This window comes from Equus asinus, chromosome 20 (assembly GCF_041296235.1).
Source record: "Equus asinus isolate D_3611 breed Donkey chromosome 20, EquAss-T2T_v2, whole genome shotgun sequence".
Taxonomy (NCBI): Eukaryota; Metazoa; Chordata; class Mammalia; order Perissodactyla; family Equidae; genus Equus; species Equus asinus.
In genome coordinates, this window is record NC_091809.1 from 80100850 (window position 1) to 80159585 (window position 58736).

General features: G+C 43.0%; 3 protein-coding genes across 13 annotated transcripts; 2 read left to right on the top strand and 1 right to left on the bottom strand.

Moving 5' to 3' along the window:
- The first annotated feature begins 2088 nt into the window (after positions 1 to 2088).
- Positions 2089 to 25696, top strand: ALG8 (ALG8 alpha-1,3-glucosyltransferase). 11 transcript variants are annotated; one of them, XM_070490624.1, is made up of 14 exons: positions 2118 to 2247; positions 5636 to 5714; positions 10531 to 10724; positions 12687 to 12796; positions 14296 to 14363; positions 15415 to 15530; positions 16557 to 16683; positions 16950 to 17053; positions 17848 to 17968; positions 20485 to 20624; positions 21833 to 21972; positions 23233 to 23330; positions 23640 to 23712; positions 25073 to 25696. In XM_070490624.1, exons 7-14 carry the CDS (start codon positions 16566 to 16568, stop codon positions 25302 to 25304), a joined length of 1026 nt encoding a protein of 341 aa, XP_070346725.1. In that variant the 5' UTR covers positions 2118 to 2247; positions 5636 to 5714; positions 10531 to 10724; positions 12687 to 12796; positions 14296 to 14363; positions 15415 to 15530; positions 16557 to 16565; the 3' UTR covers positions 25305 to 25696. The 11 variants fall into 11 exon arrangements, with proteins under 11 accessions (XP_070346729.1, XP_070346731.1, XP_014715147.2 ...); XM_070490625.1 differs by having other exon boundaries at positions 2122 to 2587; XM_070490628.1 differs by lacking the exon at positions 15415 to 15530 and having other exon boundaries at positions 2089 to 2247; positions 20526 to 20624; positions 21867 to 21972; positions 25073 to 25691.
- An 11272-nt stretch (positions 25697 to 36968) lies between these two features.
- NDUFC2 (NADH:ubiquinone oxidoreductase subunit C2) lies at positions 36969 to 44578 on the top strand. Its single transcript, XM_014859665.3, has 3 exons — positions 36969 to 37137; positions 41995 to 42138; positions 44398 to 44578. The coding sequence occupies exons 1-3, from the start codon at positions 36969 to 36971 to the stop codon at positions 44445 to 44447; spliced, it is 363 nt and encodes a 120-aa protein (XP_014715151.1). The 3' UTR covers positions 44448 to 44578.
- A 913-nt stretch (positions 44579 to 45491) lies between these two features.
- THRSP (thyroid hormone responsive) lies at positions 45492 to 49630 on the bottom strand. Its single transcript, XM_044751944.2, has 2 exons — positions 48754 to 49630; positions 45492 to 46165 (listed from the first exon to the last, which is right to left on the bottom strand). The coding sequence occupies exon 1, from the start codon at positions 49223 to 49225 to the stop codon at positions 48773 to 48775; it is 453 nt and encodes a 150-aa protein (XP_044607879.1). The 5' UTR covers positions 49226 to 49630; the 3' UTR covers positions 45492 to 46165; positions 48754 to 48772.
- Positions 49631 to 58736: the final 9106 nt, after the last annotated feature.

Consider the following 58736-nt stretch of genomic DNA (forward strand, 5'->3'; position numbering starts at 1 on the left):
TGGCAATGACAGTTAGAAATGCTTTAGCTGGAAGGAGCAGACAACCTGACCAACAGTGGCTTAAACACCTAAGCCTGGTGTGTGTGTGCATTTCCTCAGATAATAAGAATTTTCCTTAGATAACAAGAATTCTGGAGGTAGGAGGGATTTGTTTAGAGGCTCAATGATGTCAGCATGAAGCACTTTTTCCTCACAGCTGAGTCCAGCTCCATGCCTCATGACGAAGTCCAAGGCAGGAAGAATGAGAAAGGGGGTAAATTTGTGACAACTGTCTTATCAGGAAAGGAAAACCTTTCCCAGAAACTCCCAGAAGATTTCTGCTTAAGTCTCACTAGACAGAACTGTGTCATCAGGCCACTCCTAGCTGCCAGGAAAGGTGGAAGATCGACTGTTTAACTTTTCTAGATTCTTTGGAAGAAACAGAAAAGAGAGAAGGGGATTGGGAACGGGTGTGGAACGCACAGTGAGTTTGCAGGGGCAGGGCAGGAGAGGGGGACAACTGGATGGCTGGTGTCATTCTCTGAGTGGATAATATTGAAAGATCATGAGTTCTGTTTTGGATGCACTGAGTTTGAGGGGTGTGGTAAACTGAATAATGGCCTTCAAAAATATCTGTGTCCTGAACCCTGGAACCTGTGAATATTACCTTATATGGCAAAAGGGACTTTGCAGATGGGATTAAGTTAAATGTTTTGCGATGGGGAGATCATTGTGGACTATCCCGGTGGGCCCTAGATAGAATCAGAAGTGTCCTTATAAGAGGGAAGCAAAGGGAGATTTGACTCCAGAAAAGTGATAGACATGACAATAGAAGCAAGAGGTTAGAGTGATGTAAGGAAGGGACCAAGGAATGCAGGCAACTTCTAAAAACTGAAAAAGAAAACAGATTCTCCCCTCAGAGCCTCCAGAAGGAACCAACCCTGATGACATCTTGACTGTAGCCTAGTGAGACTGATTCTAGACTTCTGATCTCCAGAACTGTAAGAGAAAAAATTTGTGTTAAGACTGTGCTTAAAGTTTGTGGTAATTTGTTATAGCAGCGATAGGAAACTAATGCAAGCCACCTTCAAAACATCTAAGAGATGTCAGCCAGGCATTTGGATACAAGGGTCTGGAAGTGAGAGAAGAGGGCTGGGCTTGAGATATGAATTTGAGTGTCATATTCACATGGGTGGCATTTGAAGCTGTGGGAAGGCATAAGCTCATATGAGGAGAGTGACACTGTCACCTACTTGCTGTGCATCTTTCAGCAAGGTACTTCTCTGAAACATTATTTATTCTGTCCCGGCATCATATCAAGCAATTTACACGCTTTCTCAAAACCACTTTATGAGGTAGATCCATTTTTATTTCCTATTTACAAAAAAGGACAACGAGCTTTAGAGATCAGTCATTTGTCCAAGATCAGACAGTACATGAGAAAGACAAGACTAACTCCATTCCCTGTGCCTCGGCCATACGGCCCAGGTACCAGCAGTATTGCCATGATCTAGTTTGTTAGATTCAAATCAGAAGCTGAATTTTAACAAGATCCCTAAATTATTTGTACATTAAGTGTGAGAAGCACTAGACTGTAGCGTGTCTCCAGAATGGGTTTCACCCAGGCAGGGGCTGCACCAAGAGCCTAGTTCAGAGTTCGAGAAGCACAGAATGGTTTTCGTCTCAGTTCCCCTTCTCTACCTGGAGCTAATATTCCGGCTCAGCTGTCCGGATTAAGGTGCCTCCAGGACCCTTAGGTACTTTTATCTACTGGAACTCTCCGATTACAATTCTGGCTCCTCCACCAGCATGTGAACGTGTCTAGGGCGAGAGACACTTCTTTCTCGCCCAGGTACCCTAATGCCAGGCAAAAATCAACACCCAGGGCAGACGCCCTGCACTATTTCAACAAGCAGTATGAAGTAGCCAATGAGACTTAACCTGTCGCCCTAGAGACGCGCGCAGACGCAGTGAAGCCCTCCCGGCCGGGCAGGGAGGCGGGACGGCGGAAGGGCGGCGAGCGGGAGGTTTAAATCCTGAAGCTCTGGGCTCCCGCAGGCGGAGCAGCTGGGCGCATGCGCGCGGCTCACGGGCGCCGCCTCAGCCGTCCTTCTCCGCATGCGCGGGAGCCCGGATGCGGATCAAGTGGGTTGAGTGCGCGGCGCTCAGCGTAATGGCGGCGCTCAGCGTAATGACGGGTGGTGGCAGCTGGTTCTTGGCTCTCGCGCTCGGAGTGACTCTCCTCAAATGTCTTCTCATTCCCACCTAGTAAGGGGCCCGCACGGCCAGGGGCTGGGCGGGGAGGCCCCGCGGTCGACTAGGGCGGGAAAGAGAAGCGTGGATGCCCCGGGTGTGAGGAGGAGAGGGACGATGAAGTCGTGTGGTCGCCGCTCCGCCTTTGCTATGCATCCCGCTCCCCCCCGCCCTGCTTGTTTTTTGACCTGAGAACTAAATCATAGCCCTGGATGGCAGGGGTCAGGCCTGTGCTGTCTGACTTGAATGTTCCTGAGCCCCAGGGTCCTCATCCTTAGTATGCAGACGAGCAGCACTCACCTCCACCATTCATTCAGCCGCTGTGTATCAGCTGCCTGCTGTGCTGGGTACTACTGTAAGTCCTGGAGATGCAGTGGCGAGGAGCACATTTCTGCTCCTTGCCTTCGGTGGAGTTGGTGGGGGCAGAGAGACAAACGCGAAAGTTTCTGAGTGTGATAACATCTGTAAAAGAAATAGAGTAGACTACGGGACAAGGCTTTACTCCTCTTTTAGGAGATGATATTTGAGTTAAAATCCCAAGGATGAAAAAAAATAAGCAATGTGAAAAGCAGTTCAGGTATAGGAAAGAGTAAGTGCAAAGGCCCTGTGGTAGTTAAGAACTCAGCATTCTAGGAACAGAAAGTGGCCACCGTGGCTAGAGAGCAGTAAGGGAGGAGGAGAATAACACAGGGTGAGGTAGGCAGTGGCCGGATCACAAATGGCCTAGGCTGAAAGCATGGAAACCAGCTGGGAAGCAATAACCGAGTGGTAATGTGTACAAGTGGGTACTCAATATTTATGAATATTAGTTTCCCTCTGTGTACACAGTGGGTACTCAATATTTATTAATATTAGTTTCCCCCTTCTTTTCATCCTTGCTGACTCTTCTCCTTCGACTTTTTCCTTATACGTTTTCTCCCTTCCCTCCAGGGCTCCCTATCTCCCTTCCAAGTTTAGAATTTGGTTTATTGGTGTGGTTTAGTTCAAGTTTTTGTGACCTTTTATTGGGTATGAAAGCTGAACGTGTAGAATGTACCTCCATACTGCTGCGTGTCTGTCCTTAGCTAGGCGATGAAGTGTATATGCGGGTTCAGCAAAATGACTTCCAGGGACTTGGGAAAAGAAGGGGTTAGTCAGTTGAACTTTCTGCATAACTGAAAGGAAGTAAGAAACATTTTTTTTTTTCATTTTAAAAACAAGTTGGGAAAATATTTCTAAAATGTAGGAAATTCCTTTCAAATCAAGAGTGAAAAGGAATTTTTTTTAACTGTAGGACTGTGCATATAAGGTGATGTTTCTTGCTTTGGTTACTTCAGCCTAGAAATGTGTCTTCAGTTATTATTTTGAACACTACTCTTGGTCCACGGTTAAGAATGAATGCGTGTAGTTCTAGTTAACGCTCTGCCTCTCAAACTGGAAACCCCCCCGGGATGTGAGAGGAAAGCTACAGGATAAATGCAAAGATATTCAACAAAATGTTTACTAAACTGCTTTTTTATATACAGGGCACTGTGGCTGGGCAGTAGAGGGGAGAACAAAGTGGATATGGCCCTTGATCCTATAAAGGATGTAGTTTAGTAAGGGTAACAGTTCCAGAAATAAATCTACACAAATATATAATTATATAACTACACTTATGTTAAGTGTCATAAAGGAAAAGAATGGGATCCTGTAACGGGGCTAACAAGGGGGACTGACTTTATGTATTTATTTTTTTTCTTTAAGAAAACGTCTCTTTTATTTTCTCTTTTCTTACATAAGGGGACTTACTTTAGATTGGGTGTAAGGGAAAGTCTCTGAGGATCTAACATATAGCCAGAGGCCTGACATATAATTGGACACACTAACTACATGTCTTTTGATGAACATGTGTATATATCTCTATTGAGTATATACCTAGAAATGGAATTGCTAGGTCATCAGATCAGTTTTGAATTGTGATTTTGAGGAATCTGTAGGAAATTCAGGTGACATTGTCAGCAGGAAGTTGGAGATGCCTGTCTCTAGAACTCAGGAAAGACGGCAAGGTTGTATATTGTGGTTTAGGAGTCATCCTTATACAGGTGACAGTGGAAGCAGTAAGTGTGAACAAGATTGTCCACAGCAGAGTAAGTTGCATAAAAAGAGGACCAAGAACTGAACCTAGGGAAACAGCAACATTTACTTGAGGAATATTGGAATGGAGAGCCATGAATGAGACACAGGAGGGGTGGGCTAGGAAACTCAGGAGAGAGTTGTCGGTGTGGAAAGGTGGTGTAAAACACTGGGAAGTGCAAATCGGGTTGTGCTGTGGAACTCATTGTTGACTTTGGTGACTGGTTAATTCACCAAGAAGGGATTGATCCTATCCGCGTCTCAGGTGCCGCTCGAGATGTGGAGGGGAGGTACAGCACTGGACAGACAGAAAAGACTTTTCTACTAAAGAGGGGAGAAGGGTAGCGGAATATGCCACCCCAAAATATGCCTCTTTGGCATAGGGATTATTGTTTGGGGCTGATTATTTTGAGAAAGTGCAGACACTGGAGAAGCTCTGAAAACAGTAAAAGTTACCCTTTCATACAGGAAATTGACATTAGAAAGGGGGCCTGTACCAGGAAGGGAGCTATGACCAGAGAGAACTTTACCTGAGAGACTTGTCTGCGTGGCAGGGCAACCTTTGTTGACCAAACGTTTCTTCTCACCTTCCCCTGAATTGCCTTCCCCCATGCACCCCATTGAAGCCCCAGGTCCCTGTCTTTTTCCTTAGCTCAGGATGGTGTATAAGCTGCAATCATCTGCCTGCCTTTGAGTCTCATATCCGTCTCATATCTTTTGGGGCTCCCTATGTACATGATTGGCTTTTTTCCTCCTGTTAATCTGTCTTATGTCAATTTAATTCTTCGACCAGTCATAGAACCTAGAAGGGTAGAAGGAAAAATTTTTTCTCCCTTTGGGGGAGGTGCTTGGATATATTTATATATAGTAAGGGAGAAAACAGGGAACAGAGAAAATTTGGAGACATGGGAAGGCCAGGGCAGGGACCTTTTCCACCTTCTCTGGTTGATGAACTCCTACTCATCCTTGAAGATCCAGCTTTCATGTGAGGCCTTTTCCAGATCATGAATCTTGTCGGAATAAGTCAGCTCTGAGCAATGGCCTGAGGGCCTCCCTTAAGAAAAAGTATGGGCTTTTAGATAACTCTGAGACCCTTTTCACTTACTTGTGGATCCCAACTTTTCCAGAGGAGGGCTGACCTCCAGATAAGTGAGGCATTTCAGGATTATGTAATGCCTTTTAGTGTCTTTATAGGATAGTGAGCTGTGACTGTGTAGGGGGTGCTGGTCCATTTAAAAGCATAAGTTAGAAATGTGAAGTTGATAAATGTTTCAAAATCTCATTTTATTCATCTGATTGTTTTGGCTAGCCATTCCACAGATTTTGAAGTACACCGAAACTGGCTTGCTATCACTCACAGTTTGCCAATATCACAGTGGTATTATGAGGTAGGTTTTAATTTTCACCTTTTTGGTTGCTTGTTTTTTTCTAAGATGATATGTGAAATCATATAAGTGTTACTGATATTAAAACAGTTTTCTGTGTGATCACAGGTCTAATTAATCTTTATAAAAATTGTGTTCTTTTCTCAGTTCTGTCTTCTGGCACTATTAGGGAATTTCCTTACTTCAAAATGAGTTTCTCAAACTATAAATTGGGAGTTATAATATCTGCCACACTTCTATTGAAAGAACATGGGATTGGGAAAGAGGAAAAATTGGATTCTAGGTCTGGCTCTGCCACAACATAGAAAAGACACTTCCTCTCTCTGGGCCTTAGTTTCTCATCTGGCACATGAGGATATGGAATGAATCGTTTCTAAGATCCTGTCTGTCTCTAATATTTTGTGATTTATGGGGAAAGGAATAATCAAATGTGATGTGTAGGGATCTGGTAACGTACAAACTATTCTTTTCTATTATTATTTATAAAAATCATGTCTCTCTTTATTTCTGGTATGCACTACTAAGTTGCCTATGATACTTCATGAAAAACAGAAATCAGCTCAGAAATGTCTTAATCAAAAGCAGCTCTGCACTGTTGGGGAGATTTTTTAAGACAACTTGTAAAGTTTTCTGTGGGTTGTTCCTTTTCAGGTTTTTGGGTCAGGCCAGAATAGTCCTTTGTACTGAAAAAGCTTAAGAACAGCTGACCTAAGTGACCAAGTTCCTTGTTGCATGGTGACACTGAGGAACTTTAAGTCATTCCTTTAGTGTGAGGTACTTCCGTTTGCACATGTGCGTACCACTTAGGAGCCTAAGTGTGGCCTAGTGGCCAAGGATTGGGCTGTGGTTTCAGACTGCCTGGGTTTGACTTCAGCTCTTCCATTTAGTACCTGTGCTGGGTAACCATGGGCAAACTGCTTGACCTCTCAAAGCCTCAGCATCCCCAACTATTAAATGATAATAAATAAGTATTAGGATGAAATGAATAAAATGTGTGTGAAGCACTTAGCATAGTACTTGGAACAAAAGTGCTCAGTAAACATTATTAAGGGTTAGTGATAATTAGCATTATTAATATAATGACCCTCAGCCTATAAATGAAAGGTCAGCCCTGTCGTGCCATTTCCTCCTTTCTCTCTGACCCTTCCTTGCTAGTCTCCTGTGCTCTCTCTTTGTCCGCAGACCCCTTAGAAAGCTGGTACCCTCTGGGGTTCTCTTTGTGGTCCTTTTTTTCTTTTACTTCTCTAATTCTTTCTGGATGTTCTCTCATTTACTCCTATAACTTTCTTTCTTTTTATTTTTATTATTATTCTCCTTCATTTTCTCTTCTTTCTTTTTTCTCTTTTTTCAATTATTTTATTGTGGTCATGGTCGTTTATAACATTGTGTAATTTCAGGTGTACATTATTGTTTATCAGTTTCTGTGTAGACCGCATCATGCTCACCACCAGTAGTCTAATTTTTATCCATCACTGTACACATGTGCCCCTTTACCTCTTTCGCCCACCCCCTCCTGTAACTTTCATTACTACCTATTGGCTTAGGACTCCTGAAACTATGTTTAGACCAGACCTGTTTCCACATCAGTTTATTTTAGATAGAAGTTTATATAAAAGAGATTCTAGTTATGGTATACCTCTTTGTTCTTCCTGCCCTCCTTGAAGATAACAACAAAAACCAACAAGGAGCAAAATTCAGTTGTCAGTGAGGTAACTATACATGGAAGGAGGCTCACAGTTGGAGATAAGGCTGGAGGGGCCAGTGGGGTCATGTCCAGAAGAGTCTTTCTAAAGAAAGGGTCTTTCATACTAAAGAGAGTGGGCGTGTGAGCAGTGGATTGCTTTGTAGTCTCCTTAGCTGTGACTTCTAACCTACATTTCTGCTCTGGCCTCAAGTTAAATTGATTGGTCAACTGGTTGGGAAAGACACCAAAAAGACCCATAATAAACATTTGTAGAACGATCACAATTGTTTTGAATCTTCATATGTAGAGGTTGGATGTTTCTATATTTGAAGAAATAGCTCTTTTGTAGCAGCTTCCTGAGCAGTGGGTTTGGAGTCAGAAGACCCAGATTTGAATCCCAGCTCTACCATGTGTTAGTTAAGTGACGAAACTGTTCACTTGGGAGGAAATATTAGCTAGTAGTTTCACTGGCTTCCCGAAAGCTATTGGGGAAGAAGATGGCCCCAGATGGAAATCCCTGAGGTCAAGAGGGCCTTCTGGGTGGGCTGGGTTTGGGAAGTCTTTGTGGGGAGTTGGGGCAGCATATAGAGAGCCTCAGAGTGGTGTGGGATTGGGGATAGCAAAGGAAGGACAAGCACAATTTGTTTTGGAGAAATGGCCACCTCTCAGGCAGAACCTGTTCCTCCTCCCAATTCTTTTAATGCTTCCTCTTCCTCATTTTATTTAAAGTAATAAATGTCAATAAAATAAAGTAGGAAAAACTTTTAGACTTCCAATAAGATAAATGGCCCTTTAAGGTTAGAGTGATCTCTGACATAGAAACTGTAGCTGGAAATTGCAGATGTTAATAAAGTCTAAATCGATGTTGAATTTTTTGGAATTATGTGGAACAGTAATTTTGTAAACTTTTTTTTAATATCCATACCCTAGCAAGAAAACATTTTTGAGCATTCACTACGCAATGTATCTTTATTTATACGTTACAAAGGTACTGCTCTATTAATAATGCTTTTAAAAATAGCAATTAAAGTGGGGCTGGCCCGGTCGCGCAGTGGTTAAGTTTGCATGTTCCGCTTCTCGGCAGCCCGGAGTTCGCCAGTTCAGATCCTGGGTGCAGACATGGCACCACTTGGCAAAAGCCATGCTGTGGTAGGCGTCCCATGTATAAAGTGGGAGAAGATGGGCATGGATGTTAGCTCAGGGCTGGTCTTCCTCAGCAAAAAAAAGAGGAGGATTGGCAATAGTTAGCTCAGGGCTAATCTTCCTAAAAAAAAAGAGAGAAATTAAGGGGCTGGCCCTGTGGCCTAGTGGTTGAGTTCAGCATGTTCCACTTTGGTGGCCTGGGTTCACTTCCTGGGCATAGAACTACGCCACTCATTGGTGGCCATGCTGTGTTGGCGACCCACATACAAAAATAGAGGAAGATTGGCGCAGATGTTAGCTTAGGGTGAATCTTTCTCAAGCAAAAAGAGGAAGATTGGCAACAGATGTTAGCTCAGAGTGAATCTTCCTCAGCACAAAAAAAAAAGAAATTAAGATGAGATTAAAAAATGTTATTTCTAATTTTTGTTTTCACAGTTCAGTGGCTCATCTTGTTTACACCCCACATTGGAGACTTGGGATTAGAGAAGGAACTTTTCATAAAGGAGAGCTCAGTGTGGGGGGTTCCTGACCTGAGTGCCTTAAGACAGAGCCTCTGGGTTTGCCTCAAGTCTGGGGTTTCTGCATTTTATGCCTACAAGGGGATAAACAGGCTACTTCTTGTCAGGACCTAAAGTTGTCATTCATCCTTATCATGAACAAAGAGCTAACAAGTGATTTGTCTGAGTCTCTCTTGCCTCATTTTATACTACAGAGAGACCCCAAATAGTAGTCCCTGTGGGCACCCAGTTAGTATCCAGGGAACCCTTAATGCACTTTCAGATGGAGAGGAGTTTTCCATTGAAAAGAACAACAAATTCAGGGTAGGGAGGTGATTATTACCATCTCAGCTTTTCTGGGTGCAAGATCTAGGTTTAGTTTTAGGGACATCCTACAGAGATAGTAATAATTTTTTTTTTTTTTTGAGGAAGATTAGCCCTGAGCTAACATCTGCCGCCAATCCCCTTCTTTTTGTTTTTTTTTGTGCCGAGGAATACTGGCCCTGAGCTAACATCCGTGCCCATCTTCCACTACTCTATATGTGGGACGCCTACCACAGCATGGCTTGACAAGCGGTGCGTATGTCCATACCCGGGACCCAAACCGGTAAACCTTGCCCGCTGAAGCAGAACATGCAAACCTAACCACTGTGCCACCAGGCTGGCCTCAATAGTAATAATTTTTAAAAGGATAAATAATATGTATTGATACTTAGTTTGTATCTGGTTCAATACTATATATGTAGTATTTTATAGGTATATGTAAAATTTAATACAATAAGCCATGAGGTAAGTACTACTATCCCTGTTGTGTAGATGTGGAAACCAAGACTTAGAGAAATCTAACAAAATATAATATGCTAAAGTTTATATATTTTTCATATGGTCTATATTTTCATTTACTCATTAGTGACTGTTCATTTAACTAGTGATTATTTAATACTTAATATATCAGGCACTTACTAAATGCTCAGGATACAGAAATGACAGTGATTTCTGTTCTCAAGGATCTCATACCTAGTAGAACAAAAGATAAGTAGCATTCATGTTGCATTTTATCATTTATAAATATATTTCATATGTACTATCTAATTTAATGCTTACAGTACCTCATTTTACAAATAGAGAAGGTGAGTCTCTGAGATAGAACTTGAACCCAGGCTAGTGAATCATTTGTTATGCCATAGCTTCCTTATATTTAGATAAGTAGAACCACGTCATAACCAAGTTTATTATAACAAAGTTGCAGGCTAATTTCCTTTAAAGTACAGTTGACTCTATTTAAGGAAATTGATGACCATATGGAATAACTTAGGAAACAGTTTTTGGTGTTGTCTCAGTCTCACATAGGAGTTGCTCTTTTTATGGCATATTTTAAATGCAGTTTTATTTCATGTGCTTTTTTAAAGACCAGAGAATGAAAAATTTCAATCTTTGCACTCTCTTTGTTTATTCCGTTACTTAGGAATTGTTTTATCTTCAATTTTTACCACAGGCAACTTCAGAGTGGACCTTGGATTACCCGCCCTTTTTTGCATGGTTTGAGTATGCCCTGTCACATGTTGCCAAATATTTTGATCAGGAGATGCTGAATGTTCATAATCTGAATTACTCCAGCTCAAGGACCTTACTTTTCCAGAGATTTTCCGTTATCTTTACAGATGCACTCTTTGTGTATGCTGTCCACGAGTAAGTCTGAGAAGGTCATTTTGTGTGGAAGGTGTTGCGGAAATATTATAGTATTAAATAGTATCAACTTGCTCCTGATTTGAGGAAACAAAGTTCATATAATAGCAAATATTAGAACAGTCCCAAACTGTGTTCCTGTGTTTTAAACTGCACAGTGAGTAATTTCACTAAGCAGTCTAGCCGAATCTTAGGGAAGAAAATGGGGGATAAGGTGGGGTTACAAGGCATAGGTAGACAAGAGATTGTGAATGTTGTGAAAAGTAGTTCCAGGACCATTTTTCCCACCCAAGATGGCTCGTATGCTTTTCTTTCTTTCCTTGTAGCAGGCCCCCAGAGGCTTCCATGACCTGCCCTATACTTTGGGATACCCACACATGCCTACAGCGCATGTACAGTCATGCACACATGTGCATTGTGCTAACCACCAAATGGCATTTCCATTCTAGTAAACTCAAGAAATCTGACAGTGATTTTGGTGCTTGTTTCTGAATTCTTTCCTTGCTGAAGCTTCTTCACTAATTTTAAGTTATATTCATATTTCATATGTTTATGTTTTGCATCTTTTATTTATAAATTAATTTTTAGTTGAATGAACTTTTATAGAATGTCTTGCACAGAGACTTGCAAGTAGTAAGTTCTCAGTTAATGTTGGTTTCTATTCTGTCCTCATACTTAAGCCTGCTGGTATGATTGTGACAGAGCAGTAACTGGTGTCCCTTCAGTGACCCTTGTCATAAATGGATCATTTCTCTTTGTGAGGCCCTCCAGACTGAATCCTCATCCCATTCAGGAAAGAGTCCCTTAGGGATGTTTTAACCCCTGCTCATCCTCATAGAGTCACTCCTGTTTGACACAACTTTCAATCTGTTTATGACCTGGCAAGAATTGGAGGGGAAGGTGATTTGTAATACACTCCTTTAAACTCGAAAAGTTTTAATTCAAGCTCACAAGGAAAGTGTGTACAGGCAGAGAGAGAGAGTAGAATTCATTTCCATCTGCAGTGTAGAAGGAGCAGTTAAGTAAGATACAGATTGTTGAAATCTGTGTGTCAGTTCCCAGAACCAGGTACTGTTTATGGATTAGTAACTTAATTAATTTTCTCAGTTACCCTGTGGGGTTACTCTCTCTGTTTGTGAGGAAACTGAGGCTCCTTGGGGTAAGAGCGGGACATGCTTTCCTAGCCCCTCTTTAATTACATCTTTATTGTGTCTATATTTTGCTTTAGATTTCTTTGTTTTCAGAATTTGCCAATATTCAAGTCAAACACATTTTTTAAAATCTTTTTATAAAATAATACATCCTTATTGCCAAAATTTTGGAAAACAGAAAATCACACACGCACACAGTAAAAATGACCCATTCTCCTCTACTTAGAGCTATCACTGTCAGCATTTTGGTGCATATTATTTCAGCCTCTCTTCTGTGTCTGAATATAATTTTTATAAAATAAAAATAGGATCATACTGTTTTGTTATCTGCTGTTATCACTTAATAACATATCTCAACCTTTAAATGACATACATTTTTACATAATGATTACGTAATAGTTTTTAAAATTATTTGGAGATAGGAACTACAAATTCATGGCTCAATTCTTAATTTGGTTGATGGGATATATATTTTATATCTCATCCTGGCCTGCATTTTTTACTCTTAAGGACTGAAATAGTGTGTGCCCTCTCAATTTTCAAAATCCTTACTTTTGACTTTTTGGTGGCTGTTTTTTATTTTTATTTTTATTAAATGAACACTTTGTTTCTAATTGGCATCACTGAGAAAGAGACTTGGAACTGGCCCTGAGATCTTTATTTCTACTGCCACCTTTTTAAGCAGAAAATGGCAAGGACACTTTATCAGGAATGGCTAATTAAAGGTATCAGTATATCATGGTGTCCTCTTTAGAAGTGATGTTCTAACGAAGATCAGAGTTATTTCTGATTCTTTCCTGATGTGTCAATGTAGGTGCTGCAAATGTGTTGATGGGAAAAAAGCATGTAAAGAACTCACAGAGAAGCCGAAGTTTATTCTATCCGTGTTACTGCTGTGGAACTTCGGGTTGTTAATTGTGGACCGTATCCTTGACATCTTATGTACTATTCCCTTACTTATTCTGATTATACTAAGTATGAGGTTAATTCTTTCTATAATGATGGTTCTGAAACGTAAGCTCTTTTGAAAGTGGGTGTGGAGTGGGTTAATGGGTCCCCAAAACTGGTCTCTGCTCACTTTAGTGGACTCTGATTGTTAGAGCACTTTGTCCCTGAAAAGTTTGTGGTGATATTCGAAAACCAGTTAAACCTCCAGTAAAGCAAGATACTGATATTTGCTAACTGTCTTTAGATTCATCTAATATGTATATCTTAAACAGTTTTATAACACATTATTCTAAATACCTTTATAGGAAAGGGCATATCACAATGTTGCATATGGAAGCAGACAGTCCTTTTTGCTTTTTTATCATCTTGGCTTACCACATATTAATAGGCAAAGTTCTTATATCCAAAGGGTCTGACTATAACTAAAATTCTAATGATGGAAGCCTAATATTTTGTAGTTTTCATAAAACTAGCCTGGTGTGGAGGAAAATACTCCAACTTTGGTTTAAGTCTGACCTGGACTCAACACTTAGTTATGTCATTGCCATAAGTAGATTGGGCCATAAGTAGATTAATGTCTCTGAGCTCTAACTGCCCCACAGGTTCATTGTGAAGCTGAATAAGTAAGATTCTGTATGTACTATGAACAGCAGGGTGCTGTATACCAGTAGCTTCATGCTAGTTAAGTCATTTTGTTTCTCATCCCTAATGCTAAAAAACAACAAAACAAAAAACTTCTTGCACTTTAGCTGCTGGGTCTTTAAGGTAGAAAAAACATGGGAAAGTTTCCTGGTTTTCTTCTTAAACATAAATTTTTTTATACCCTGTGATAATCCTTGGCACTATATAAATTTTAATTAAAGAGTTTGTCCAGGATTTGACTCTTTATAGAAAACATATTTATGAAAAGTCCAAAATAATATAATATTTTTACCCATTAAGAAAGCATTTGCAGGGGGGCTGGCCCAGTGGCCGAGTGGTTAAGTTCGCGCGCTCCGCTGCAGGCGGCCCAGTGTTTCATTGGTTCAGGTCCTGGGCGTGGACATGGCACTGCTCGTCAGGCCACGCTGGGGCGGCGTCCCACATGCCACAACTAGAAGAATCCACAGCGAAGAATATACAACTATGTACCGGGGGGCTTTGGAGAGAAAAAGGAAATAATAAAATCTTTAAAAAAGAAAGAAAGCATTTGCAGGGCTTGCCTGGTGGCGTAGTGGTTAAGTTTGCATGTTCTGCTTTGGTGGCTCAGGCTTCATGGGTTCAGATCCTGGGCAAGGCCTGTGCACCACTTATCAAGCCATGCTGTGGAGGTGTCCCACATACAAAATAGAGGAAGATTGGCACAGATGTTAGCTCAGTGACAGTCTTCCTCACCAAAAAACAATGAAAGCATTTGCAATTTTTATATTCAGTCTGCTGGCACAGTTCATTGTGAATTTGGTGTCCTCTGTTGTCTTTCCTTGACCTAAGTCCAGATATTCATTTCCAGTACAATGGTTTTTTATTTGGATTAATGCTACTCTCCATTGCACGATTATTTCAGGTAAACACAAAATAGGATAATTAGATTTTTCCCCCTCAAGTTTGGTTTTTAGCTTGTAAAGGCAACAGTGTAGTAGGTGACTGGAGAACTTATTTGACCAACTGTTTTAAGTTGTCAAGTCGTATAGACACTGTTATTGAGTATTTCTCACAAATTCCATCTTCTCTCTTAACAAAATTTTCTTCATTTTACACATGAGAAAATTATACTCTAAATAAGTGCGGCAGGCCTGAAATAAACTTGAGTTTCTATATTTGGTTGGGATCATTTATCTAGGAATGAAATCTTCAGCAGTTTTTATAATATATTAACTGTGATGTTGGAGCTTTACCATCAGACGCGTGTAGCACAATGTAATGAACAGTATGGGATTTGGAATCAGAAGACCTTGAAATCCTGACCACCTCTAATAAACTGTGTGACTTAGACGGATTACTCAAATTCGTTGGCTGCTTCACGTTCGGTACATTATATATAATCTTGAGTGAACCTTGCAACTATTCCGTGAAGTTATTGTAATTATTATCCTCCTTTTTATAGAGGAAGAAATCAGAAATTCAGATTTCTGGGCCACCCCTCTGTACCCTGAATCAGAATCTCTGGGATTAGGGTTCAGGAATCTCTAGGGAATTTTGATACACTCTCAGGTTTGAGAACCGTTAACCCAAGGCAAATCATTTAACCCTCTCAGCCTCACTTTTCTCATCTATAAAAAGAAATTTACCCCTTGTTGCATTCTTATTTGTAAACTGGGGCTACCTACCTCTCAGAGACTTTGGAAAGATCAAATTTGATAATGTTTTAAAGTTCTTGTCAACTGTAAATGTCTGGATAAGTTCTTTTCTTTTCATCAGAAAAAGCCACGTAGTACTTAGAACATGATTAGTGTTCAATGAATGATTGTTGTATGGTTGTTGAACAAATATGCTAAAGTTTAGCTATAGAACCAGCTAGACCTTCTTTGAATCTTAAATAAATTATGAAATTGGTGAAGAGACATCTGGAAGCATCTCATTCTTTTTCCTTATCATTCCTAACTCGTCCATTCTAGACCACACCTGATGAGACAGTGAGAGAAGGAACCTGGCCTTTCAGGATCCCTTTGGCAGTTTCCTTGCTGAATCCTAGGAACATTATCTCATTTAATCCTTCCAAAATTCCTATGAGGTAGGTAGAATTCAGACTTCTTTAGTTATAGTCAACTCGGGGTTTTTGTTTCTGTTTTGAATCAGAATACCTTTAGTTCTCCTAGGTAGTTTGTTAAGATCGAGTACTACGCTGGGTGCCTTCAGCCTGACTGTACTTTGTGTTCCCTGATCTGTAAGATTTAAAAGGTTCTTGGGTAGCATAACATCGTATGTATGCATTCATACTCATTCCCAGCTCCTCTCTGGAAATCAACTTTAGTTATTGTAAAACTGTAAGGGAGTGAGAGTAATTGAATTCTCTGGGCTTTCGATCCATAGGGAATTTATAGTGTGTTATGAGGATGTATCCTGTACCTCAGCATCAAGCTTAGTGCTTAATAAATATTTGTTGAAATAATGAATTTATGAACCCACTAGGCTCAGTATAAAAGCTAGCTGAAATCACTTGCCTGTGTTTTCTTTATATTGCGTGTAGAATATTTGCCTGAATTTTTAAAACTTATTACAGAAAATTTAAATCATATACAAAAGTAGAGAAAATAGTACAGTGATCTACACACACTCAAAGGATTATTTTGAAACACATCCCAGACTCTTGTTTTATTCATTAAGTATTTCAGAATATATCTTTTAAAATATGTATTTTTTAATTGTGATAAAATAACATGAAATTTACCATCTAACCATTTGCAGGTGAACAGTTCAGTAGTGTTAAGTATATTCATGTTGTGCAACCAGTCTCCGGTGGTTTTTTATTTTTTAATAAACTCTTTTTAAAAATAACTTTAGATTATTTTAGACAGAAAAGTCACATAGATAGTACAGAAAGTTCATGTACCCCTCACCCATTTTCCCCTAATGTTGCCGTCTTGTATCACTATGGTACGTTCAGCAAGACTAAGAAACCAACATTGGTACCTTCAGATTTTTACCACTTTTTCCGCTAATGTCCTTTTTCTGTTCCAGGATCCAATCCAGGATACTACATTACTGCATTTAGTTTCCTCTGGATTTTAAAGTGGTATTTCCCTTTTAAATCTCCTAGAAAAGGCATATGGAAGGCGCGTTTCTCTTTGCTGTTCTTCTGCATTTCAAGCACATCTACCTCTACGTAGCACCAGCTTATGGTATATATCTGCTGCGGTCCTACTGTTTCACTGCAAATAAACCAGGCAAGTTTTAGTGATAATAGCAAAACCGTCGTTATTTTATTTTTCCTTGACTTGGTAGCTTGCTTCTTGAAAGAATTTTATGAGGCACAACACATACTTCTCAGCTATTGAGCCTATACTATAGACTCCTTTACCCATTTTGAGTTTTCTCTGCTCTTGTCACATCATAAAGATTGGTGTACTATCGGGATACTTCTGGTTTTAGCGTGTGGTATGAGTTATGGCTTTCCACGCTCCCGGTTAATGATAACGTTTCTTTTCTGTAGATGGGTCCATCCGATGGAACACCTTCAGCTTTGTTCGTCTTATTTCCCTGGGACTGACTGTTTTTCTAGTTTCTGCTCTTTCACTGGGTCCTTTCCTGGCCTTGGTAAGCCTTTTATGTTTAATAAAGTAATACATGTTTTTTGTTGTTTAGAAAAAATAATAATGCCAAGAATGTATAAAATAAGCAAAACTACTCCTTTCTTACTCCTCTCCAGTGTGACTCCCCAAAGAGGGGATGGTACTCTCTCAGACATTTTTGTGCATATTCAAATATGTATGTGTATGTATTTGTAGGTTTAACCATGTGTCTCAGACACATACTCACACAGAGTTGATAGTCATTACTCACAAATTTCCCTATTTGCTAATTTGCCTACTTGCTCTAATTTATCTGTAAGCCTCAAATCAGTACTCAGGGTGCTTTCACAGTCATCCGCTGACAGCAAACATTCTAAAGTGCCCAGGATGTTCAACAGATATTTTTTCCCCTTCTTCCCTCACCCTGAATTCAACTAATTCATTTTAATTCCTGCTGAAACTGAGAAGCACTGCACCTTTTATGAAGTCTTCCTGCTGCTGCCGCCTCTTCAGTAGACTTGGATAAGCTGCAGTCTGTGGCCTTTGCACCTTGTAAGTTCTTCCCTGATTCTACTGACCTCGTGCTAGTACTGGACTGCTGTTCAGAGTACTTGTGTGCGTCTTGCCCCACTCGACAGATGAGAAGGGCAGACAGAAAGAGGCTCTGTGAACTGCTCAGGATCACACGACTGTACTTACTTGAAGGAACAAAGACTGGCACTCAGACCTCGTAACTCTGCGTGCTGTGGTGTAGATAGTTTCCGAGTTCCCTTTTTGAATTTGGAAAACACTGATCACCCCTTAATCTCTTTTCAACAGAACCAGCTGCCTCAAGTCTTTTCCCGACTCTTCCCTTTCAAGAGGGGCCTCTGTCATGCATATTGGGCTCCAAACTTCTGGGCTTTGTACAATGCTTTGGACAAAGTGCTCTCCGTCATCGGTATAGTAGCAAACCTTCTTACTTAGACTATGAATATTGAAGGGATTGGTCGCGTTGAGAAATGGGACAACCTGCTTTGTGTTTTGAATGTGGCTGAACTGTTTGTTCTCCAGCCCTGCATTTCAGCAGAATGAACGGAGGAGCGGTTCTAGGGACTGAGGCTTCAGTGCAGCAAACAGACTGTAGTCCTATAAAAGCTCATTGTGGCCTTGAGGCTGTTGAGCTTTTCCTTGGAAAAAAAATAAAATATTTAGACATTTTTAAAAGGTAGTTTTTGCCTTAAGTAAAACGTTATTCAGCAGTTTTAAACTTTTAAACTTAAATTTGTGAAGAAGCAAGAAAGAAGAACATGTCTGTTGTGAGTCTGGGTATTAAACCAATAAGGAACATGATAGTCATGCATTTTAGCATGAGATGAAAAGAAATGGAAAACTTAGGCTATGCTTTTAAGTTTGAGTTGTAATGAAAAATAATTTATACCTTGAGGTGATTTCTATGGAAAGTAACTCATTTTGGAATAACTTAAAAGTGTCTCATTTATGATTACAGCCTAGTTTGATGGGAAATGGCAGGATCAAGAGAATGGTAGACAAACTTTTTCTGTTAATAGGCCAGATAGTATATTTTAGGCTTTGCAGGCCACAAAAGTTGTTTATAACCTTTAAAAATGTAAAAGCCAGGATGGCCCAGTGGTGTGGTGGTTAAGTTCACAGGTGCAGCTTCAGCAGCCTGGGTTTTGTGGGTTTGGATCCCGGGTGCAGACCTACACACTGCTCATCAAGCCAGGCTGTGGCAGTGTCCCACATACAAAATAGAGGAATACTGGCACAGATGTGAGCTCAGCAACAATCTTCCTTACCCAAAAAAAACAGTGAAAACCATTCATAGCTTCAGGGTCATACAAAAACAGATCATAGGCTAGATTTGGCCCTTGACCTAGAGTTTGCCAACTTCTGATCTAGAGTGTGATGCCTTGGTTGGAGGCCCACCTGCATAAATTGCTGACAGTGTGGCATTGAGCAAGTCATTTGATCCTCTAGTCTTGCCTTCCTCACTGTAATAAGGAGATAATGGTACTGTGCCTGTTCCCGTGTAGCACATTGTGAACAACAGATGCAACAATAAAGAAGGGCTAGTTGTCAGTAGCAGGGCCTTTGGAACCAGGCAGAACTGGATTCACTTCCACCACCTATTAGTTCTGTGACTTTGGGCAAGTTACTCCATCTTTCCCTGCCTCAGGGGGCTAAAAGTAATGGCTGCAAAGCCCTTGGCACATGGTAGATGCTTAATGCACAGTGGCTGCTATTACTGTTTTTGATGTATACTTGTAGGAAATCATAATTTGATATTATCCCTCACCAATCTGGTCTTGATGTACAGGCATTCTTATAAAGTGATTTCATAACATTTATATTTCAAAAAAGCTTTAAACAACCAGTATATTGTGAGGTACCAGGGCCACTTGCCTTGTCTGAGTCAGGAAACTGCTAACTATGCTGCACCTTACTTTGTATATCTGTCTCATCAAAGATGTCTTACCTGGAAAGTCAGTGGCAGGGAGACAGTTGTTAGCTTTAAGAGATAATTAGCAGGCTGAAGGGAAAAGGGAAGAGGTGAATGGATAGAAAATATTTTGGTAGTCTGTACCTTTCCCACATTTCACTGATTTTCAGTGGCATTAGGTAGGGCCATGTAGGTGCTCAGACTGCCCCTGACTATCCTGTTAGCATCGTCCTCAGATTTGGTTCATTTAATAAGTATTTCTTAAACTCCTATGTGCTAGGGATAGAAGTGAATTAATCATTCCTGCCTTTAAGGAACCCAGTATAGCAGAGGAAATGAGTATGTAAACAGACATAGTACAGTGTGGTAAACACTAGATAGAGACATGTTCGGTATTCCTGGCCCACAAGAAAATCAGCTCTACTTCTTGCTTTAGGAGCTTTCTCAAGTGAGTGAGTGAATTAGGAGTTAACTTCACAAGGTGAGTAGGCCACTCTAAGCAAAGGGATAGCCTGTGCAAAGGGACACAGGTGTTGAGAGTGGTATGTCAGCTCATTGTAGCCAAGCCACATTTAACAAAGTGGAAGAGATGAGGCTGGAGAGGTAGGAAGGGGCTAGATCATGGAAGACACCACATGCCATGCTTAGGAATATAGACTTTATCCTGGAGGCAATGAAGGATCCAAAGCTGGGTTCTGACGTGGTCAGACCTGTGTTTAGAAAGCTTGCCTCATTTTAGGGGTGAGAGCCAATTGCTGTTTATGCTGTCTGCAAGCAAGCTTCCTGTAAAGTGGCACAAATTCCCTATTCCAATGCAGACATCTGCTTTACATAGTATAATCTCAAGACCAGTGGCATTTTAGGTAGAAAAGTGCAGAATTGAGTTGATGAAATCTTGACCTTGAAGCCGTCATAAGATTCAGTAGGTTTTTTTTCCTTAAGATATTGATTGATAAAATATGGTGTGCCATTAATAAAAACAAAACAAAATAGAATGTCTACTTACTCTATAGGTTTACAGTTGAAACTTCTTGATCCCAAGAAGATTCCCAAGGCCTCAATGACAAGTGGTTTGGTTCAGCAGTTCCAACACACAGTCCTTCCCTCGGTGACTCCCTTGGTCACCCTCATCTGCACCCTGATTGCCATATTGGTAAGAATTCACACATGGGGCTCATTTCTTGAGTTTTCTCTACCTTTATTTTGTGTGGCTGGTTGAATTTCAGCTTTTTCTGACCGTAGGATAAATTCCATGGCTGTAGTCCTGCTGCAGGTTGAGGCATTTCCCAGCAGCTCTTAGAGTAACTTTGAACACCAGAGGGAGGCATTACTGGTAAAGCCTCTGTGAGAGGCTCTCACCAGAGACTGATAGACGAGCTGTTCACCCTCTGGCGAGGAAGAAAGAAAAGCCCAGGGAGGAGGGGCGTGGACCACACTATGGAGAAAGAAGAAAGTGTTGTAGTAGGGACGTTCAGGTGTTTTGTTGTTGTTACTGTTTTCATCCGTGGCTGACTGATCAGAAATCCAAATTTGTCCAGACTGCATGGATATTTTGTCTTGATGACAATGAGATGAGAGTCAGCAATAGCTGTTTGAGCATCAGATGAGAATCTGAGTCAGATGCTATTAGAGGCTTCCTTCAGAGTTGTTTTTATTTCTTAGTGATCATGATGCCCTCAATTTCATGATATAATTTTCGTAGAATTCAATATAAATAACTCAATCCTGTCTATAATTACTCTCAGATTTAATTTTGGTTTCTAAATGTTCAAGCCTACTAGAAAGACACCTGACCCCACTTAATTACATGGCAGTACTGGTAGGTAGTTAAGCTCTGTGGGCCTACTTGTTCACATGTTCTGAGGTAGAAACTTTTTTCTAAAACCTTAGCCTTGTATGCTGCATATAGAAGGCCATAGTTTTATTATAAATTACACTCCATCCAACAAAGCTAGGTTTTTGTTTATTAATATGGTAAAATCTAATTTATCATTAGCCCCAAAATATCTATGAACTTTTGTAGTTTGACCTAATAAGTTCGGTGACAATTAACTAATTTGAAGATATAATAAAGGGTTATATTAGATATCCTAGAACTTAATCATCATTTATTTTGATGAATAGAATTAATTTTAATGAGTTAAATATATATTTTAGAACGCCTTTTTTTTCTGAGTAGTTGTTTTTATGTTAACTTTTGGTGCGCTATTCACAAAGTGATGAATTATCCCAGTTTAATGGAGCGTTGTCTTAAGATCTACTGTGTTTTAGAGATGATACAAATTGTATTCACTTGAACAATGTTTCTGGAAAGTCTATTTTAAATGATACTGAAGTTTTATCTTTGCCTATTGTTTCTAGCCTTCTATTTTCTGTCTTTGGTTTAAACCCCAAGGGCCCAGAGGTTTTCTCCGATGTCTAATTCTTTGTGCCTTGAGCTCCTTCATGTTTGGGTGGCATGTCCATGAAAAAGCCATACTTCTAGCAATTCTCCCAATGAGGTAAGCCGATCAGCATTTCTGGCATGTTTCACAATGATCCTGTTGTTTCCCATTTGATCTGTCCCTCCTTGATATGTTCATTGGGATAGGCAAAAGAAAAGACATACAGGGACAGCTTTATACGAGGACAGGACAGGGATGCTTAACTTGGGATCTTTGCGCCTGTGCAGGTTCTGAGGTATGCAAAATGGCATGTGTTGTTCCTGCATTTTTTGGTAAGGGGTACTGTAGTGGTTAAGAACCATGAGGCAAGGCTGTCAGAACTAGATATTGAATGGCAGCATAGTATGGAAAAGCATGGGCTTTGGTGTCATCACATCTGTGAAAATAAGGTCCCACAGTTCCTTGTAAATTGTTATCAGTCAAAGTGAGGATTCAGTCCAGTATGGAATAATACCTAACATTTGTACAGCACTTCAATTTTCCAGAACTGTTATTTTGGTTGGTGTTTTGTTTGTTTCTTTCTTTCTCTTGAGCCTCGCAACAATTTTTAAGATATATAGATATCATCATCCCCTGTCTTAACATCCACAGAAACTGGCGCTCAGAGAGTTTGTGACTTATCCAAAGTCGCACGGCTGGCAAGTAGCAGAGTTAGGACTTAAACCTGAATCTTATGATCTTTTCACTGAGACATGCTAAAAAAACCATTTTAAATGCAGTAGTGTCCATTTTATGTATAAATGAGACCCAATAGATACATAGTAATAGAATTAGCCATTTTGCTTGAGATTTTTTTCTTAAATCCTGAGAGAAATCATGTAAGCTCTGAAGGAACATTTAGCACATTTCTTGGGTTAGTATATATGGCTTGTCTAGGTTCATTTGGCAACTTGGAGTTTCCAAATTAAAAAATTGAGCAAAACTTTTAATATTTTTAATTAGAATTCATACCAAACACCAGCAGGTGCAGGGCATTGTCCAAGAGAAGAGCTATAGGGTCGGAATTAAACTCCCCAGACCTGTTTCCCTGGCTGCCACCACTAGGCAGCTCCCAATCCCACATCATCCCTGTCTTTGGAGAAAGCAGTTACTCAGGGAGACAAGATTCAGTGTGGTAGATTCTTCTATTGATTGCTTAAAGTTTCCCAGTGAGAAATTAATCTTCTCAATTGCATTGGGCTTGTAGCAAAGATCAGTATGTTATTTTATGCTTAAGCCAGTTCTGGAAATAATAATAGATTCAGTTTATTTAAGCTATTTGCAATTGTAAGTTTCAGTTTTGTTTAAAGGAATTATGATGAGGATTTTTATTTTTAGCCTTTTGTCTGTGGGAAAAGCAGGCGATGCTTCGATTTTTCTGATTCTGACCACAACAGGACATTATTCCCTCTTCCCTCTGCTCTTCACTGCACCAGGTAAACAGCTGCTTTTTAGAAAGATGTATTTGATTGCCATGCCCTTTTTATCAGGGCCTAGAGATCAATACTATCTGATTTAAACAACCTGAAAGTCTCTTGGAAGGAGAGCTCATCCATTGTCTTTAATAAAACCTCCAATTTGTCCCTAATACTCAGTATCTTTAGACATCACAAAAATGCATAGTTAAGCTCAAAAAGCATTATTAGTACTATATAGCTGTGTCAGTGCTTATATTGCCTTAAGTATCATAAACCTTTCTCTTATCAACTAAATTATCATCTGTATTTTTTTTTATTTTTTAACAGAACTTCCCATTAAAATCTTACTTATGTTACTATTTACCATCTACAGTATTTCCTCATTGAAGACTCTATTCAGGTAATCCAAAAAAGCACATTTAAAGTTATATTTACTCCTATGAAATGTTTACTCCTAAATGGTCAGATAAGCCTTTTAAAGTTTATTTTTAAGTTATAACAGTAATATAAAAACATTACAAAAAATTGGCAAATAGAGAAATTCCCCATAATCCTACCAGCCTGGCATGACAACATAGGTCGTGTCTTTAGTGTTGGGGAAATATTTAAAGAGGGACTGCCTAGCTTAAATTAAAACTTTATATGAAAACTAAAAGATGAAATGTAAGATATGCATTATGAATATAACCACTTAAATACAGATGCATAAAACTAAAAGATATGTAAAAATTCTTGTTATAGAATTATGCGTGGAATTTTTTTCTCTTCTAAGCTTTATGTAATGCTATCTGTGTAATTTTTAAAAGCTTCCTTATGGTTCATATCTGATTGTGTCCATAAAATCTCCTATATTTAATTATATTGAAACTCGATTATAATCATGTGACCCAGCAGTTCCACTCTTAAGTGTATACCCAAAAGAGTTGAAAACAGAGACTCAAACAGATACTTGTACACCAGTGTTCATTGCAGCTTTATTCACAGTAGCCAAAAGGTGGAAGTAACCCAAGTGTCCATCAACAAATGAATAGATCAACAAAATGGCTATACATACAATGGAACAGTATTCAGCCAGAAAAAGGAATGGGGTTTTCATATGTGCTACAACATGGATGAACCTAGAAAACCTAGACTAAGTGAAATAAGCCAGACACAAAAGGGCAAATACTGTATGAGTCTATTATATAAAGTATCTAGAATAGGCAGATTCATAGAGAAGAAAGTAGATCAGAGGTTACTGCAGGGGGGTGGTATTATTGCTTAATGTTTCCAGAGATTCTCTTTGGGGTGAGGAAAAGGTTTTGAAAGTGGACAGTGGTAATGGTTATACAACATTGTGAATATACTTAATGCTACTGAATGGTATACTTAATAATGGTTAAAATAGCAAATTTTATGTTATTTTACCAAAATAAAAAACATTTTTAAAACCCTCAATTATATATTGTCTACCATAGTCTTAAGCCAGTATCACACTATCCAGCTCCCTTTCCTCTTCCAAATGCATAGGTAATTCTCTCTCAGCAGCTTCAGCTAAGTGACAGCATAGGTAGAAGACGATTGGGTAGATTTGGATTGTTGAGGTATCGTAACGGTGTATCATTGTCATTTTCTTCCCATGTGGAATTTAATGCACTTTGACTCTAGCTTTGGCTGTACTTCACGTCAGCACAGTGCAGGTGGGAAGCGTTAGCTGCGAAATGTTTGCTAAACCAGAATGACCCATCTAAAATGAGCCTTTTCTCTCCTTTTTTCTTCAGGAAAGAAAAACCTCTTTTTAATTGGATGGAAACTTTCTACCTCCTTGGCCTGGGCCCTCTGGAAGTCTTCTGTGAATTTGTATTCCCTTTCACCTCCTGGAAGCTGAAGTACCCCTTTATCCCTTTGTTACTGACCTCGGTGTATTGTGCAGTGGGCATCACATATGCTTGGTTCAAACTGTATGTTTCAGTATTCACTGACCCTCCTGTCGGCAAGACAAAGAAGCAGTGAATAAAGGAACTGCTTGGATGTATTCCAAGCAATTATTTCATGGGAAATTAATCAGAACTTGAAGAAAGTTGCTGGTGGCATGAACCATTCATTTCAGTAGATCTGTTTGGAGGACCATTCTTCCAAACTTGGCTTTGCCCGGCCTAGCAACCTGATTGTCACCATGGTGAGAGGCCGCTTGTCCTCCATAAGCAGTGAAACAGATCTCACTTTCTCCTGCTAAAATTGTCTGAGATTCAGACTCCTGCACTTGCTTAAGGCAAGCAGGGAGTCTGATCAACAGCATGATTATTTGTAGCCTATGATAACCATTGCCAGGCTGTAAAAAATAATTAGAATCATGTGCTAAGGGAAATATAAATAAAATACTATTTTTTATTTCTGCACAAAAATTGTTTGGCTTATTACCAGCTCCTACATTTTCCTGTTGGCGTGCACACAAGCAGATGGTATACTGTCCCCATTCTGTACACCTTGTTCCAGGAGATTTTTTTTTCATTGAAATTATATACAATGGCAGTGCTCACAAAGCCACAGGGAGTATTTAATGAACTGGTTTGGCCAGTCAGCAGAGACTATAAAGCATGTCTACTCTCGCACTGAGGTCAGGACATGTCTTAGAGTTCATTTATTCTAATGCAAGCACTGCAATTTTGATAAGGCTGCCACTTAAACTTTCCTCACATGAACAAACTTAAGTGGTTTTTGCAGCCTGGTCTTGTCCTCTCCCTTCCTTAAGAGGATTCATACACACTTTTTATCCAGGAGCCCAGTTTACCTAATATCTGCTGCACATTCAAATTCAGCCAGCATTTATCTAGCCAATACTAGAAACTTTCACACATTTTATTTACCCATTTTTCCCTAAGATCAGAGAGTCTAGGTCAATGGCATCCTAGGATGCTAATCCAGCTATCCCATCTCTTAAATTCACTCAATTTTTCCCAGACTTGTTTTGAGTCTCATTGCAGAGATGAAGAAGGAGATTTTGCCAAAGGGGGAGGGGAGCATAGCCTCTCTAGCCTCTTTTCCTCACCAGTCCCCCTTGCACCCTGTGTTACAGCTGTCCTAACAACTTAAATTTCCTAGTGTGCCATGCTGTTTTGCACCTCTGCTTCCTTTCATTCATGCTGCTTTCTCTTTTCTCTCTCTACTGACTTTTCTACCCTGTAATCTGATTGTATGTACTTCTTCAAGATTAACTTAACTGCTACCATATCTGTGAATATAAAGGTAGTACAGCCTAGTGATTAAGAATAGGAGCCCTAGGGGCCGGCCCAGTGGTGCAGTGGCCTCACAACTGTACGCCCCTGAGGCTAGCAACCAGCTACACTGGGTCTGGGTACCAATTCAATAGAGGACAATTGCAATAAGAGTGTGCTAATAGGTGGGACCGAGATGGCGGAGTGAGTGGTCTTCGTCTCTCCCCTGTTGAATCTACAACTAATTGGACATTCACCGATTAACAAAGGATATCTAGATAGCATCTCAAGACACCTAAGAGTCTCGTACTACTATACATCAGAAGGTAGACGGACTTCCCCCGGGGAGGAGGTGGAAATAGGTGAAAACTCTCCAACCCCCGACTCCCGACCCCCAGACAGCCTAGTTCCTGCAGGAGGCTCTCGTCCAGTGGACGCCCCCATAGCATCACCACACACCAAGGGTGGGAGTGTGCACTCACCAGCGAAGTGACAGTGGAAACAGGTGACAACAGCCCTACTCAAGCCCCCCATGATTACACCTAAGCCCAGGGGGAATCTCCAGGGTCCCGCACCCACCAGCAGGGAAGGCCTCTGCTCGCCATTAGCAGGGAGGCCCCGCCAAGAATCCAGAACAAAGGGAAGCTCCCAGCGGGCGGATTCCCTGGCATGGCACCAGACCGCAAGCTGCTGCAGGGCCCACGGTCTCTGGCACACAGGTTGGTGCAGGGGGCGTCCGGACTTCCCATGGACGTGCTTGGGGACACGGTTGGAGGTCCAGCACCCGGCTCTGCAGCCCGGGGGGAAGCTCCGGGGTCCCACACCTCCCCGGCAGGGAAAGCCTCTGCTCACCATTAGCAGGGAGGCCACGCCCAGAATCCAGGACAAAGGGAAGCTCCCGGCGGGCAGATTACCTGGCATGGCACCAGACCTCAAGCTGCTCCTGGGCCCATGGTCTCCGGCACACAGGTCGGTGCAGGGGGTGCCCGGACTTCCCGTGGATGTGCTTGGGGACTGGGTGGAGCTCCAACACCTGACTCTGTGGCCCGGGGGGATGCTCCAGGGTCCCGCAACCCCCCCCAGCAGGGAGGGCCTCTGCTCGCCATTGGCAGGGAGGCCCCACCCAGCATTCAGAACACCAGGAAGTTCCCTAGAGCAGAATTCCCCACAAGGCAGCAGCTTATAAGCCACCACCAGGCCAACGGACTCTGGCCGTGTCCCAGACAAGGCAAGGGACTCCCAGAGATCCTGTGAGAATGGAATGGGGCAGAGTGGAGCTCTGGTGAAATGGCTATGTAGCCCAAGGGGGAACTCCAGGTTCCTACAGCAGCCTCAGTGAAAGCCTCTACACAGCACTAGTGGAGAGGTCCCGACTGGCAATCACAAGGCGGGAAGACCCTGGGGCAAAAGTAGCACAGCTAGGTGAGCTAATGACAGACTGCAGAAGATACCCATAGCTCTGCTGGGACCTATAGTGGACAAGTGTGATCTTGTGGGCTCTGTTAGGGACAAAGTGGTGATTATAGGTGATCCTGCTCCTGGCTGCTTGGACAGCCCACAACACCACTGCAGACCACAAGGAGGGAGCACATCGAAGTGGGCTGCAACAGTAGGCACCAGGAGCCTGAGGCCCACTTGCGATTGACCCCACAACCGACCAGGGACCCCACAGGACCACTGTGACGACGAGGAGGGGTCCAGGTCCAGTCAGTAACAGCTGACAGGGTTCCTGGTTGGTGCAGTCCAAACAGCTGCCCCCCACACACACACTAGTCGCAATAAGTGGAAGCAGCGACTAAACTCTATCTCTATGCGGAGGCACAGATCCACACCATCAAGCAGTATGAAAAAATATATTAAATCTCCAGAACAGAAGGAAAATGATAAGCACCCAGAAAACAATCCCAAAGACAATGAAATCTATAACCTAATGATGATGATTTCAAAACTGCCATGATTAAAAAACTCAAGGAGTTAAAAGAGAATTCAGATAGACAACTCAATGAGTTCAGGAGCTATGTCACAAAAGAGCTTGACACTATAAAGAAGAACCAATTATAAATACTGGAGATGAAGAACACAATGGAGGAGATTAAGAAAAATCTGGACTCTCTGAACAGTAGGGTCGATAATATGGAGGACAGAATTAGCAATTTGGAGGATAGGAATATAGAAATGCTGCAGACAGAGGAGGAGAGAGAACTAAGACTAAAAAGAAATGAAGAAACTCTCCGAGAATTATCCGACTCAATTAGGAGATGCAACATAAGGATTATAGGTATACCAGAAGGAGAAGAGAAGGAGAAGGGGGCAGAAGGCCTGTTCAAAGAAATAATAGCTGAGAACTTTACAAACTTGGGAAGAGAGATGGAACTTCATGTGACAGAAGCCAATAGATCTCCAAACTTTATTAACGCAAGAAGACCAACCCCAAGGCATATAGTAGTGAAACTAGCAAAAGTCCACAACAAAGAGAAAATACTAAGGGCAGCCAGGCAGAAGAAAATAACTTACAAAGGAAACCCCATAAGGCTATCAGCAGATTTCTCAGGAGAGACCTTACAGGCTAGAAGAGATTGGAATGAAATATTCAAAACTCTGAGGGACAAAAACCTGCAGCCAAGAATACTCTACCCAGCAAAAATATCCTTCAAATACGATGGAGAAATAAAAACTTTCCCAGATAAACAAAAGTTAAGGGAGTTCATCGTCACAAAACCTCCTCTTCAAGAAATGCTCAGGAAGAACCTCATTCCTGAAAAATCAAAAAAAGGAAAGGGGTTATAAAATCCAGAACAAAGAAGATAAGCAGAAGGACAATAACACAAAGTAACTGCTCTCCATCAGGACAAAATGCAAAAGAACCGGAAAACAAGTGATAAAATGGCAACGGTAGGCCCCCACGTTTCAATAATCACTCTAAACGTGAATGGATTGAACTCTCCAATCAAAAGGCACAGAGTGGCAGGCTGGATCAAAGAACAAGATCCAACAATATGTTGCCTCCAGGAAACACACCTCAGCCCCAAAGACAAACACGACTCAAAATGAACAAAAGAAAGCAGGTGTTGCCATACTTATATCAGACAAAGTAGACTTCAAAGCAAAACAGATAAAGAAAGACAAAGAGGGGCAGTATATAATGATAAAAGGGATGCTCCACCAGGATGACATAACACTTATAAATATATACGCACCTAACACAGGAGCACCAAAATTCGTAAAGGAACTATTAACAAAACTAAAAGGAGACATCAACAGCAATACAATAATAGTAGGGGACCTCAACACCCCATTAACACCAATGGACAGATCATCCAGACAGAAAATCAATAAGGAAATTATAGAATTAAATGAAAAATTAGATCAGATGGACCTAATAGATATATATAGGACACTTCATCCAAAAACAGCAGGTTACACATTCTTCTCAAGCGCGCATGGAACATTCTCAAGGATAGACCATATCTTGGGAAACAAAGCAAGCATCAATAAGTTCAAGAGGGTTGAAATAATATCAAGCATCTTATCTGATCATAATGCTATGAAACTAGAAATCAACTACAAGAATAAAGCTGGGAAAGGGACAAAAATGTGGAGACTAAACAACATGCTACTGAACAAACAATGGATTATTGAGGAAATTAAAGAAGAAATCAAACATTATCTGGAGACAAATGAAAATGAAAACACACCATACCAACTGATTTGGGACGCAGCAAAGGCAGTCCTAAGAGGGAAATTCATTGCAATACAGGCTCACCTCAATAAGCAAGAAAAATCTTACATAAACAATCTCAAACGACACCTAACAGAATTAGAAAAAGAAGAACAAACAAAGCCCAAAGTCAGTAGAAGGAGGGAAATAATAAAAATTAGAGCAGAAATAAATGATATTGAATCAAAAAAGACAGTAGAAAGGATCAATGAAACAAAGAGTTGGTTCTTCGAGAAAATCAACAAAATCAACAAACCCTTAGCCAGACTCACTAAAAAAACAAGAGAGAAGTCTCAAATAAATAAAATTAGAAACAAGAGAGGAGAAATCACAACAGATACTGAAGAAATACAAAGGATCATAAGAGAATACTATGAAAAACTATATGCCAACAAATTGAACAACCTAGAAGAAATGGATAAATTCCTAGACTCATACAACCTACCCAAACTGAATCAAGAAGAAATAGAGAATCTGAATAGACCAATCACAAGTAAAGAAATAGAAACAGTAATCAAAAAGCTCCCCAAAAATAAGAGTCCAGGACCAGACGGCTTCTCTGGAGAATTCTACCAAACATTCAAAGAAGATTTAATACCTATCCTTCTCAAACTATTCCAGAAAATAGAGGAAGATGGAGCACTCCCTAATACATTCTATGAAGCCAACATCACCCTGATCCCCAAACCTGACAAGGACAACACAAAGAAGGAAAACTACAGGCCAATATCACTGATGAACATAGATGCAAAAATCCTCAACAAAATTTTGGCAAACTGAATACAGCAATATATCAAAAAGATTATGCACCATGATCAAGTGGGATTTATACCAGGGACACAGGGATGGTTCAACATCCACAAGTCAATCAACGTGATTCACTACATTAACAAAATGAGAAACAAAAACCACATGATCATCTCAATAGATGCAGAGAAAGCATTCGACAAGATCCAACATCCATTTATGATAAAATAGGTATAGAAGGAAAGTACCTCAACATAATAAAGGCCATGTATGACAAACCCACAGCCAACATCATACTCAACGGACAAAAACTGAAACCCATCCCTCTGAGGACAGGAACAAGACAAGGGTGCCCACTTTCACCACTCCTATTCAACATAGTACTGGAGGTGCTGGCCAGAGCAATTCGGCAGGAAAAAGAAATAAAAGGAATCCAAATAGGCAACGAAGAAGTAAAACTCTTGCTGTTTGCAGACGACATGATCTTATATATAGAAAACCCCAAAGAATCCATAGAAAAACTATTAGAAACAATCAACAACTACAGCAAAGTTGCAGGGTATAAAATCAACATACATAAATCAGTAGCATTTCTATATGCTAACAATGAACTAACAGAAAAAGATCTCAAGAACTCAATCCCATTCACGATCGCAACAAAAAGATAAAATACCTTGGGATACATTTAACCAAGGAAGTGAAAGATCTATACAACGAAAACTACAAGATCTTCTTGAAGGAAATCAACGATGACATAAAGAGATGGAAAGACATTCCATGCACATGGATTGGAAGAATAAACAGTTAAAATGTCCATACTACCCAAAGCAATCTACAGATTCAACGCTATCCCAATCAGAATTCCAATGTCATTCTTTACAGAAATTGAACAAAGAATCCTAAAATTCATATAGGGCAACAAAAGACCCCAAATTGCTAAAGCAATCCTGAGAAAGAAGAACAAAGCTGGAGGCATCACAATCCCTGACTTCAAAACATACTACAAAGCTACAGTAATCAAAACAGCATGGTACTGGTACAAAAACAGGTCCACAGATCAATGGAACAGAATTGAAAGCCCAGAAATAAAACCACACATCTACGGACAGCTAATCTTTGACAAAGGAGCTGAGGGCCTACAATGGAGGAAAGAAAGTCTCTTCAACAAACGATGCTGGGAAAACTGGACAGCCACATGTAAAAGAATGAAAATCAACCATTCTTTTCCACCATTTACTAAAATAAACTCAAAAGGGATCAAAGACCTAAAGATTAGGCCTGAAACAATAAGTCTTCTAGAAGAGAATATCAGCAGTACACTCTTTGACATCAGCTTCAAAAGAATCTTTTCGGACACCATAACCCCTCACATGAGGGAAACAATAGAAAGAATAAACAAATGGGACTTCATCAGACTAAAGAGCTTCCTCAAGGCAAATGAAAACAGGATTGAAACAAAAAAACAGCCCACTAATTGGGAAAAAATATTCACAAGTTATTTATCTGACAAAGGGTTAATCTCCATAATATACAAAGAACTCACACAACTCAACAATAAAAAAATCAAACAACCCAATTACAAAATGGGCAGGGGACATGAACAGACATTTCTCCAAAGAAGATATACGATGGCCAACAGACACATGAAAAGATGCTCATCATCACTAATCATCAGGGAAATGCAAATCAAAACTACACTAAGATATCACCTTACACCTGTTAGAATGGCAAAAATATCCAAAACCAAGAGTGACAAATGTTGGAGAGGCTGTGGAGAAAAGGGAACCCTCATACACTGTTGGTGGGAATGCAAACTGGTGCAGCCACTATGGAAAACAGTATGGAGATTCCTCAAAAAGTTAAGAATAGAAATTCCTTATGACCCAGCCATCCCACTACTGGGTATCTATCCTAAGAACCTGAAATCAGCAATTCCAAAAGTCCCATGCACCCCTATGTTCATTGCAGCATTATTCACAATAGCCAAGACGTGGAACCAACCTAACTGCCCAGCAACTGATGATTGGATAAAGAAGATGTGGTATATATATACAATGGAATACTACTCAGCCCTAAAAAAGGACAAAGTCGTCCCATTCACAACAACATGGATAGACCTTGAGGGTATTATGTTGAGTGAAATAAGCCAGACAAAGAAAGACGAACTCTGTATGACTCCACTCATAGGTGGTAGATAACATACGGACAAAGAGAACTGATCGGTGGTTGCCAGGGGAAAGAGTGGTGGGGGGAGGGCACTAGGGGTGAAGTGGTGTACCTACAACATGACTAATAATGATGTACAACTGTAATTTCACAAGGACATTAACTTTCATAACCTTAATGAAAAAAAGAGACATTATTTTCGTTTTAAAAATGTATTACTGACCCTGAATAGCCAAAAAAATCTTGAAAAAGAAGAAAAAAGTTGGAGACCTCACACTTCCTGATTTCAAAACATACTACAAAGCAACAGTAATCAAGCCAGTATGATACTGGCAAACAGACAGATATGTAGATCAACAGGACAGAACAGAGAACCCAGAAATAAACCCTTGCTTACATGGCCAAATGATCTTTGACAAGGGTGCCAAGACCTCACACTGGGGAAAGGACAGTCTCTTCAACAAATGTGTTGGGAAAACTGGGCATTCACATGTAATAGAATACATATACAAAAATTAACTTAAAATGGATTAAACACCTAAACATAAGACCTAAAACTATAAAACTCCTAGAAGAAAACAGAAGGGAAATGCTTCAGGACATTAGATTTGGAGATGATTTTCTTGGATATGACACTGAAAGCATAAGTGACAAAAGCAGAATTAGACAAATGAGACTACATCAAAGTTTAAAACTTTTGCACATCAAAGGAAACAACAGAGTGAAAAGGCAACTATGGAATACGAGAAAATATTTGCAAATCATATATCTAACAAGAGATTAATATCTAGAATGTTTAAGGAACTTCTATGACTCAACAACAAAAAGAATCAAATAACCTGATTTAAAAATGGGCAAAGGACTTGAATAGACAATTCTCCAGAGAAGATATACAAATGGCCAAGAAGCACATGAAAAGATGCTCAACATCACTAATCATAAGAGAAATGCAAATCAAAACCATATCTCACACTCATTAGGATGGCCACTATTGAAAGAACAGAAAATAACTGTTGGCAAGAATGTGGAGAAACCAGAACCCTTAAGCACTGTGGGAATGTAAAATGGTGCCACCGTCATGGAAAATGCTATAGAGCTTCCTCAAAAAAAAAAAAAGAAAAAAAATGAATTACCGTATGATCCAGCAATACCACTTCTGGGTATATATCCAAAAGAATTCAAAGCAGGATCTTGAAGAGATGCTTGCACACCTATATTCATTGCAGCATTATCCACGATAACTAAGAGGTGGAAGCAACCCTAAGGGACATCAATAGATGGATGGATAAAGAAAATGTAGTATATACATTTCCTGGTGGAATATTATGCAGCTCTAAAAAGGAAGGGCATTTTGTCATATACAACAACATAAAAGAACCTCAAGAATATTATGCTAAGTGAAATAAGCCAGCCGCAAAAGGACAAATATTATATAATTCCACTCATGTGAAGTATCTAAAGTAGTCAGAATCATGGAAACAGAAAGTAGAAAGGTGGTTGCCAAGGGCTAGGGGGAGGAAGGAGAGGGAATAAGTATTTAATGGGTATAGAGTTTCATTCACAATGTGAATATACTTAACACTATTGGACTATACACTTAAAAATGATTATGATGGTAAATTTAAAGTTACGTGTTTTTTATCACAATAAAAAAGTTAAAATTTTAATTTAGTAAAAAATTTATTATTGCATAAAACATATTATAAACCCAAAAGTGTGGAAAATGCATATGTAAAGTTAAAAATAATAAAATCATATATTCTCCTGTAACATCTTTTTTCTCTTATCTCCTATTCTCTTTTTTAACACAGATTTCTTGAGATTCATCAAACTGATGCATGGATATTACTGTGTATGAAAACACCACAGTTTATTTTCTATTCTAAATGGACATTTAGAATGTTTCCAGTTCGTGGGTATTATAAATGGCTATTATTCCTGTGAATAATCTTTCACATCTCTTAGTCCTGGTACACATGTGCAGAAGTTTCTCTAGACTCTAAAATCTAGCGTATAGACTTAGGCACGTGAAAAAGAAATTGAAAACAACCAAAATATCCATCAAAAGGGTAACGGATGAATAAAATGTGACATCTTTATGTGATGGAATATTATACAGCAGTCAAAAGGAATGAACTTGATCTTTCTGTATCATCATGGATCTCAAAAATATTATATGAAATGATAAAAGCAAGAGAACAACAGGAAAAATAAATCACACTATTTAGGTAAAAAAAATTAAAAGCACATATAACACAATACTAAATACATGTATACTGGAAGTATACCCACTAAACTCACGATAGTGGTTGCTTCCGGAGAAGAAGGGACTTTAGCTTTATCTACAGTGTTTCATTTCCTTGAAAAGAACGGTAGAAATAAATGACAAAATATTAACACGTTAATTCTAGGTGGTAGAATATGAGCATTTGACTGTATTTTTCTTTGTATGTTTCTGTAACTTTTAAGTTTCTTTAAAAAAAAAAAACAAGTCCCAGATTGGACCCAGAAGAATGTGTAAACATCATTTAAACATTTAAGTTCATCAAGTATTCAAAACTTACATAGTCCTACTGTGGAAGATTTTTGGTGGTTTTCTTTCTTTTGATATTATTTTAAAAGAAACACTATGGTAAAAAAAAAAAACTGTGCAAAAAAGCTTTTTCCTATGTCATATCATTTCTATAGGGCAGATTCCCAGACACGTAATTACTGGGTCAAAGAGTGTGAACCTTTGAAACATTTGCCGCTTCCAGGAAACTGCTCCAATATACGTTCCTTTGGAAAACCCTAACTTGAAATATTACAGATCTGGGAGCGCTTTTTATAGACATAAAACGTCCATCTGTCACTTAATCACCCCTAAGTGATATTTAACTCTTCCACTTTGGAGATCAATATTTTTGATGCATATATCTTTGCATTAACCTCTGGTTTAATCAGCATTTGTCTAGATAAAATGTTGCTCTCACTAATGAACGGACACAAAAAGAATATATTTTAGCTCCCTATCAGGAAAAGCTTCTAAAGAAAGGACTGTTCAAAAACAGAAGCTCTGCAGGATCGGAGGTAGGTGAGCAGAGACTGGACAATTAAAGGGCAGAACGTTATAGATTCCTTCTTCCCTTCATTCCTCAAACCTTTAGGGAACACCTCTTCCCTCGGCCACGTGCAAGCACCCGAAGACCCAGAGGTGAAAAATTTTAGGGTGCTGGGACCCAGGCTGAATTTCAAGAGTTTGGCTAAATGATCTGGTGCTGGGGTTCTCTATATTCTTTGTTGCTGCCTGGCCCTTAATTTTAGGTTTTAGAGGGTGTGCTTGTGCTAATGAACGACTGGAAACTCAGAAAATGAAAACTAGCTTTTATGAGATTTCAATTAATTCTGTTTCTTAAAACTATCCATTAAGCCCACTTGTGGGTGTTGGATGCAAAGATAAATTCTTGCTGAAGGAACATTCTGGGGCGGGGAAGGGAGAGGCAATTCCAGATGGAGGAGTTCAGGCGAAAAAAAGTAGCCTTACCTAGCCTTCTCCCAGTCTGGCTCGCGTCGTGTGCTCCTCGACCCTGTGCTTCCAGCCCCCAAACCCCACCAGCTGAACCGGCGCGGGCTGGCGAGCGGCGTGGGCCATTAGTAGCCCGGAACGCCGCGTGCGGGGTCCCGGCAGCAGCGCGCGCGGGGACGCGTTTGGGCGCTGCACCGCGGTGCGCCCTGCCCTTCAGCGCTGCGCGGGGAGGAGAAAGCCCGCGGCGTGGGCCCCGGCAGTGGTCGCGGCGCTTTTCCTTCTGGTTGGCGGGCTGAGGCCGGGCCTCAAGGGGGAACGGCGTCACCATGATGAGCGGACGGCCGGGCCGGGCGCCCTTAAGGTTCCTGCCGGATGAGGCCCGGAGCCTGCCCCCGCCCAAACTGACCGACCCGCGGCTCGTCTACGTCGGCTTCTTGGGCTACTGCTCCGGCCTGATCGATAACGCGATCCGGCGGAGGCCGGTGGTGGCGGCCGGTGAGGCCTGCGCGCGGGATCGGCCGGGAGGAGGGGGTCGCGGGGCCGCGGGCAGGCTCTCCCCAAGCCGCCTGGGGTGCCTCGGCCTTTCTGGGCCTTTTGGCCCAGCAGGCCCCCCCTAGACTCCCCGGGACTCCCGCGCCCGGGTGGCTCCTCCGAGTCGGGCAGAGCCAGAGGGCCCGTTGGCACTTGGGGAAACTGAGGCGCAGCCCTCACCCGCAGGGAGCCTGTGAAGGCTGGGGGGCTGCCTGCTCCCCTTCAGCGCGCGGCGCGGTGTGTGCAAAAATGAGCGTGCCTTGCACGCCGCGCATGATAGCGGTTAATCCTCAGAACACCTGCGGGGGAGGAGCAGCCAGGGGGAGGGGACAGAGCCTCGAGAGGTTACGGCAGCTCGCCCAAGGTCACGGGGCTAGTAGTGGCAGAGCCTGTTGTTAGACCTCAAAGGCTACGTTTGAAACCAGTGTTTCTCAAACTAATAACCCGGGATCTTGTTCAAATGGGGATTCTGATTCATTAGGTCCGGAGAGAGAGGCCTGATAGTAACAAACTCCCAGGTGCTGCTGATGCTGCGGCTTGGGGACCCCACTTGGAGTAGGAGGCTCTAAGCGGCTGGACTGTGTTTCCTGGTGGGTGTCAGTGGCCTCCTCTCAGAGTCTGACTCTGATAATAGGTGACACAGTAGCCGCGCTGAGGGCTGTGGGTCCCCAACGGGACAAGAGGAGGGAAACTGCGGAAGAGGTGTGTTGGAACTTAGCTTTGATTTATCAGGCAGATTCTAGCAGCGAGCCATTGGAGCTGGGGGAGTAAATGGAGGCCAGGGCCTCTAAATGGGGGACCGCTCGATGCTTGAGCGAGTGTGCAGGGTAGGGTGATAAGCGTACAAAGGAGGTTTAGATAGAACGTGGCAGTTTATTCTGTAGGGGACAGGAAGCTTTTTAGCTTTCGGTCGCTGGGGGACAGTGGGAGAGGGAGCTACAGTAATGAGACCCGTGTTTTAGGTCAGCTTTGTCAGCAATGTGAAGCACTGCTTGGAGCCAAGGAGCCCAGTTAGGAAGAAGGCTAACACCATGGTTCAGGGGACCGGGAGTCACCTCACTTGTGCCTCTTTGGCCTTCTTTCAGCTGTATGTCATGCCTGAAGGTCAGCTCCCAGTCCACCGAATCCCAGCATTTCCAGTGTTCAAAGCATATTGAAATCCCGGCTCCCTTGGATGTGATTCCACAGGAGTCGTCAAAGGAGTCGTCTCTGTCCGTTTCTGCCTCTGGGGAGATGGGGTTTTCTCCATTTCCATCGCCACTGTACGTTTGCCCAAGGCTGTTGCTTGGTGTGATGGAGAGAGCTCCACTTTTTGCTCCACTGCATCTCAGCTGTGTCACTTTGGGCAAGTTACTTGGTCAGGCCTAAATTTCCTTATCTGTAAAATGAGAATAATTAATCTGTATGTTTCTTTTGACAATTAACTGAGATTCTTTAGGTAAAATGCCTGGTACATAGAAGGTGCTGGACAGAGTTCCGTTTCCTTAGCCCTTGTTATGCAAACAGTCTACCATATATTTGTTCAACATTTACTGAGCTCTTTCTCCGTGCCAGGCAGTGTTACATACTGGGTATATGAGGAATACTGTCCCTGCCCTTGAGGAGCTCCTGGTCGGGTCAGGGAGATAAGTAAATAGCCCATTACGAGACTAGATGTGACAGGTATGTGTTTTGCTAAGAGGTGGGTGAGCAGAGAACACTTTGGGAGCACAAAGGAGGTACAAGTCGGAGGAAGTAAAGATTGGCTGAAATGTGAAGTGTGTACCGCTTAATCTTGCCTCGTTGTTGTCAAACAGTGTTTTGTGCCTTTTCTAGGAGACAGAAGCATGGTGGTTAAGAGCACTTAACCTTTTGGGTTTGACACCACCTCCACGCTACTGGCCGTTTGATTCTGGGGACGTTACTAATCTCTGTGAGCTTTAGTTTTGCCATCTATGAAATAGGGATAATATCTCTGTCTTTGTGCGGCTGTGAGAACTATGAGATGATGTATGTAAAGTGCTTAGCTAGGGCTAGACATTAGAATTCCTGAGTTCCCTGCGTTTCTCTAAGTTGCTTTGGAAAATTTAGGTCTTGAGAACTTTACTGAAATGGTTATCCTCAGCAGCATTTACTGAATGCATATTGTTTGTCTAGTTCAATGTCTGGCATATAGTAATGCTCAGTAAGTAGTTATTGAATGAATAAGTATGTGTAGAGTACAAGGAAATATAAAACATGGTCCCAACCCTCCAAAGATTTACAAACCAGGTGAGCATATCCATTAAAAAGACAAATTGTGGTACAAGTTTATGCACATAGGGTAACAGGTGTGACAGTCGGAGCAGTGGGGAAGGAGAGAGAGAGGGTGGATTTTCAAACTATGGCCCTGGAGAGTACCTAGCATTCTGTGAGTAGTACTGGAATATTCTACCAATGAAATCAAATTGTGCAGATCTTTTTTCAAGTTAGCAGAAAATTTTAAATAGATTATTTCTTAAGCTTTTCTCCCATCACCTGTTTTTAAACCTTTGTTGCTGGTTACCACTTACTTGCCCTAAATTTAGTTAGTTGATATCTAAGTGTAGTCCACAAAATTAAATATTTAGTGATTTCTATTTAATATAGCGGTAATTTATGGTGTTCTGCAAAGAGCACCATGGCTTCCAAGTTTAGATTGATTGAGTAAAGGAAAGGAAAAGCGATCGTGGAGGGGTTGTATATGTAGTGAGAGGGAGACTGCACTGAGAGAGAGAGGAGAGCTTAGGGGAGTGGGGACTTGGTAAGAGGCCGAGCCATACCTTTAGGGTTAGGACACTGATATCATCATCGAAAACATTTATGGAGTCTTTTTCTGTGAGGGATACGGGTAAGCATAGAATCTGGGTCTTTGTATCTGTGTACATAGTTCAGTGGTACATCGGAGAACCCAGCACACTTTGGTTTGCCATATTGCAGGTGGCGCATTAGGGGAAACAGGGCTGTTTGGAGTAAGGGAGAATGCAGAGGAACCTGGGTCCTGTCCAGTCCCAGATCATAGTAATATTTTGCATTTTTATTGTTTTACACATTTTTCCAAAATACTTTTACATGCATTTTCTTTTGGTTTTATAATACTACTGTGAGAAAGAGAGGATAGGTATTATGTTTGTTTTAGAGGTAGGAAATTGACTTGCCCAGGGCCATTCATCCATTTATTAAATACATGCATTTGTTAAGTGTTGTCTGTATGCTGGTATACAAAGATGAATCAGACATTGCTTTTGCATGGTAGTAGAGACAAATAATTTCTAAAGTAATTTACATATTAATAGAAATGAGTTCACCCTTATAACTCCAGGAAAGTTCTGGGAAGACTTGTTAGCAGAAGTGATGTCTGAGTTGACTCTTGAAGGATAAGGAAGTCCCTGGGCAGGGAAACAACCATTGCATGGTATACGGAAGCATGAAAGAGGGTGAGGGATTCTCTGTCTGTGTGAGGGATTAGGAGCTGTTCAGTACTGCCAAAGCACAGGACGCGCCTCAGGGAGTGTCAGAGGATGAAGCTGGAAGAGTCAGCTCGAGAGGGGCCTGGGAGGCCACCTGCGGGACTTTAGACTCCTGTTTGGTGTAATTGAAGGAGAAGGGGCTTACAGGCTAGGTTTGTATTTTACTAAAAATTCCTCTAGTGAGAGAGTAAAAGCTGGGATCAGTGTGGAGTGGAAAATGAGATGAAACGGAGACAAGTTAGTGCAAATGAGAGAAGTTCCTTGAAGTGAGGAAAGGAAATATTTACAAGGTGAAATTGACAGGATTCAGTGACTGGATGTGAGGGAAGAGGGTAGGAAAAGGGATAACTACTGTGTGTATTACCCAGGGCTTGGATTTCTGATCTTATCATTCTCCAGGTTAGAGATATGAATATGAAGGAAACAGGTTCATTTGGGGGCATTCAGGTGAACACAGCTCTCAAACATTTTGATAGAGCTATTCAGCGTGGGTGTCTGAGTTGGGCATACTTAATGGGTCACCAGCACATGAACAGTAGATAAAACTATAGAAATAAATGAGTTCTCCAGAGGAGAATGTGTAGGATAAGAGGGCTGGGGATAGAATTCTAGAGCATAGCTAGAAAATCACACCGGCAGTTAGCCTTTTGCAAAAAACGTTTCCGTAAAGTTCATACCTTTGGATCTCCCCCTCAGACCTTAAGTTTTGGCTTTCCCTAGATCATATAATTAGATCCTCTCCAGTCTCATTATAATAGGATGATTTTTAAAATAGAGTTTTTGAATAGGTAATACATGCACATGGTACACAGTTTAAAAGGTACAAAAGACAATTGAAATAGATTTGTGGTGTAGCTGGCTGTTTTAGTAACCAGTAAATATGCAAATATGAGTTGGTGTATGGAGACAAACCAAATTGGTTTCGATTGTTCCTAGAGGACTGCCTCTGTCTCACCACATCCTGAACAGGTCCTGGGATACAAGTTAGTTTAGGTCTAAAGTTAACCTGTTGAAAAGGAAAGGACAATTTTTTTCTGTTCTCAGTCTAGCATTCAGGATTTTGTACTTAGCTGCCTTTTTCCATGAAAACATTTATAAAACCTGAATTTAAAAAATCTTGGGTTCTATCGATAGTTATGTCTGTAGACATAATGTTGTTTTTCATAATTGCCAGATTTCTTTAGACGATATCTCAAGGTCAAGGCTATTAATTCACAATAGCTATATAGAAAAGCCTTTTTTTAAAAGAATGTTGAAAGAAATAATAAATTATATATCTGAAATGTAAAAATGTAATTTTAAATATACATTGACTGATTTTTACTTTCTTTGGGATTTGTCGTTTGAATTTCAGGTTTGCATCGCCAGCTTCTATATGTCACTTCCTTTGTTTTTATTGGATATTATCTTTTAAAACGTCAAGACTATATGTATGCGTTGAGGGACCGTGATATGTTTTCCTATGTAAAATCACATCCGGAGGATTTTCCTGAAAAAGGTATTTCCAGTTAATTGTAGAAAACCTCTTTCTTACTCTGTATCATTTTCCCTGGTTATCTTATCCATGCCTGTGGCTTCAGGTGCCCTTTATATTCTGTTGACTCCCACATTTTTGTCTATAGACCAGAATCCTCTTGAATTCACATATCCAGTTTCTGGCTGAGTATCTCTGTGTCCCTTGGACAGGGAGCAGAACTCATGTCCCCTCTGCCTGCCCGGATCTCCTGTTCTTCTGTGTCCTGCTCCAGTGAGTGGCACTACTGTCCACCTGGGTACTCCAGCCAGAAGCCTGGGAATCATCTTCAGGTCTTTCTCTTTCACTTCCCAGTAGTCATCAAATCTTGCCAGTTCTACTTCCTAAATATTCCTCAGCCCTGAACTCTCCTCTCTTTCCCACTGCCACTGCCTGGTTCAGGCCCGGATAATCTCTTGCTTGGACTGTTGCACTTGCCTCCATGTCATGTCTCTCTGGATAAATATGGATATGTTTAAAATAGCTATCCATTGCCTATAGAATAAAATCCAGACTCAGAGGATGGCTGATTTCCCCAGGCTGAGCCAATTGCCTGGTAGAAACACTTTGCCCATACCTTTGATCAACCACATTACTGTCACGTGTCTGTGTCCCTCATTGGAATACAGCTTCATCTTTGTTTCCCCAGCCTCTAGCACAGAGCCTATACATAGCAGGCACTTAATAAATAATAGCTGCCCTGAACTACACAGAACCCTGCCTCATCTCCCATCACTCTTCTGCCTTGTGAAATGCTGTGTCCTGGACCTGCCCTATATCATTTTGTACATGCTGTACCTTCTTGATGCTCCCTTGCCCCATTTCCACCCAGTACACCTAGCAAATTCCTGCTCAGGATCCATCACCTCAATGAAGACTTCACCTAGGGCCTGGCCATGTGGCATAGTGGTTAAGTTCACACACACTCTGCTTTGGTGGCCTGGGTTCGTGGGTTCAGATCCAAGGTGCGGACCTACACCACTCGTCAGCCATGCTATCTCAGTGACCCACGTATAAAGAGGAGGAAGATTGGCACAGATGTTAGCTCAGGGTGAATCTTCCTCAAGCAAAAAAGAAAAAAAGACTTCACCCAGTTGCAGACAGGAATTTTCTCAGCACACTCTGCTTATATCTGTGCAACTATGAATATAATTGTAATAGAACTATTTTCTTGTGTGTATTTTACACATTACTGGTGTGCATGCACGTGAATGAATGAATGAGTACAGGAAAATTTTGAACTTGTAAATATGTAGATTTTTAAATAGATATTCCTATTTATGTAAATGTTTAATATTAAGTGTTTAAATTTCATTAGACTGAATGATGATCTCTGAGATCCTACTTAGCGCTGAGATTTTACTACTCTGTTTATATTCCCATAGCCTTCAATCACATCGGTGGTGTTTATGCTCGTTCAAAAAGGAACAGCTTTTTGGGGGCCAGCCCCATGGCCTAGTGGTTAAGTTCAGCATGTTCCACTTTGGTGGCCTAGGTTCATGGGTTTGGATCCAGGGTACGGACCTCCACCACTCATCAGCCATGCTGTGGTGGTGACCCACATATAATGTAGAAGAATATTGGCACGGATGTTAGCTCAGGGCTAATCTCAAGCAAAAAGAAAAAAGGTACAGCCTTTTTTTTTTGCCAGTGAAGAGCTCAAAGACTAGTACAAACATGAATAGTGGATGTATCAGAGTTGGGGAATATGCAGAACTGCTGGATGTTAGAGCTGGAAGGAATTTTGGGAATACTGATTCCTAAGAATGAGACCCCAGTGGTAGAGCAGTCCTCAGTTCCAGGCCTCCCGCTCTTCGCCTCCACATCTCCCCTAGCTTCCTCCGTCATTCTGCTCTGAGCAGATTACTGGCAGGTGTGCCAAGAGCCTCATGCGCTGACAGCATGAGCCTGGAGAGTTTGACCACCACCTCCTGGCCCCTCCCAGCTGATCTGTGCCCCTCCCTGTTCATTCCTTCCATCGCCTCTTCAGCCAGGGTCCCCCTGGCAGCACTCTGCTGCTCCAAGCAGCCATCTGGATGTCACCACAGATTCTTGCAAAGTTTTTCTTCATTCAGTGAAACAAAATGTCTCAGTGATTGCCAAGCCGTGGTTGAGGACTAGAAAATAAGGAAATTCTTACTGGTTTCTATCTATAAGAATATTAAGTGTTAATTTTACTTTAGGAAATAGGATTTTTTAAACATAATTTTAAAAATAAATCTTTTGTGACTTTTCATTTTATAGATAAGAAAACTTATCGTGAAATTCTTGAAGAGTTCCATCCAGTGCGTTGAAGTTTCCAAAATGCTTGCTCCAGTTTCACTGATACTGGTTTTTTCTGAATTTCGTGGAACTTGTTTCTGTAACATCTAAAGTTTATGTTAATCTGTATGTTAACACCTTGTGATTAAAATGATCATCATGAGCACTCTGACTCCTTTTTGTCATAAGAAAAATAGTTCATCAGAGAACGGTTGGTTTCCATTCACCCAGTTTTAAGACGACATCGGACAGAGGTTAAAATGGAGCTTAGTTCCAGTTGGAGTCGGCACGCTGTAGCTGGTGGGCCAAATCTGCCCCCTGCCGATAGAGTTCTGTTGGTACACAGCCATGCTCGTTTTTTATGTTTTGCTTACGGCAGCTTCCATGCTACAACAGCAGAATTGAGTGATTGTGACAGGGACCCTCTGGCTTGCAAAGTCTAAAATATTTAATATGTGGCCCTTTACAGGAAAGTTCCGCCTGCTCCATTCTAGTGCTGAGTGAAACAAAGTGAGCCAGATGATGGAGGGCTTTGTGAATCATGCAGAATAATTTTGATTTGATCCTATAGGTAGTAGGAAGTCACTAAAGGGTTTTAAATGGTAATGACATGGTCAGGTTTGTATCTCTGAGCTCCTGCAACAACGCAGAGGATGGCTTAGAAGGAAGAGACTCAAGACCAGGAGGGCAGAAGTCTAATACTGCAAAGGGGCCGTTGCCCTTAGAGCATCACCCTGGGAAAGCGGCCGGCCAACTGTCTGCAGGGGAGCCGGCGCAGTTAGAAGTAAGAGATCTCACCTGACTAAAATGAGGTTACTCTCTATGGCCTATCAAATCCAAATGCTTGTCCAAAGAGATTTTTGTTTCCAAGCTCAGATTTTATCATCAGATTAGTTTCTGGAGATTAATAAAATTGTTTCTCTGTTTATATGTGATTTCAAATTAGGGGCAGTATGAATATCAGCATATGGTTTCTGGGGAAAGTCAGATGAGTTCCATCTCTATTTTCTTGTGTCCCACTTGTTAAAAATGAAAGCGTTATGTGAGAAAGTACCTTAGAAGTTAATAAAGATATGTACAAATGTATTATTTTTTTATTGCTACTGCAATAAACAGGTTTATAGTTCACCTGTGCTCGGCAGGTACAAGAGTGAACCACTCATCCCAAGGCATTCTGCTCTCCCTTGGTTCTGGAGAGTAAAATCAACAGCTGGAGCAAAGGCAAGGTGAGCTGAGAAGAAAACAGGCTAGAATAAGAGCGCTCAGGTGCCAGGTGCTTTTGATTCATCATCTTGTTTAATTTTCATAACCTCTCTGTGGGGTAGGTAATACTATCCCCACGTCATAGATGAGGAAATTTAGATTCCAGTGGATTAAGTAACTTGCCCAGGATCACATACTGAATGACTGCCAAGAGGAGGGATGGGAACTTTGGTTGGGCAGATGCTAAAACCCATGCCATTTCTACCAGACCACACACTGGTCAGGTAACATCTGTTCCCTCGTGAACCACTGGCCACCACCCAAGCTTGTCAGAGGAAGGAGGGGAGTTGTGGATAGCAACAAGCATCCCTAAAGTGACCCGGTGGAGAGGCCATGAATTGGTGCTCAGAGGGAGGGAAGGAAGCTTCCCAGAGGACCAAGTCGCCTTCGCTTCCAGCTGCAGGTCCAGGCCTTTCTGGTCGCATCAGGGCTAGTGAACAGCTCCATGTCCTCCTCACAGAGTCTGCCTGCTATCACATAGAGTGATCTGTGGAGTGCAGAAACGTAAAGAACCAAGTGAGTACAAATTCATGCCGCTGAGATACTATCACATGCCTACTGAAGTAGGAAGACTAATGAAAAGGCTCAATGGTGTTGCTGTAGGACAGCTCTGGCAGTGTCCTGGCACTGTAAGAAGAATCAGGTTATCAGAGCTGCAACAACTCTTCTAGTCTCACCTCTACATTTCACTAACAGGGAAAATGCGAGGCAGAAAGGTGAATACGTTGTCCAGGGTCATACAGAGGTCAGTGGCAGAACCAGGACAAGAACCCAGATTTTTAAACTCTGCTATAACCATACAGCCTCCACGAAAATCAGGTTGGGAGTGTTGAAGCATTATGGTGTCGATTTGCTCTCGTCTTTGAAGCCGTTTGGTTGGTCAAGGAGTAGGGTTTCTATTCACTCTGCCACTCCCAATTCCCACCTCCAGCCAGGCTGCAGAATTCTAAGGCGCTAAGGAAATGCACTAGTGTAGAGGAAAGGAATTAGATGTGAGTTAGGCCGGGGTTCATTCACATCTTGGCTCTGCCATTTCCTGAGTAACCATGGACTCACTTTACTTCTCAGGCCTTTGGTTTTTTCATCTGGAAAAGGGGATGATAATTTCATTAGATAATTGATATGGAAGTGATTTTAAACTATAAAACTATTCAAGTGCCAGTTGTTATTTTTTACTCCTACTGATATTATTCAGTGAAGAAACTGAAACCCAGAGAATTGAGCTGGCTAATCCAAGGCCTCACAGCTCTTTAGTGGTAGAACCAGGACTTGAACCCATAGCTGTTGACCCAGCCCACTCATATTCAAGAAGAACCTCTGAAACGCACCCAGGGAGCCTCAAGAGGAGAGGGAAGCAGGGTTGAAGTTGGCAGTTTGGGTGTAGGTTTGAGGTTGAGGAGGGAAGAATGGCTGCGAGAAAGACCAGAGCAGAGCTCTCTGTAGGCTGTGTGTTCAGGGTCCGTGTTCATTCCCCGTCATGACAGAGCGGCCTGCGGGTAGATTGTGAAGATAGCACAATACGGCAGAGAGCGGGTGTGAAGGAGAGGACAGCCAGCTCAAAGCTGGGGCCTTTCTTGCTTTTGTCCTTTTACTAGGTGACTTTGGGTGAGTCACTTCAATCCTCTGGCTTTAATTTCCTTACTAGTAAAATGGGGCTAAAAATCCTGCCCCACATACCTAGCTCAGGTGGGTTTGAGATTCCTACGGACATGGATGTGGTTTATCACTGATGAAGCCAGTCTGTGGGAGCAGCACAGGATCAAAACTAGCAGGTGCCGTGGCCAAATGTCTCCCGATCTTTGCCCGTGAGTGACCCACCCATGACTGTTCCAGGTCCCACCACCTGCTTGTCTAGCTTGCTGCTCATCCACACTCACAACCCCAGCCCTTCTGTGCATAGACATGTGGGCTCAGACTCCAACACATATGCATATGTCCTCACAATGGGGCCTCCCAATGGGCGTGCCTCCACGCTGGCGTGCCTGGAATGGATTAGAGTGCCAAGAGAGCAGTCTTTTGGCTTTCCATTTGGCTGGCTGCAACCTAGGATGGCCAGAGTACCCTGGCCCATTGCAGGAATACTGTGAGCAGCCTCACCGATGTACCCCCAGATGCCATATAAATATAATTTTCCATGTTCTGTGACTTGAAAAGATGTTGGAAAGCACTGCCACACACAAGTAGAATTCACGATGGACACCACCTGAGTAAATACACGTGTCTTAAGTAAGTTTTTTTTATTTGTAAAATGAAATAATAAAAATCTATCTTCATAGAATTATGATGCTTAAATGAGATAATCTATGTCAAGCCCTTAAGGGCTGTGCTGGCACTTACTATGTGCTAAAATGGAAGCTCTTATTAATATATGACATTAGGGTTGGGGTTTTTTTTTTTTTTTTTTGGTGAGGAAGATTGGCCCTGAGCTAACATCTGTGCCAATCTTCCTCTATTTTGTATGTGGGACACCACCACAGCATGGCTTGATGAGTGGTGTGTATGTCCGTGCCCAGGATCCAAACCCACGAACGCAGGCCACCGAAATGGAGCGTGCATTTAACCACTACACCACCGGGCCGGCTCCTAGGGATTCTTATTTTAGGATTTGTGGGTGGGCCTTGGTGAATAGCACATCCCCTGAAATCATATGTATAGTTACATGTCTATATACCTGGACTCTGGGGAGAGAGTGCATAGCTTAATCAGACTCTTAACGAAGTTGACGGTGAGAATGTTCTCATCCAGTTCACACAGTTTCAAGCATTTGCATACTTACTAGTAAATGCATACATGCATAAACACGTAAATGTGCACATAAGGTATGCACTCGCAGGCCACTTTCCCTTCTGTCTCCATGACAGTTGACGGCCATTACCCACCAATTCTGGGTCAAAAGGAGAGTAAGGCAGGTCTGGCCTTGGGCCCTCCGAGGTCCTGGTCCCAACACCCTGCAGTGAGGGTGGCTCTGTTTGAGAACTGGGCTCTCCCTCTCCCCTGGGTTCCACCACTGCTCCCATTCCTCCCCTGGAATGTCCCTTGGAGGATCCTGACATCTACTAGCATGCCTACCATTACCTTCCATAGAGTCCAAGGACTACATGGCCTCTCCCATCATCTCCTGGTATTTCCTTGTCACCTCCTCGGCTTTCAGGGTAAGATGGGTGAGGACGTGATGAAGACTGGAGAAGTGCAGGTGGAACTGGGCTTCTAGGTCCAGCTGTCCCGCGACCCTCTCCTCCTCGGCCTCCTCTGTCTCTGCAGCTTCATCCTCAGCCTTACTGGCTTTGCCACCTGCCACCTTGGCCTGCCACTCCTCCCGGGGCAGCAGCCCATGGTCCACATCCACACGGATGGCCTTGAGCATGGTGAAGCAGTTGTAGAGATCAGGGGTCCCAGGCTGGGCCTGGAGCCCGTGTGCACTCAGCTGCACGTCCTGCAGTAGGCTGGGGATCATCACCACTTGCTCCATGTTGCGCACCACGGCCGAGTACCGGTCCATGACGGTCAGCAGGCAGTTCTTAGGGTAGCGCTGGGTTAGCACCTGCATGGCGGCTTCCTTGTTCACGCTGAGTCAGGCAGACTACCGCAGCACTATTTCTAGGCTGTTAGTATTACGTGTGGATGTGACCGCAGCTTGACAGGATGCCAAGGTCAACAAAGCCCTGTTTTAGGCCAATCCCAGGGCTTGAGCCCTAACATCTACATCAGGTGATCCATCTGCCCAGGAACAGAACTGCCAGACTTCTGTCTGTCATTTCAGCACTCTGGCTCAGCAAGATCCTGGCCCCTCCTCCTCCAGCTTACAGGGCCAGTTAGAGGGAAGCTTTTCACTTTGGCAACTGGTCCACTCGACCCCAGAGCAGCAATTAATTTTTCAGATCACTTGAGACCAAGCAGCCTCTTCTCTGCCAGCTTCCTATTGCGCAGCTCCCTTTGACTTGGGGTAACTCGGCTGTGAAATGAACAAGGGAGGAGGGTCATGAAATGAAATAGCTTTGTGTGGGGCAAAGAGCACTGAAGCAGGGGTCAGAAGCCCAGTTCTGCAATTTCCTAGCTGTGTTTTTGGTTGTTTGCTGGCTAGCACTTATTGAGCACCTACTTTGCGTCAAGTTCTGCCCTAAGCTCTCTCAGGGGTTATCCCACTGAATCTTCACCACCACCCTATGATGAATGTGTTAATATTCCTGTTTCACCAGTGAGGAAACTGAGGTGCAGACAGCTAAAGTAACTTGCCCATGGTCACGTTGGAACTGGGATTCCAGCCCAGGACTACCTCTCTCCCACCTCTGCTCAGTAACCTAGACTGATGTGTGATGTTGCATAAATCATACAAGTTAACCGTGCCCATGCCCTTGTCTGTAAACTTGAGGTGGTGTTGGGCGGCATCAAACAAGACAAAGCTGAAGAAAATGCTTTGTAAACCACAAGGCACCATCCCCAGACGTTTTATCTATGTGGATTCGAGAACAATGCTGAGGTCCCTCTCAACTCTAGCCTGTAATTCCACAAGTTACAATGTTTCCTCTTTACCACTGACCTAGTCCTTTTTTTTTTTTTTAAAGATTGGCACCTGAGCTAACAACTGTTGCCAATCCTTTCTCTCTTTTTTTTTTTTCCTGCGCTTTCTCCCCAAATCCCCGCAGTACATAGTTGCACATTCTAGCTGTGGCTCCCTCTAGTTGTGGCATGTGGGGTGCTGCCTCAGCATGGCTGGATGAACGGTTCTATGTCCGCGCCCAGGATCCAAACCAGCTGGGCCTCTGAAGTCGAGCGTACCAACTCAACCACTCAGCCCTGACCTAGTCCTTTGACCAACAGTCTCAGAAGATAATAATCCTTTGCAGAGCCACATTATCACAGTTGGCAAACTCGCTATATTTATTTATGAGATAACTAGGAAAATGAGGCCCAGGGAGAGGCTCAAAGTGCACAGCAAGTTACTGGCCAAGTCGAGTGAACAAGACCTTCTACATTCTGGTTCAGGCACCTGCTCACAACACCACCTCGGGTGGAAAGATCTGCTAGGTACCTTCCGTCCCAGCGAGGGTGGAGAGAGAAGGAGGGGAGCACAGGGAGACGATCTTATCTCACCTAAGCCACCTTCACCCCCACCCCAGGGCGGGAGCCCCCTCTGCACCCTCCTGACTGACAGCCATCCTCTCCCCTACTCCCTCCCACTCCTATGGCCAGAGCTATGAGAAAGTTCCTCCTTACATTGAACTGAATTCTACCTCCCTTTAGCCTCTCCCCATTAAATTGTCATATCTGCCTCACCTCAAAGTCACCGGCCTAAACTATGCTTATATTAGCACAACAGGGTAGTGTGAAAAACCATTTCCCAGCCTTTAACTCACTCGATCCCCACAGGAGCCTTATGTGGCAGAAAAACATCAGCACCACCCTTTTCAGATGAGGAAACTGAGACTCAAAAAGGGGAGGCACTTGCCCAGGGTCTCAGACATGACAGGAAGGAGGCTCAGCCCAGCTCTCCAGGCCTCAGAGGAAAGCGGAGGTCTTGCCTCTCTCCAAGTCCCCTTCGTGAGCTGGCTGTGGGCCAGACAGTTGACATTGCATCTCCAGGACAGAGAGGGCAGCCAAGTCCAGGCCACTGGCCTGCTGTGAAGGGTCCAGCTTCCACTTTAAATCTTCCTGTACTGCAGGTCACAGAGTAGAACAGAGAGCATGGGAGAGCTCTTCCTCCCGCCGGCTGTATGGCCCTGGGCTAGTCACTCCTCCTCTCTGAGCCTCAGCTTCCTCCTATGGTATAGTAATAAGAGCAAACATTGACTGAGGGCTTGCTATGCTAAACTAATTTATGCCCAGCACTTAAAACAGAACTCAATGCTCCCAATAATCATATGTGGCAGGAGTCCCCATTTGCAGAGGAGAAACTTGAGGCCTAGGAAGGTAAAGTAGCTGGCCTGAGAACACTATTAGTTCTTAGGCAGGGAGGAGTCAGAATGGGTAATAACTCCCAACCACGGGTAGTTATGAGGACTAGAGAGGATGTGCGTGGAATACTAGTATATTGCAAGACCTCGACACCTGTGCATTGCCTCCTGACCGCTTCCCCTCTCCTGCCGTATGCTCCCCCAGTTCCTCATTTAGTCCTCCATTCTAGGACTGGCTACACACATTCCAGTTTGCTTTGTACCCATCCCAGGGCCCAGGACTGCAAATGCTCGGTAAATACTGGCCGAATGATGGCCAATAGATTCACTTCTTGATACATTCTAGGGTCTTTGGTCATAATGTCCAGTCACCTGGAAAAAACAGGGTCCCCTGCCTTGGTGATGGTGGGGGGCAGTAGGGAGGTCCCTGTGGATGAGGGAGCCCAAGCACTACAGCCACACATGGCCACCCAGGAGCTGCGTGCAACCTCACGGACCTGACTCTGAGGTGAGGCTCTTTTCCAGCATGACTTCTCAGAGACGGAGGGTGTGCTGTGCTCCTGTCCTGACAGTCGTCATGATACAGGGTGCTTCCCTAGTACTTTACTGAAAACAAAACTGGTGACAAGACACATTCGCTCAATAATACCTCCACCAGTCAGCAGCATGAAGAATTTTCCTGAAATTGTTTCCTAAACTATGAGTGGAAAAGAGCAAGTTTTCTAAATTAATAAATTAAGTGAAAGAATTTAATCTTAGCAGATTACTTAAGTAAACGTTTGCTTAATTCGTTTCCATCCCTAAATTATTTCTTTAGTTTGTTTGCTTTTGACTTTTACTGGAGAAAACATTCTGAAACATTCTTAAATGTCATCTCCTCAGGAAAACGGGGCTTCCCTTATACGTGAACATCCAGGATGGCTGAGCAGTAGGCATAGCCAAACACCACGATGCTGACCGTTGCGGTTTGGGTTTGGGGTTCTGCCAGGCCCACTTATGAGCAGGCCCCCTGGGCTCCAGTGTCCACGCTGTAAAGCAAGGAGTTTGGAGAACTCTGAAGGGAAGCCCTTCCAGCCCTGGTTGTGTAACTCCTTCTAAATCCATAGTCCAGGTCCCTGAGGACATTACCCTACCCTAGTTCTTGTGGTTTTCACCCAAGGTCACTGACCTGGAACTGGAAACAATGATGTCCTACCTGCGGACAGGGCTGGGAGAGCTGGTCCTGATGTGGCAGTCAGGCCAGGAGTGCCCTGCAAGCCATGGCCTCCTTCTTCTTTTCCCCAGTGACCTGGGGCTGCCCTGGGCCTCCCTGGCCCATCTACTCAATGAGGGGCCTTTGTCAGGGCCTCTCCAGCTCAGACTCTGGGGAACTCCCCCCGAGCACATGGCCCCTGTCCCCCGCTGTGTCATTCTGCCTCTGTGTGTGCATCCTAATCCCATCTCAGGCCAGTCTAGTCCCAGATGTGCTCCTGGACTGGCCCAGAGGGATGAAGGGAGTGCCCCATGAATGAGTGAGTGAGTAAATGCGTGTGTTTGTGGAAAAGGGAGAGAGTGAGCAAACTGGTAACTGGGGGAATAAATGAGCCTTGTGAGTGAATGAGCACAGAACACACAAGGAGCACTGGGAAGGTGGGGAAGGAGGGTCCGCATGGCCGAGGTCATCCAACCAGTAGGCTCCAGACCAACTCTGCCTCCAGGTCCCCCTGGCAGATGGAATGCCCTGGATAAAATGTTGCTGAGGGGCCAGCCCCATGGTGCGGTGGTGAGTGTGGCCTGCTCCATTTCGGGAGCTGGATTCATGGGTGTGGATATACACCACTCATCAGCCATGCTGTGGTGGTGACCCACATAAAGTGGAGGAAGACCGGCACAGATGTTAGCTCAGGGCTAATCTTCCTCAGCAAAAGAATGTTCCTGAATCAGCAGTTGCCAGCCTTCTCTGAGAGAGAACAGAGGACAGGGATCTAAGGGGATAGGCCAGACTCAGAGTAGTTTGAGGAGCAGGGATAAGAGGAAGGAGGAAAGAAGGGATGTGGGATCTTCTCAGGGAGCAGGAGAGGCGACCCTTGGTTCAGCAGGGCCCTCTGAACTCAGGTGTCCCTGCTCACAAGATGCCGTGTTCCAGGGTTGGGAGGTTATCTGGTCCAGCTGGGTCACTGCAGGAGGGGAATCCTGGCAACAAAGAGGACGGAAGCAGCAGAAGCTGGACTAGACCTCAAGTGTCACCTCCTGCCCTCAGATAGGGAAACTGAGGCTGAGTGGGGCACTTTACTGGAATGGCCTGACCAGAGCTGCCTGTGATCTCACCCTCACTGTATCTGAATGACCCAGTCTGGACAAACTAAACTGGCTCCAGATGGACTGGGGTCAAGGCCCCTAAGGGCCAGGCCAAGAACACCACGTGAACGCAGTACAGGGAGTAAGATGATCAAGTCATGCCCTGGGGTTGCCTGACTCCAAGTAACCCTAGCTGGGTTTGAGCCCAGGCAGCTACAGAATGGACTCAGACTAAGGTTGCAACAAGTTTTCTAGTTTTAAAAAGGATTTTAAGGGGCCGGCCCCATGGCATAGTGGCTAAATTCAGCGTGCTCTACTTCAGCAGCCCAGGTTTACGGGCCTTGATCCAGGGCGTGGACCTACACCACCTGTCAGCCATGCTGTGGTGGCGACCCACATATAAAGTAGAGGAAGATTAATACATATGTTAGCTCAGGGCGAATCTTCCTCAGCAAAAAAAAAAAAAAAAAAAAGATTTTTATACACATACAGATCACCTGATGTCTATGGACCTCTCGCTGTTTTTCTTCTCATTGTCATTCCAGTCCTGACCTATAAGGGGACATATGGGGTCAAGAGTCAGGTGCTGCTCCACCCATTACCTCTAGTCACTGAGCACCTGCTGTGTGCTCCTACCCTTGCTGTTCCATCAGAAGGCAGGAGAAAACAGGACATGGTCCCTCCCCTCCAGAACCTGATTCTCGCTGTTGTCAGGGGACCTCAGTACTGAGAGCCTACTGCGTGTTTACACTGCGCTGGGCCTGCGGGTATAACAGGGCATGAGGCGGACCAGGCAGTTTTTAGCCACTGGGAAGAGAGCCACAGTGAACACAGGCACAGATAAATGTGATAATATCACATTGTGACATGGGCTAAGAAGAAAATACAACAAAATAAGGAGGTAGAGCCTGGCTACTACAAGTGTGGTCTGCAGAGCGGCCACAAATGACTTCCAGGGAGCTCATCAGAAATGCAGATTCTCAGGCCCTGCCCAGACCTGCTGAATGGGAAACTGCATTTCAACAAGATCCCCAGGGCGTGCCTGTGGTCAGGGGGTCAGGAATTCACTCCAAACACGGTTACTATCCCCAGGGAAAAGGAGGCCTCTGTATTGAGACCTGAATGGTCTCAACTTCTGGAGCTCCATATTCGAGGCACAGAGAACAGCCAGTGCCCTTCATCATAAAATATGCTCCTTAAGTGGTGCCGGCCTGGTGGTGCAGTGGTTAAGTGAGCACAATCCGCTTTGGTGGCCCAGGGTTCACCGGTTTGGATCCCAGGTGCGGACATGGCACTGCTCATCAAGCCATGCTGTGGTAGGCGTCCCACATATAAAGTAGAGGAAGATGGGCACGGATGTGAGCTCAGGGCCAGTCTTCCTCAGCAAAAAAGATGAAGCTTGGCAACAGTTAGCTCAAGGCTAATCTTCCTCAAAAAAAAAAAAAAAAGAATGCCTATTCTCATTAAAGGCACAGCTAACTCGCTGGGTAACCTTACACAAGTCATTCCACCTCTCTAGGCCTCAGTTTCCCAACTGGAAAATTGAGGAGTTGGACTAAATAGAGGCTCTTTCAAGCTAAAAATATATATACAATCCTCTGAATAGAGGATTTTGAGGCATGAAGAGTCAAATGGCCAGCTAAGAAAGAGCTATTGGAGGGAGCAGGGAGGCCCTGGAGTCCTCAGGTCACCTCAAGAGGCCCAGGCCTTTTCTCACACTCAAGAATATTGGTATCTCTGCTGTTCGGGGAACCACCCCATTACAAAGGCTCCGCGTGAATGGCTGACCGGAGTAGACCCAGGAAGCTGGCAGGACTGCCCATCCAGCCTCCATTCCCAACTTCCTCCCTGTCACACCTCTTCCCCGGTTCTGGGAAGACCCAGTCCTTCCTCAGGCCGATACAGCTAGCTCCAGGACAGCCTAAGGGCTTCTGGGCTTGCTGAGTAGTAGACAGAGTGGCTGGCATGCCAATAAAATGCTCCCAAGTCAGTCAATTGCAAAGGTCTGGATTATCAGAGCTGGACACGCTCCAGTGACCCTGCAACCCAACCTCCCCTTCGTTGATGAAGACACTGAGACTCCAACTTAAATTTCCCATCATGTTCTGTTCACTCCCCTGGAAGGACTTCACCAGGCCATACACGTCACTTACTATAAGGCTATGATATTTTAAAATTCTGTGACCAGACAAGACTAGTCACTCACACAGAAAACACGTCTATATGTCCTCTACCTGGGCCAAGAAACAGGTCTGACTCTTGCCCATGACCCCAGGAGCTCAGGAAAGTATCCTTAGTTTGAAGACTGAAAAGATGAATGAATGAAAACTGCAGAGATCTGTCTGCCCTTGGCATGCTTCCCAGGTACTTCTTCATTCCTTCCTCCGTTTTTTTCATTCAACACACTTTTCCCAAGATCCTCCCTGCCCCGCCCCCGGGGAAGCGCTGGCTACAGAAGGCACTCAGTGGGGAGGCTGCCAACGCCAGCCCCAGGACTCCAGAGAGCTCCATGGTGATGGGGCCTTGGCTCACCTGCCTCCTTCTGAAATGGCCAGTCCCCGACAGAGATGCTCCACGAGTCACCCTCGCTGAGAGGAGTTCTTACTCTGTCCACAGGGCTGGCCCTCAGGCTGGGAGCCAGGTCAGAGTCCAGAAGTGACTGAGGATCCCCTCTCTGCCGGGGTCCAGCCTCGGCAGAGTCCAGGTTCCCGCGGGAGACATGGCGTTGGCAAACGTATAAGTGCTAGATGTGAGACTCGAAGCAGTTGCAAGCAAGTCCAATTTATTTCGGGGACAGGGTACACTTATATAGGAAAAAAATCACACGAGGTTGTCTAACTATTGTCGTCATGGGAACAATAGATGAGGGGCAGTGCGTGACTAAAGGTAACAATCAAAGGTGGTTATCTACATACCAGATGTGCAGCATACATATCGATTGTTCAGGAAGAGGTTACATAGTTTCAGGGTCTTCAAAGAAGTTAGGAGGACAGCGAGTATATAATTAACGGAATATAGACCCCCTCATCCTTGGGGGCTGCTGTTTGTTCTTTGAGATATGTTTATTGCTAGTTCTGCCTGTTTTTACAAGGCTTCCAGGACAGAGGGAAGACGTTAATCAGTAATAGGCTTTAGAAAGGAGGACAAAGGACTCTGCTTAAAGAATTATGTTCCCTGGAGAAGTGCCTTGCATGATTCTCCTTCCATTGCCAGACCTTGTCACAATACAATGGCAGCTAGATTGGGGGAATGCTTCCCACACCTCTCCACTCTGGACAGCTGTTGGGAGGCAGCTTGGTTGCAGAAGGTGGAAACACTGACTAAGAGCCATGAGTTCATACACAAAACTCAGCCCATGAACCCTTCTTCCGGGCCTTCTCAGGTCTCCCAGGTCTCAATCCATCTCCAGCCATCTTTTGGGGGCCTCCTACCCTTTCCAGCCTGGGGTTCACGTGCTCTGGCTGCTCCATGATTCTTCCCTGCACAGTCAATCTTCCTGCAGTGCAAGAAGGACCCGCCCCTCCCCAGCTCAAATACCTTCCATGGTTCCTCGTGTTAAATTCCTATGGCTGCTGTAACAAATCACCACAAACTTGGTGACTTAAACCAACACAAATTTACCATATCGCAGTCGTAGAGGTCAGAAGTCCAAAATGGGTCTCACTGGCCTAAAATCAAGGTGTCAGCAGGGCTGTGTTCCTTCCTGGAGGCTTCAGAGGAGAATCTGTTCTCCTGTCTTTTCCAGATTCTAGAGGCTGGCTGCATTCCTTGGCTCATAGCCCCTTCCTCCCTCTTCAAAGCCAGCAATCCTTCTCATACTGCCATCTCCCTGGTTGTCCCTCTTCCCGTTATGAGGACTTTCGTCATTATTTTAGGCCCACCTGGATAATCTCCCCATCTCAAGGTCAGTTGGATAGCAATCTTAATTCCATCTGCATCCTTAACTCCCTTTCGCCATGTAACCTAACGCATTCACAGGTGCCAGTGATTAGGACCTTGACATCTTTGGTAGCCATAATTGGGTCCCCCACACTCCTTATCCCTTTCAATTTGGTTTTTACATACCATGATATTTCTTTCAATGAAATTTTGCACAGAAGCCCAATGAATAAAACAAATTGAGAAGAAACTGATCTGGCCGCAGGAGGGTGAGGGAGGCGATAGCTGCATCCTCTTGACTATCTTTCATTAGCCCTCAGGTTTAGCGCCAGAGAACCCGAGAGACTCCGCAGAGTACAGCTGCAACACAGCCAGCCAAGGTGAAGTGCAAAGCCTCGTCCTGGCATTCGAGGCCTCAACTAGCCTCCAGGCCTTCTTCTCTGCCAGCAGGTCATCAAACCTGAGCTCCACCTGTGGGCCAGGCTCTGAGCTGGGCAGGAGGGACACCTGGAGGCACAGTCTTGGCCCCCAGGGAGCTCAGAGCCTGATGCGGGAGGAGGACAGACAACTAAGCAGGCCACTTCAACCTCGCCGGGTAAGTATCACAAGAGCCCAGGGAGCAGAGAGGAGAGGGGCTTGGGGAAGCTTCCTGAAGGAGTAGCAACCTGTGGAGTTAGCAAGGTGGAGAAAGGTAGAAATAATCTTAAATACAGGATGGTAAGGGGAAAGTTTCTCTCTCTCTTTGTATATATATTCACTCACTATACACAAGGTACATACATATATGTATAAATACTATATAAGACTCTAGTATATATAGTATATAAAAATATATATTTATATATTAAAAATATATAGCATATATACTCTAATAGTATACAGTATATATAGAATAAAAGATATGTCTATTACAATCGTTCTGATTTCATGCATCTATACATGATTTGTGCATACATACATATACAGTAAATAAAAACTTACATGGGAATGAAAACACGAATTTGAAGAGCC

What these genes read in the sequence shown, in the direction of transcription:
- THRSP (XM_044751944.2), bottom strand. Translation starts at nt 49,225, where the DNA reads ATGCAGGTGCTAACCCAGCGCTACCCTAAGAACTGCCTGCTGACCGTC.
- NDUFC2 (XM_014859665.3), top strand. Translation starts at nt 36,969, where the DNA reads ATGATGAGCGGACGGCCGGGCCGGGCGCCCTTAAGGTTCCTGCCGGAT. An exon ending in GAGGCCGGTGGTGGCGGCCG is followed by an intron (nt 37,138 to 41,994) that starts GTGAGGCCTGCG and finishes TTTGAATTTCAG; the next exon opens with GTTTGCATCGCCAGCTTCTA. An exon ending in GGAGGATTTTCCTGAAAAAG is followed by an intron (nt 42,139 to 44,397) that starts GTATTTCCAGTT and finishes TTCATTTTATAG; the next exon opens with ATAAGAAAACTTATCGTGAA.
- ALG8 (XM_014859661.3), top strand. Translation starts at nt 2,114, where the DNA reads ATGCGGATCAAGTGGGTTGAGTGCGCGGCGCTCAGCGTAATGGCGGCG. An exon ending in TTTCACTGCAAATAAACCAG is followed by an intron (nt 16,684 to 16,949) that starts GCAAGTTTTAGT and finishes TCTTTTCTGTAG; the next exon opens with ATGGGTCCATCCGATGGAAC. An exon ending in TCATTGAAGACTCTATTCAG is followed by an intron (nt 23,713 to 25,072) that starts GTAATCCAAAAA and finishes TTTTTTCTTCAG; the next exon opens with GAAAGAAAAACCTCTTTTTA.